A 72,089-nucleotide genomic window follows, 5' to 3' on the forward strand; every position below is an offset into this window, starting at 1 on the left:
CCCAAGCAAAGCGCAAAGCTTTAACAGATGCTGAGGCACAGCCAAAACGACAAAGGTCCATACCGATCCCTACATCTGCCCCAATGTCATCGGTCATCATACCTCAAGAGCCAACCACCGATGAAGTCACAGAGGATATCCCATCGACAAGCTCAGCTGATCCCCCACACGGCATACTCCAGGTTGTTTCCTCCAGTCAAGCACAGAAAATTGCCTTGAAACAGGTAAACCGATTAACCTAGCTGATTTACAATACTCATACTTATCCTTAACTGACCTCCTTTTCTTTTCCTCAGGAACAAGACTCCCCAAACAGCCTATTCTCCTTTGCTATTGACGTCTCTAACGATGATGGAGAGGAAACAAGTTCTTCCCTTGCACTGGGAACAATATCGGCAGAAACTAAGTCCAAGTTGGAAGCTCTCCTGAACTTGCTACAGCAGGATACCGCCCAACTGGTAGATGACTCGGACCCTGCAAAGGCAATTTTCAAAACAATCCGTGGCTAAGTCCCTGCCGATGTTGAAGAAGTACTCTTCCCAGCAGCCCATTTAGAAAGCCACCAACTACAATATCAACGGGTTGCTCAACGTATTGCCGATAGAGCAGCTCAGGCTCAACTCAAAGAAGAGATGCTACAACTAAAACAAATTGCCGATGAGAAGCACAAGGGCATCGGCAACTTGCAGACTTCGGGTGCTGAACTTAAGCAGAAAATCTTGGATTTATCGGCAAGGAAGATGGCTCTATTGGCTGAATTGAAAGAAATCGATGCAGCCTTAACTCATGCTCAACAAGAAGAAAGCCAGCTACCCAATGCCATCAAAGCCCTTCAGCAAGAAAGAGATATCCAGGCTCGCAAAGCTTTGGCCATGAAGAAAAAACTCAAGCCTATGGAGGGTGCTGCCGATGACGATATCAAAGAAATGGAGGAAGCCGACCAGATTCGCCTGCGTGCGATATTAGCTATCCAATCCTTGTTGAACTTGTAATCTTGTTTATTGTATCGGCACTTTATGAGATATTGACATCCTTGCATAATTCTAGCCGATAGGACTGTTATCGGCACTTATACTTTTATGCATCCATCCAGATACTAGGGTAATATTTCTTTAAATATTTTCCATTTAATGCTCTGGGAAACACAACCCCTTCGAGGGTTTCTAGAATATATGCGTTACCAGGAACAGACTGATTTATCCGATATGGACCTTCCTAATTAGGAGACCACTTTCCAAACTTTGAACTTTTAGTCCCAATCGGTAAAATCAATTTCCAGACCAGATCCCCATCGGCAAACTCCTTTACCTTCACCTTTTGTCATACCATCTGGCTACTCTTTTCTTGTTTTTCTTCGATGCTAACTAAAGCCCTTAACCGATGACCCGTCACATCTTCCAAACTCATCCTTCATAAGAATATCATAATCATCGGCTGTCAGCTGATCTTGAGAACGTATTCGCCTAGATCCAGTTTTAATTTCCCAAGGCAATACTGCGTCATGTCCATATACTAACTGATAAGGCGTCACTTTGGTTGCACCATGATATGACATCCGAAATGACCACAAGGCTTCATTTAATACTGTATGCCACCTCATTTTTGCGCTTAATGAGTTTGATAATCCCTTTGTTAGAAGCCTCAGCCTGACCATTAGCTTGAGCATAATATGGAGAAGAATTTAAAACTTTAATTCCCATACCTACAGCAAACTCATCAAATTCTCCTGATGTAAACATAGTACCCTGATCGGTAGTGATAGTCTGAGGAATACCAAATCGGTAAACAATATGCTCTTTCACAAAATCAATCATATTAGCCGATGTCACCTTTTTTAAAGGAATTGCCTCAACCCATTTTGTGAAATAATCGGTAGCAACCAGAATAAATTTATGTCCTTTGCTTGATGGCGGATAAATCTGACCAATGAGATCGATAGCCCATCCCCGGAACAGCCAAGGTTTGATTATAGGGTTCATAGCCGATGCAGGCGCTCTTTGAATGTTACCAAACTTTTGACACCCCTGACATCCTTTAAAATATTTAAAACAATCTTCAAGAATAGTCGGCCAATAGTATCCATTCCTTCTGATCATCCACTTCATCTTGAAAGCCGATTGATGCGCCCCACACACTCCTTCATGAATTTCACCCATCAAGCTTTTCAATTCATCACTGCTAACACATCTAAGTAAAACTCCATCTATAGTCCGATAATATAATTCATCATCGAGGAGCACATACTTGGTAGCTTGGAACCTTATACGTCTCTTAACCTTTCTATATGGATCCTTTAAATAATCGACAATCTCCTTCCTCTAGTCATCGGTATCAACTGCCGATGTTAGCACTTCCTGAATAGGCTGATACCCTGAAGCATGCTGAGCTAGTCGATTAGCTTCCTCATTATGCAATCGAGAGATATGTTCAAGACGAAAATCTCTAAATCCTTTCAACAATTGCAAACATCTTTCATAATACGAAATCAAAGCTTCACTTCGGCATTCATAAATTCCAGCCAATTGATTTATAACTAGCATAGAATCACCAAAGATTTCAACAGCATCGGCACGTATCTCCTTCAGTAATTCTAACCCTTTTATCAAGGCTTGGTATTCAGCCTGATTATTTGTCGATGTAGCAACAATCGGCAATGAAAACTCATACTTCCTTCCTTGAGGTGAAATTAACACAATGCCGATACCTGCTCCTTCACCACATGTGGACCCATCGAAGAAAAGTGTCCATGGAGCAATCTCCAGAGAGTCCACTATATTACAATGCTGAGTGACAAAATCAGCCATCACTTGCCCTTTAACTGCCTTAGTTGATTCGTAACGTAGTTCAAATTCTGATAATGCTAAAATCCACTTGCCGATTCTACCACTTAATATCGGCATCGACAGCATATACTTGACCACATCGTCTTTGCATATGACCGTACATTCGGCAGATAACAAATAATGCCTTAATTTGACACAAGAAAAGTATAAACACAGACATAATTTTTCGATGGCCGAATACCTCGTCTCAGCATCCACTAATCTTCTGCTCAAATAATAAGTAACACGTTCTTTCCCTTCAAATTCTTGAATAAGAGCTGAACCGGTAACTGTATCATCAGTTGACAAATATAACCTGAAAGGCTTCCCATGTTGAGGTGGAACTAGCACTGGAGGATTTGTTAAATATTTCTTAATTTCATCGAGGGCTAACTGCTGCTCAGCTCCCCATACAAATTCTTGATCGGTTTTCAATTTAAGTAGTGGACTGAAAGCCTTGATCTTACCCGACAGATTAGATATGAATCTTCTAATGAAATTAATCTTACCGGTCAAAGATTGCAATTCAGTCTTATTGACAGGAGCAACCACCTTGTTAATTGCATCAATAGACTTCCTACTGATTTCGATGCCCCGCTAATGCACCATAAAACCCAAGAATTGTCCTGCCAATACACCAAATGCACATTTATTAGGATTCATCTTCAATCCATGCTTCCTTGTGCACTCCAGTATCTTTCGTAGATCGGCTAAATGTTTTGTAACATCTCCAGACTTAATCACCACATCATCAATGTAGATCTCCACTAATGTGCCGATGTATTCATGAAAAATAAAGTTCATAGCTCTCTGATAAGTAGCGCCGGCATTTTTCAAACCAAATGTCATAACTATCCACTCAAACAACCCCATATGACCTGGACATCTAAAAGCAGTCTTGGGAATATCTTCTTCAGCCATGAATATTTGATTGTAGCCTGCATTACCATCCATGAAGCTGATAATTTGATGTCCGGCTGCAGCATCAATCAACAAATCAGCAATCGGCATTGGATAGCCATCCATCGGTGTGGCTTTGTTGAGATTCCTAAAATCAATACAAACACGAAGTTTTCCATTTTTCTTATAAACAGGAACTACATTAGAGATCCACTCTGCATATCGACACTGCCGAATAAACTTTGCCTCAATTAATTTAGTTATTTCGGCCTTAATATCAGGAAGTATATTAGGGTTGCATCGGCGCGCTGGCTGCTGATGTGGCTGAAATCCAGATTTGATATGTAACCGATGTTCAACTACCGATCGGTCTAATCCAGGCATCTCAGTATAATCCCAAGCAAAACAATCTTTATACTCTTTTAACACATCAATTATTTGCTGCTTACACTTGGAATCTAACTTAGCACTAATAAAAGTAGGTCTTGGCCTATCACCATCATCGACATCTACTTCTACTAAATCATCTGCCGATGTGAACCCTTGACCTAATTTTCCATCATCGGCAAACCTATCCATTAAAACTCTTCTTCAGAACCGACTGCTTAGATCGGTGGAATTTCATAATCAGCAACTCTAAGGAATTCTTTTTCCTAAGCTTCTCCTGATATGCATTTAGTTCGCTCATAAGTATCTGATTCTGCCGATGCGATGATATAAGAAGAATCACCAGGGACAACCTCAATCTTATCCCCAATCCACTGTACGAGGCATTGATGCATTGTAGAAGGAACACAACAATTAGCATGAATCCAATCCCTCCCTAGAAGCAGATTATATGCACCCTTGCCATTAATAACAAAAAACGTCGTCGGCAAGGTTTTGCTGCCGATGGTCAATTCAACGCACACTGCCCCTTTAGCCGGTGACACATTGCCTTCAAAATCTTTCAGTATCATATCGGTTTTGGTCAAGTCTTGATCTCCCTTACCAAGTTTCCGATACATCACATAAGGCATAATATTAATCGCAGCCCCTCCATCAATAAGTACCTTAGACACAGGCTGCCCATCAACTCTGCCGTTCACAAACAAAGCCTTAAGATGCTGTCTCTCATCATCGGTAGGTTTCTCAAAAACAGCCATCATTGGATCTAGTGTCAGCTAAGCTACTTGATCAGAGAGAACAACTTCTTCCTCATTATCAGACAATGCCAAAAACTCCATCGGCAACATGAATACCATATTAACATTTGCCAATGGACCCTTATTTTTGTGTTTTACCTGCCACTGCTGATAACCGGACCTCTCATTGGAGGAATTTTCCTCTTGATATAAATCCTCCTGACGCTCACGTTGCATCCTCCTTCTCTGTGTCTTTGTTAGACCCTCCGGGCACCATCGAGGAAACTTGGTTTTCCAAACCGGCTGATAACAGGTCCTAGTTGACTCTACACGGCATATATTAGGGTCCCTGTAGAATATTTCCTCATCGGGAACTCTTGCATTTGCCATTTCCTCAAGCTCCTTTTGATTCCTTGGAAAATATCCGGCGCGTTTACCAAGCCTTTCATGTACACTAAGTCTGCCCCCCAGCCGATCATGCACTAATGCTCTGCCTCTGATTGGCTCATTGATAAATAAACCTTGATTGCCAGGTTGAAACCTCCTTTCTGACCGATTGACCCCATAATAACCATTGCACTCAGGGCAATTTTCAACAGTTGGCAATTTAATACCTTCTTCCCAGCAATGGATAAAAAATGGGCACCTCCAATGATCTTTATGCCGATGCCATTCTTCCCGACGTTTTTCTTCTTGCCGTTGTCGATATCGATCATTACGCTGACGCCAACCCTCCTGCTGCCTTCGATGAGTAATCACAATGCCAGGTCGAGGAGGGTTTTTGGAACTACTGCTTTCTCCCAGCAAACCCTTACTTTTTGCATCATCGGTAGTTATCCGATGTTGGGGATCCACTGATGCGTTTTTCTCAGCAGCCTCTGACGTCAATACTTTGGTCTTCCCTTTGGCCTCCAACGTATTTGCTGGAAAAGGGTGTTGATCAATTTTCATCGGCCTCTGGGCATTGGAAGTACCAAACTTAATTCTCCCAGATTCAATAGCCGATTGTAAATGTTGCCTGAACACCTTGCACTCATTTGTACTGTGTGAAGTTGCATTGTGCCATTTGCAGTACAAGATCTTCTTCAACTCTTCTGCCGATGGGATCACATGATTAGGTGACAGCTTAATTTGGCCCTCTTGAAGCAGAAGATCAAATATCTTGTCGGCCTTGGTGATATCAAAGGTAAACTTTTTTGGCTCTTTTTGACCAAAGGGACAAGATATCGGCTTTTTATTCTTAACCCACTCAGCTAAGCCGATAACTGGTTCTTCATCAGAATCAGAATCTCCTACTTCTTCAACAAATGATACCTTTTTACTCCAATTCTTTTTAGGTTCAAAAACCCTAGTATCTTGATCAGAGATCCTTTGCACAAGATGACTGAGACTTTCAAACTCCTGAGAAGCATATCTGTCTTTAAGATGTGGCAATAACCCTTGGAAAGCCAGATCGGCAAGCTGCCGATCATCCAGCACCAGACTGTAGCACTTATTTTTTACATCTCGTAGCCTTTGCACAAAGCTCTCTACCGATTCATCATTGCACTGTCTCAATTTTACTAAATCGGTAAGCTTCTTTTCATGAATTCTAGCAAAGAAATACTTATGAAATTGTTTTTCTAGATCAGCCCAGGTAATAATAGAATTTGGTGGTAATGAAATGAACCACGTAAATGCCGATCCAGACAAAGATGATGAAAATAATCGAACTCTTAATTCATCTCTGCTAGCTGCCTCTCCACATTGAATAATGAAGCGATTGACGTGTTCCATTGTTGATGTGTCATCTTGCCCGGAGAATTTAGTGAAATCTGGTACCTTGTACCGATTTGGGAGAGGAATTAAATCATATGCAGGAGGATATGGAGTCCGATAAGAATAAGTATTGACCTTGGGCTTTATCCCAAACTGATCCTTCATAATTTTTGCTATCCTATCGGCCCAAAAAGCATCAGCCAACTGATGACGAACTGGCTGAATTTCTACAGGAAGTGCCTGCTGATATCCCTCCACATATCTTTGTGGCCCACGATCTCCAGCAATCGGCATATTCGCCGTTACTTGTGGTCCATTAACCTGTTGGAAAGGATTCATCGGCTGTGCTGCCGATGCTTGATTCTGGACACCAGCTTGCATATAACCTTGTTGAATCCCTGCAATCTGTTGATTTTGCTAAACTGTATGTTGAACAGGTAACTGTCCTGACCAACCATTACTAGAACTCATCGATATAAAACTTGCCGATGGCTGGTAATTTGCTGACATTGTTGGATAATTATAACCAGCTTGAGGCATGAACTGAACCCTAGTTTGACTCATAACAGGGGCTTTCTGCTGCATCGGCAGTAAGCTTGCCGATGGATTTGAACTGGGCGTTTGAACCAAAGGCATCTGGAAACCCCCTGGAGTTGGTTGCACAGTAGTTGCTGTGGCATATTGAGGCACTTGGGCCATCGGCGAAACAGCCGATGGTATAGGAGCTTTTCCTACTGAGTCAAATACTTGAGGTAACCCAGGATTGAAAGCAGATGACTCCAGAGGCATACCATATCCCCACCAATTAGCAGGAATCTGGCTATTCTGAGACACAGGGCCTGACATAGCTGATGCCGCTAGATCTGTATTAAGCTGAACTCGTCCTACCGGATCTGATCGTATCGGTGTAGATTGAATATTAGGTAAGCCTGTCGATACTAGAGGAGAAGTAACTTCTGTACCCACAATGGCCGAGGGAGCCGATGGAGTATTAATAGATACCGGCTCTGGTTGGTGATAGGCAGGCCCAACATAATGTGATGCCGTTTGTCCTTCTTTGAGAGTTCGAACCACAGCATTATGAATAGTATTGGACAACACATTGGAATGATTAATTAAATCATGATTTACTGCAGAATTAACCATCTCTTGAAGTTTACTAGGATTAGAGTCAAAGGTAACCTGCTGAGGCAACGGCAAATCTTGCTTTTGGATGACTTGTCCACTCTTGTTCAGGCTAAACGATTTCAGACAAAGCTGCCTGTATTCTTCTACAGCCTTTTCCATAGCCTACCTCTGCTCTTCCTTAAGATCTTCTTCTGATACCGCGATAATGTTCCCTGAATCGATCTCAGAATTGAACATATTGATCGGATTGATCGGTCCCACTGGGCGTGCCAAAAGATGTGTGGATGTAAAAGTGGATCTGCAAACACAAAGGGCTAATACCCGAATCGATATCCAAGGCGTGCCAGTCGATTTGACCTGTTAATCGATAAGGATGAAGATACGAGCACTTTGGTCCTGACAACAGCGATACGCCCGGAAGTCATGGCCAAGAGGTACTCATGCGGAACTCGAGGATCGCCGAAGGTCGCACTGAAGCGATGCAGCTCGCCGAATCAATGAGAACTCGTAAAAAGGAAAAATAATGCAAATTGACGAAGTCGCCGAAAAGTAAGTAGATGCAAATAGGAGTAAAAATTGGTTTTGATATTGATTGATCTATATATTACATTGCCCCTCACTCCATATTTATACCCTGATCTAAAGAGACACAACCAAACACAACTAGGACACCAAGCCCATATCTAAGGAAACACGTGACTCTTACATGAATCATACTCTAACAAATATAGAAAAGGAAATCAACTCCTATCTATTTCCCTGTCCGCCTCAATTACGATGGAAATCTCACCGTCCTCCTTCCCATCGGCATACTCCCTGTTTCATCGGCAGTAGTCTTCAAGTCTTCCTTCATTGGCATACTCCCTGTTTCATCGGCAGTAGTCTTCAAGTCTTCCTTCATCGGCATACTCCCTGTTTCATCGGCAGTAACACCTCCAACCTCATCGGCAACGCCCGAGTCTAAATCAACCTTTCCATCGACCACCACCAGCTATCAGCAACCATCTTTACAAGCTGGCTTTCATCGGCTATCAGAATATACAGTAACTTTCCCCTTGCCGATTAGTCCACTCCGATCATTTTGACACGTGCAAAAAACGGTGTCAACACAAGGATGGGCCTGATTTAGAACGTAAAGAGGGTTTAGCAAATCACAGGGTGCCTCGCCGCCCTCAGCTGATTCATCTCACACCTCGACGAACGAGGTCTCCCCCTTTATCGACTCTTGAAGAAAGCCGACCACTTTGAGTGGACATCCGAGGCCCAGGAGGCACTTGACATGGTCAAACTACTTCTGACAAGGGCCCCGATCCTAGTTCCTCCAAGCAATGGGGAATCCCTCCTGCTATACATAGTGGCCACCATGCAAGTGGTCAGCACCGCCCTGGTAGTAGAGCGGGAGGAAGAGGGGTATGCCCTCAAGGTGCAGCGCCCTATGTACTTCATCAGCGAGGTACTATCCGACTCTAAGACCCGCTACTCCCAAATCTAGAAGCTCCTATACACCATCCTCATCACCAAAAAGAAACTACGCCACTACTTCGAGTCACACCCCATGACAGTCGTGATGTCGTTCCCCCTTGGTGAGGTCCTCCAGAGCCAGGATGCCACGAGAAGAACCGCAAAGTGGGCACTCGAGTTAATGGATCAAGGCATCACGTATGCCTCCCAAACGACGATCAAGTCCTAGGTGTTGGCTGACTTCATCACGGAATGGATCGAGGTCCAAACACCACCGGTGGCCATCGATCAAGAGTACTGGACGATGTACTTCAATGGATCCCTGATGAAAAAGGGCGCCGGCGTGGGGCTGGTCTTCATATCACCCCTCAGGGTCTGCATGAGGTACATGGTTCATCTCCATTTCCCCTCATCTAGTAATGTGGCCGAGTATGAAGCGCTCATCAATGGCCTACGCATCGCCATCGAGTTGGACATCCAATGTCTCAACATCTGGGGTGACTCCTAGCTGGACATCAACCAAGTCATGAAGGAGTCGAGCTACCACGATGCCAAGATGGCTGTGTACTACCAAGAAGTTTGACGGCTGGAGGACAAGTTCAATGGCCTCGAACTCAATCACATCCCAAGGTGCCTCAACGAGGCGGCCGATGCGCTTGCAAAAGCAGTGTCTGGCCGAGAACTGGTACCAACAGGAGTCTTCGCTAGCGACCAACACAAGCCCTCGGTGCGCTACGAAGGATCGAAATGGGCCGACGATGGCCCGCCTGATCCAGCCCTAGGGGCTAACCAACCGACGATTCCATCTGGCCCTGAGGTCATGGAGGTTGAAGAGGATCTAGCGATAGAGCCTGACCCTCTGATCGACTGGAGAACGCTCTACCTTGATTACCTCCTCCATGACACGCTGCCAACGAACAAGACGGAAGCTCGACGGCTCGCACGTCAGGCCAAATCCTTCATTCTTGTAGAAGGCTAACTCTACAAACGAAGCCACACTGGGATCCTGCAGCTCTGCATCCCCATTAAACATGGGCAGCTTTTGTTGAGCGATATCCACGGTGGGGTATGCGGTCACCACACCGCACCTAAAACCTTGGTTGGGAATGGGTTCCGACAGGGCTTCTACTGGCCCACTATAGTAGCCGACACTGAGCAGATTGTATGCATCTATGAAGGGTGCCAGTACTACACTCGGCAAACTCACCTCCTGGCCTAGGCACTCTAGATGATCCCCATCATGTGGCCCTTCGTGGTCTAGGGGCTCGATCTAGTTGGGCCTCTCAAGAAGGCGCCCGGGGGCTACACCCACTTACTTGTCACCATAGACAAGTTCACAAAATGGATCGAAGCTCGGCCGATCTCCGTGATCAAGTCCAAGCAAGCTGTGCTATTCTTCCTCGATATCATCCATCGCTTTGGGGTACCGAACTCCATCAGCATGGACAACGGCACACAATTCACCGGTAGGAAGTTCCTTCGATTTTGCAACAAACAACACATCCGAGTCAATTGGGCCACCATCATGCACCCCCGAACGAACAGGCAGGTCGAGCGCGCAAACGACATGCTCCTACAGGGCCTTAAACCTAGAATCTTCAACCGATTGAACAAGTTCAATGCACGCTAGATCACCAAGCTCCCCACGATGCTCTAGAGCCTAAGGACAACTCCCAGCCGAGCCACCGACTACACGCCTTTCTTCATGGTCTATGGTTTAGAAGCCATCCTCCCAACCGACCTCGACTACAGAGCACCAAGGATTAGAGCTTATGACGAACAGGGAGCCGAGGCATCCCACGAAGACACCATGGACCAGCTAGACGAAGCTCATGATGTCACCCTCCTCCGTTTGGCCAAGTACCAGCAGGCACTGCGATGGTACCACAGCCGATGGGTGTGAGACCGAGCCTTCGACGTCGAGGACCTGGTTCTCTGCCTCCTACAAAGCAACAAGGACCGCCACAAGCTCTCCCTGCCCTAGGAGAGGCCGTACATCATTGTGGAAGTACTCCAGCTAGGCGCCTACAAGTTGAAAACCATCGACGGCGAGGTCTTCACCAACGCCTGGAACATTGAGCAACTACATCATTTTTACCCTTAAATAAATGCATACTTTCTCTTATCAGTTCTATCATCAAAATCCCTGATCTTTCGTGACATCCGACCCCTGCAAGTGCGAGGGGTCGGACCTCACTCGAGGGCTGGTATGAGCATGTTTACTTTGTAAAAACATTCTATGTGTTATCTTGCAAACATTCTCTATGTTTTCCCTCTTTTCCCATGAAAAGTCCTAAGGGCTAGGATTTTGAGGACCAAATCTGAGTATAACTGGTAGGACTGCGTGAAACCCACGCCCCAGCGGCTATGGTCTCTTTGCTCACCAGCGTGATCAGAATTTACCCTCCCGCACTTCGAGTCTTTTACGACCGTAACTATGGGAAGGGTCAGAAGGCATTAAGCCTCTTTTGCTAAAAAGAGGGAGAATAGCTGAAAAGCTATTTGTCATAACAAAATTTGAGAACATGTTCATTTTTGCACAAATTCATCGCTTACAAATTGATTTCATCATGAAAAGGGACTGATGTATTCATGAATACATAAAATAATTCACATAGGGGCTCCCCCACAAATTAAATGATTACATCTGCTGACCATTTCTACTCTAAGTACTACTTCGGTCGCCGCGCCATGCTCTCCATTGGCAACGTCCTACCGCTTCGAGGGGTCCCTGAGGGTGCCGTCGTCTGCAACGTCAAGCACCACGTCGATGACCGTGGCACCTCCGTCGGGGTGTCTTGGGACTATGCCATCGTGATTAGCCACAACCCTGACAACGATGTCCGGACAGGGGATGCTTCCCACCAAAGAAAGGCCGCCATGGCTGATGGATGCCATTGACATCTCATCAAGCTTCATGAACTAGCTAATCTGAGCGGACGAAAGGGCGAAGCCCCCATCGATGCAGTCCTAGGCGGCTTCCCCACCAACAAGACTCGCCTAGAGAAGATCCACCGGAAGACCTTCCCATGTGGCTCCAAACTGACGAAGACCTCACGGACGATGGCAAAACCGACGACGCTCAGCACCCTCCAGTGCGCCTCCTCCTTCGGCAAAAGCAGCCCCTTCTTGGCGAAGGCAGCCGACACCATTTCATCTACGTTGGATGACCTCTAGCTCGACATCGCGCTAAGCATTCACGAATGGATCTATGAGTTCTCCTCTCCCTCGCATTGCCCTCTCTCACTTAGGAACCGCCGCGACATGTGAACGCGCTCGGTGAAAAGGAAGGAGGAAGAGAAGCGACAACTTAGGAATAGGTGGAGGAATGGGATGAGAACCCCCCTATTTAAGGACAAGACACAACAGTGGGAGAAAGGCGAAAGGTTGGCACGAAAACCCCTCTCCCTTCCCCTATTCAATGCAGATGAGAATTCGATGCTGATGGGGAAGTCAAGGGGACGTGCCTAGACCGATAGGACGTGCTCTAATTGACGAGATGTCGCCTAGTCAAACAGGACATTGCCAGGGCATGGCCCACCACTACCGCATGCCGAGTATGAGAATTAGGGTGCACCCACATGCATGCAACTCTCCGCTTCCCCAGGAAGGACCTAGAAGGACCCGACGACGGAGCTCCCATCAAGGGGGGCCCAACGGGCCTCCTAGGTTGATCGGACGGCCTTGGTAAAACAATGAACGAACGACTACCGAAAGATAATCACCTCTATTTACTTACTTTGCGTGTTAATTTCATTATTGAGCCTCCGACACCAGCAACGATAGGGGCACGAACATCGCTCGGGGGCTGCCGAGAGTGTCTACTTGTTTAGACATCCTCTTTGCCTGACCCCTCCTTATGTTGAAAACTAAAGACATGGGGTGCAGGTGTAAAACTTTGAGTAAAATTGGACGAACCGCTAGACCCTATGGCCTGGCGGCTACGGTGTTTTTGTTTACTAGCATAATCAAATTCATAGTTCCCCGCACCCCAAGCTTTAGCATCTGCCTTCTCGAGAAGGGTTCGGAGGGGTCTGCCTGTAGAATCTCCTTTAAGGAGAAGCCATTAGGTCGCCTAAGTCAATTGAATGGCTCGGATCACCACTGAGAGACGAAAACAAAAAATTTCGATGCTCGTGCAGGTTACACCAGCCCTGTCGCGAACATTAGACTCAAACCCCGCACGAACATGTCCGGTAAGAGCTTCTCGTCGCTCATACCACTAAGGTAATGTAACACCCTAGGTGTTTGGCTTCCACATTTGCACTTGCATTTCATGAACATGAGCATCGTTCATCCATTCAGGAGCTTATATCACATGAAACATGATTTCGAAACATTGCAACATGTTGCATATTTCATGTGTGTTGTTTCTTTTATGAAATGAATAGTGTGCAACACTTAAGTGCAACATGTGCAACTCACTTTAGTGAAACATGGTTAGTTAGTACCATGCAACAAGATCATGAAATATGTGAAACATGATCATGAAACAAATGTAACATTTCATGTGTTTTTCATTGTTTCAGTACATACAATGCTTGATTCTTGTGTGACCAATGTGTGGTGTGGCTAAAAATTCTCTTAAACAACTTAGTGACACCTAGAATGTCATTTGGAACATTGTTCATACATGTTGCCTAATTGTGATTTCAAATAGTGGGTTGACTTGTTTTGACTCCTGAACCCTTTTGTTTGACTGTTTAAAAAGTGTAGCTTAGATTGTTTGCATATCTGAGCAACCTAAAGCAAAGTTGTAGAAAATTTTATAAGGAACAAACTTTGTTTAGAAGCCAAGTCATGAAAATGTGCACAACATGCTCAAAAAGGTCCCACAAGTCAGTATTGAAGGCTGATTCAACACTTAGAAAAATTTCTAAGTCCTAGATGCAATGTCAGTTTGATTGATCCGACTTTGGCTTGATATAACTCTTGATCAATTCAGATTTAGCTGATGATTTCTAAAGCATTGTTGGAGCCCTATCATAGCTCTACAACTTTCATGTACATTGCTTCCACTAATTCATCACGGTTTAAGAGATCAAGCACCATCAAGTAACGCTATCAGTCGTCGAAGGTAAACTGAATCGGAGTTTTAGGCGAGCTACAGTGTCGACCGAATTCAGAAAACGAGCGCCGCATGGGTGACACCCATCGCCGGCCGCCTGACCGCGCAGCCACACGCCGTGGCCGTCCTGGCACTACCGGCCATGACTTGAACCCCCCACACGCCTGCCCGACTAGCTCGTCAGTCCGTTTTTCACTTCCTTCGCCTCCACCGCGCGTAGCAACAGAGCTCCGCCGCTCCGCCATTGCCGAGCAAGCCGCACCGTTGCCTAGCTCGCTCGCCACCGTAAAAACGTGACTGCTAGCTCCACTATAGCTCCGATGTGTCCTCCTCTACCTCCTCCACCTCTTAGCTGAGCCGATTGAGTTTTGGTAAGGGCACATTGGCCACTTCCGCCATCACCGCCATGTGCATGTCCTCGCCGGAGTTGAGGCCACCATGGTCGGGGTAGCTAGGAACCTTCTCGTCCTCCTCTCTTTGCTTGGGTAGCACCGTAGCGACCCTCTGAAGCTCATACCGAGCTCGGTTGAGGCAGCCATGGCTTGCCGTCGCTGTCACCTCGTGCCGGAGCTCTGCCGTGCCGCCATCACCGGCGACGAGCCACCTTCGATGGACCTTAGGCCTTGCCACTAGCACCAATCGACTCACCGCATCACGTAGAGCACGTAGGTGTCCTCGATGTCGCCGGAGTCCTCACCGTTGGCGAGCTTCACCGCTGCCACGCCGTCGCGAGCGCCTCCCCTGTTATGGTGTCGATGACAAGTGGGTCCGGCTGACAGGCAGGTCCCACGCGTCAGTGACTGTTTGTTCAAAAGCTAGTTCAAATTTCCAATTTTGAATGCTGTTTTGTGAATTTTGTATCTCCATCTTGGTAGATCCAAATGGGGTAATTCAAATTTTGGTAGAATCACAGTGAGGTCTAGTATTTAAGAAAAATATGATATGAGCACATGATGTAGAAATTTTGGATGAATTAAATAGGAACTTGAAATGTGTTTTTAAATGCATGAAAACTTGTTTAAATTATATCTTGAGTTTCTGTGATCCAAAAATTATGAAATTTTGTGGGTAAGCTATTCGTGCTTAGTAAAAGCTCTAGTAAAAATTTGAGAGTCATTGCATGTATGGTTTTTGAGTTATAGATTTTCCTTTTATCATTGATTAATACTTGTGTGAATTTTTGTAAATTATCTAGGGATCCGCTGACCATGAAACTTTGTGGGGAGTATACTAGTACCTTGAGGATGCTAGGAAAAATATGAAATCTGTTGCTTGACACTTTTCACTAAGGTTTCCTAATTATGTCATTTTAAGCCATTATGTCTTATCATATTTGTGTAGGCTGTTATGCTTGCTCAAATGGTGTGAAATTTTTATAGTGGTCTACTTAGAGCATGTAGTATCTTCTATAATTTTTGTAGATTTAATGGTGTAGTTTTCATATATGTTTACCATTTCCTCTAATTAATTAAATAAATTAAGAAAGGTATTAAAAGAAATGTTTTGGTGAGAAACACCCTACTTTATGGTGTTCTTGTGATATGTGTAATAGGTGAGCAAAGTTAGTTTGGTCCAATTATGTGGTTACATCATAAGTTAATAATTATTTGTTGGCATTATGTCCCTCTGGACAGATCTGGGTATTTTATAAAGTTCCCCATGATATTTTGGTTTGCTGTGAATGTGATGAATACAAAAGTTGTAGATAATTTATGTATCTAGCTCCTGTCAAAATTTGATAGCATTTGTCCTAGTAGTTTAGGAACTACAGCTGTTTAAAGTTAGGTTCCAGTCTTGCCTACTCTCTGTCTTGGGAAGATAGAGTTCTGTTGATTAAAGAATTCAACCTGGTAAAGTTTGGAATCATGCTTAGAGGTTTGAAAATGAATTGTAGACAATTTCATAAGCTTTCCAAATTGTCTTGTTGCATGTCAATTGGGTTTATAAATCTCCAGTTATGGCTAGTTTACTGTACCGCTACATAGTCTTTATTTTGCTAAAATACAAATGCTTGAGTGTATGCTTGTTGCAATGTTCTCGTTGATTGTTTAGGGGTTAGCCTAACTTGAGAATATGCTTAGGTGCAGGTGCTAGGCCATTAACTAAAGATGAGCAATTATACATTAGGTTGTATAAACTTGGTAAGTAAAGTGATTTGAATAGGGCTTAAGTTGGAATATGTGGACTACGGCAACATGTGCATTCCCCGAGCATCCCTGACTTCGTTCATGTGCATCCATGATATTTATCTTGCGCATTCATGCAAAAGGTGTGCCAGAGGGAGTGACGTTGCTGGAGTTCGAGGGAGCCAACCAGGAGGAGGAGCTCGAGGTGCAGGAAGCCGACGAAGCAGCCACCGCGGAGGAGTTGCCCGAGTGCCCTGACCATCGTCCTTCCTCTTTCCTGAAAGGCAAGCCCCGGAGCATATTAAACCTCCCATGTTTTTACAAATACATTGAGTACCTTTTAATCATTGATGATGCATTAAGTATAGGAATTGGTTGGAACTAATTGTTGCATTATATATATCCATCCTTGTCCAGATATCGTACTGGAATCCTACTTAAGTTCAGGAATGGGTTAAATGCTTAGCCATGCTTAGTGTGGTAGAAGTTAGGTGATTTCCTGTCACCTGCGAGCTTTAGGATGAGGTGGATCACGGTTGGCTATATTTGCTATCGTGGAAAAGAACCATGTTAATAATGAAATAAGACCGGGTGGAGTCTTGTGTAGGTTTGGACATAGTGACTCCGTCTGAGTCGTTTAAGGACCGAGATGTTGTACGTCCTCATGTCATGTTGAACGCAGCCTAACACTTAGCTGACCGGATAAGTCATTCCGACCGCAAAGCCTAGTAGCTCGACTCAGGTCAGGGACGCGAGTAGTGGCGTGCATTCTGGAGGTAGTAAGGATGTGCGGAGAGCCATTGGCATAAGTCTAAGGCGGGTTACAGTCCTGAACAACCTTGGCAGAGTGGTTCTTTGAGAATGTTGATCTGTTTGGACTCGCAACTCCTAAATCATACCAAAGGTGACTTGTTTGTGACCCTGACAGGGGAAGCGGGGTTTGTGTTAGGAATACCCCTCCAGCTGGATAGGAATCGATTCGAATCGCCGTCTCTCCCGGATAGTGAGAACTTGACTGAGCAGCGGCAACGTAGATTCAATTAATTTAACGATATGGTTAAATGGATGATGATGATAAGGTTGCCACAATGTATACCTGGTATGGTTATTAATGTTTGCACCCTAATAAAATGATTGCTTAGTACAAGTGCTAATATAGATGACAGGTTAATGGCTAAAAGTCACTGCTAGTTTAGGTTATGAGTTGATCATTATTACTTATGCTTTTCTACAAAAAGAAAGTGTCAGCCAGATCCACTACATTAAGCTATGCATAATCCTTGGTGTCATTTGTTTTGGTTTTCGACGGGTAAGTCTAGCTGAGTACATTCTCGTACTCAGGGTTTATTCCCTCTTGTTGCAGATGACCTTCTATATTAGGGATTCTATAAGTATTGTCTCCACCCGGCGGGTGATGAAGACTAGATCATGGGCATGATCTCTGTTTCTCTTATCTGAATGCTTTTGCAGGTTGTGATCAGCGAACCAGTATTCGTATTTGAACTCGGGTGTGTAAGTCAAACTATTTGCTTCCGCATGTTTTACAAGACTTGTTTTGTAATAACGATGACTCTGTGATGATGTAATCTATTTGCAAACGTCTGTGAAATGTTGTAACGTATGATATGTTATGTTGAATTACTGTGATCTTGGTTGTATGCAAGTTAGTTTGAAATCCTTCGAGATTTCGGTTGACTACCGGGTTTATATGGGCTCAAGTTCGAGAATTTGATCGTTTCAGCGATTGTTTTTGTACTTGTGCTCTTATAAATTGGTCGGTTCTGTGACAGGTAATATTACCGACCCCCACTTTCATTTCAATTAAATCGTACATTGATCCTATACATCCAAAATGTTGCATATGCAATTACTGCATCTCAACGCTTCGTGTCGTGTCACAAAGCGGTAGTCGCCTCATTTGATATGAGCGGCAACTGACCGAGGTTCAAAGGCTAGCCCACGAAGGGCTCGAGGCTGCCTTGCATCAAATAGAGCCAGGGGAGAAAACCGAGATGAGGCCCACTGGCCTTGCCCGACCCTGCTCAGAAGCGGACTGGGACATCTCGACCTTTCTCGTTTGATTCTAACCTCGAGCAAAACCCATAGAATCTCCATTGAGGAGAGGCCAACGGGCCACCTGAGCCTATCGAATGGCTCAGGCATCTGCCGAAAGGCGGGTTAAGAAGTAGTGGAATGCCACATGAGGGCTCTGCCGATCCCATCAGCGAATGATGGACCCAGATTCCACACGAACATGCCCGTTAGCGAGCTCATTGAGAGCGACACTCGAGCCATTGAGGCAAGTGTCGTCAGCTCAGCCCCTCCGGTTGTGGAAACCAAGGATGGGGTGACGCGCGAAACACGACTGAGCCCTATCAGGCCTTAAGGGGCTCGGGGGCTCGAGCCGCTCGATCCAAGATCGAGAGACTGAGGTTTGAAGGCTGACCCACGAAGGGTCTAAGGCCACCTCGCGTCAAACAAGAGCCAGGGGAGAAAATGCAGATGAGCCTCAGCGGCCTTTGCCCAACCCGCATTGAGGCGGATAGGGTCATCTCAACCTTCTAGTTCAATCCAGCCTTTAGCTGAGCCCATAGGATCCCCATTGAGGGGGAATCTGTTGGAAGGTAGGTCAAGGAGCAACAGAATGGCACTCGGGGGCTTTACCGACCTTGTCGCAAAGCAACAGGATCAGATTCTGTCCGAACATCCCCATTAGCGAGCTCATCAAGCACGTCACTCGAGCCATCGAGGCAAGTGACGTCACCTCCACCCCTCTAGTTGTGGAAACCGTAGACGAGGTGACAGTCACAAAACGAGATGACCCTTGACCGAATCCACGTCACGTGCGGGGGCTCAGGGAAGGCCGGGCCAGCAATGAGACCAAACGCACGGTCACAAAACGATCATTAAAATCCTAAGTAAGGGGTACATGCGAATACAAGAGTAAGTTTGCTACCCTCGCTTCAGTCTCCAGTAACATCTGGCCCTAGTGACCGCAAGGGGTCGAATCTCACTCGGGGGCTGATAAAGGTATAAATACCTCTTTTTTTTGAAACAGTCATTGCATCAGACCTCTTCCTCGTGTTAATGCTAGCAGCAAGGTTTGTGGGAATAGATAAACAAGCATGCCTGGTAAGACTGTAAAAAACCCACGCCCCGACGGCTATGGTAACTTTGCTCACCAGCACAATTGAAATTTCCCCCTTATACACCTCGGGCCCTACGGTCTTAACGAACGGAAGGATCGGATCGCATAAACCTTTTTTCTCGAATGCAAAAGGGAAGAAAACAAGTTCAGACAAACGAAACAAAATTGTGAAATGAAATTACGAAGCTATTTTTGGACACAAAAGTACCAACACTTGTCCACAGATTACAGAAAAATGTTTATCAAACTCATTCGACTAACTACTTCCTCGGAGGGAGAACTATGTCTTTCAGCCTGTCCGCTAGGTTCCGTGCAATGGGAGTCACCGCCTTCTCAATCTCATCTAGCTTAGAGTTTTAATAGCCAGGCGCGAAGCCGAGGCTCATCACCTCCAAGTTAACTTCCTGATCATAATGAGAGCGGGCAACAACAAAGGCTTGGGTGATCTTGGCATGAAAGACATTCTCCTCAAGTTGGCACACCCGCGCCGTGATATCCACGGCATGGGCTACAAGTGAGCTAGTTTCTTCACCGGGCTAACCCTGGATGAATCCTCACGAACGGGATACCAGGGTTCCCTTTAAACTATCTAGTTGACAAAAACCAAATCTCACAGCCATACCCGCGAAGGGTCCAAAATTACCCCCCGGGCGATTCTATCCGAATCACCCGAGGGCTCGGGGGCTACACCCGACGGGTGCACTCGCATGCACCCTCTTGCGAATCGAAATACCCCCCAAGCGATTCTGCCCGAATCACCCAGGGGCTTGAGGGCTACACCCATCGGGTGCGCTCGCGCGCACCCTCTAGAAAGTTAAATCACCCCCGGGCGATTCTATCCGAATCACCCGGGAGCTACTATCGGGGACCTAATACTGGGGTACCTAATGAGGTGGAGCTAATAACCATCGAACATTAATACTTCTGGTCAGACAAGAACGCTACTACACTTCTTGCCCGAACGATGGAAGATTGGTTCCAACTCGCCTGACCCCCGAGGGCTAAACTCCACCTCACCCGACCCCCGAGGGCTGGCTCCGCCTCGCCCGATGGCTGAGGGCTGGCTCCGCCTTGCCCGATGGCTGAGGGCTAGCCCGACCTCGCCCGACGTCCGAGGACAGGCTTAGTCTCGCCTGACGGCTGAGGGCTGGCTCCGCCTCGCCCGACAGCTAAGGGCTGACTCTGCCTTGCCCGACGTCTGAGGGAAGGTCCCCCTCGCCCGACTGCAGAGGGCAGGCTCCGCCTCGCCCGACGACTGCGCCATGCTCCTTCATGATGACGAGCTCGAGGTAAGACAGGACATTCGAGTCAACCGCAGTACTAAGGACCATACCCTGCACGCCTGCAGAGAAGTACCATCATGATATGATTGGACGGGTGCTTTAAGCCCTCCCAGGCATGGCAGAGTCTGAATAGTGTTGTAGGCGCCGACTTTTGTCCTACAATGTTGTAGGCGCCGCCATCAGCCCTCAGGCATGGATCCTGACACAAGCATACGACAACCACTACAATCCAAGAAAGAACTCACATCATCTATAGTGACGGGCGTATGGTCATCTCCCCGTCTACTCCCCGCAGAGTCATGGCTCGGTGCCCTAACACACCGCACCATCCGCTAGGGGAGGATGGGACGTGACCACTCGTTGAAATGAAGCCAGAGCCCGGCCCTATCAGGATCAGCGAAACATGCTATCCCTAGCGTGGTCTGCCATGTTAGCACGGGAGGCTCAAGGGAAAAGGAAGACCCGGCACCTTCGAAGGACCTTCTCTACCTTTGATTTTTTTTCTCTTTCTCCCATCTGTAATCCCTGCTCCCCCCTTGGTCTATGAAAGGGAGGGCAGGACGCCCCACTAGGGAGGGGGATCGATTCCACACACAACACATAGCCAAGCATCAACCGAGCTCTTGATATCCTTTCGACCCTTCCATCAGAGACTTGGGACCTGTCCCTCTCTCGACCGTTTGTACCCCCTACTACGAACCTTTTTCGGTACTAATAACACGAGCAGCAGCAAACTGGACGTAGGGACATTCTGCCTGAACCAGTATAAACCTTGTGTCCTTTAGTACACCATCCGAGCCTACCACGCAACAAATATAAATTTACTGGTTGGTGAATATTTAGTCAAAATCCTTTATACAATGGAACTAAACCATTTTTTCATCACCTAGTAGTATTTATAGGCCTTAGAATTTATTTGATTTTTGAATAAAATTAGGTCAAATCCAATTAAAACCAACAACTAATCCAACCATTCAACCATCCTAACTGGTGATGCCCCTGCCACGTCATCACACTAGCACCGCCCTTGAACTCTGCTACTACTAGGCCTGCTTACCACCCTCTCGCCTTCACTTAAAGCGCTGCTTTTTTTGAACATAAATCAAGTGCCGCTAGACTTTGGTCGTCATCTCTCAACTAGAGCTATGCCCTTAACTTGGAGCTCTAATAACCTCACCAGAATATTTGCCAATGTAGAAGAAAAGGAAGAGGAACACGCTAAAACAGAGTGCAAAGGAGAAGATAAACACCCCTTTATATGAAATACTCCTATATTTGATCTTAACTAGTACATATGCATGTCCGACATACACATATTGATGAAAAAAATATATCAAGACAGATGAGTACAAAAGTCAAATGTTTAACAAGACAATTCATATATCATATAGAAAATATTCCTAATCTTTATTGACAACCTATATACAACAATTTATGTATGATATTAGACATGCACGTGTGGTATACGTACATGTTTATCAAAAAAATTAGAAAAAAACACCTTTGTAGATGAATAGCAATTAATTTGACGTTCTTCTCATTGTTCTAAAGGCCTAATTTTTGCAGCATACTTCTTCCACAAGAACAGTAGGTATTATCACTTTGTGGCTGTGAAAACTTTTGACCAATCTACAAAACATGTCAAATCAGCAATAGTTAGAATGATCTGCTTGAGTTGGGTGACAATTTATAAAGCAGAAATTTTGCTGTAGTCTACACATGATACAGAAGACAAGGACAGTTGTAGACTCATAGTCATGGTAACATTTCCAACACAGAGGAAACAACATCAACAAGACAAGACTCATGAGCAACGAAGCAACTTCCATCAGCAATAGACATTTCCAGATTCATACCATGAAAACACCACCTTGAATACATCAAAAGCAACACCAGTTGCACAGCGATAGTTTTATGTCCCCGTTTCCAAGACAACTATGTACTAGAAATAATGGTGTAAACAAGTTTGATCTCTACAAAACTTCTTTCATCCCATGAACATGTCAGTTTATTTAACACCCATAAAACTCTCTGAAATTAACTCCACTGGCCTAATTGCACTAGCTATTGAATACTCCTTTATCTGATCTTAATTTATTGCCTTGGAGGGTGGGCATGGGCCATGGGCCATGGGCCATGCATGGAGCGTACATAATGGGCAGTGCATGACTGCAGGCCGAAGTGGCTCAGGAAAAAGAGGGACGGAGAGAGTAGGACCTACTCGAGAAGGAGCTAGAGCCTACCGAGAAGCTCACCGATTAGCATCGTTTTTTATTGTAATGGAATATGAATATTCCGATCACTACAGACGGAAAATATTCTCTGAGCATAGCATTAGGGCACTGATGAAAGACTGATCCTGATCAACAATAGCATGCATATTTGTTTCATGAAATAGTCATGCTCATTTTTTGCAGGATGCACACATACACAAAGCTTGGGAACGAGCTATACGGTTGAAGACAGAATTATTTTGTGCTCGTCATTATTATGGTCCCTCCAGCGATAGGTACGATAGAGATAGCTACTGCTCCGACTTCAATCTCTCTAGGTGCTTCTTTCCGTCAAGCTTTGTTGCAAAGTATTACTTCATAAAATCCTCATAACCCGTTGATCTATACCGCTCTTTATCGCCTTTCACGAACTCTGGCAAAGGACCAACCATCATATTCGGGCAAGGGTAGAAGAACATTGCCACTGAAATTCTCTCCTTGGCTGGGTGTATCACGGCCCTATGGCCAACACTGGTGAATTTCCCATTACTCATGATCTGCAGAACGAAGGGCACAAGATACATCGGCACAAATCGAGACACAAATGGATCACCCCCCCCCCCCCCCCACCCCCCCCCCCCCCCCCCCCCACACCGAAAAAAAAAACGTTTTCAACGTCAGACCGAGACACCACCACGTATCCTCAAGAAAGCCGCCGACGTTGACGACGAAGGCGCCGTCCATGGCGTCCATGGCGAACCACCTGCCATCCTTGACCTGCAGTCCCTGCACATCGTTGTTCATCTGCAGCAGCAGCGTCATGCCAGACGCGTCGCTGTGCGGCGACAGGCCCAGCACCCGGTCAGCTGCCTGCCGGCACGGCGGGTAGAAGTTCACCCGCATGCCCTGCGGCTGCCCTTGGAACACGCCTCGCAGCACCGCCGGCTCGGTGCCCACGGCCTTGGCCATGAGCTCCAGCAAGCGATACGCTAGCTTTGAGGCAATATGAGTCCACGGAATCCCTGGAATCGATTCGGGTTAAAAAGAAAAGGAGATAGAAGATCAGCAAGATATACAAGTACTGCAGTAGAATTTATCGTTGGATGGATCGGATAATGCATGATCACCTGAAGGATGCAGGGCGAGTAGGCCAGAAGCGCATGTCCCAGGATTCCCTGGGCTGAACAACGAGTAAGAGCATGTCTGTGTTGGCCCCTCGATCTCGGATACGGAGATATCCGACCACTCGCTCAGTGTTGCCGAGTACACACTAACGATGTCGACTATAATGCCAACCATACGCTATAGCTAGAGATAGAAGAATAAAAGGAGAATAGAACACACACAGCAGAGACACTAGCGTTGGCCGAAGCTCTGTATAGGAGATGGCAAATCTGAACTCTATCTCTACTGAGTTGCAGTGGCAAACTATATGTACAACTTTATCCATTTAGTCCTTGTATAGCTACCATGATGCTACAGTTACTAGATGTGACAGCAGGGCTGACTTTGGTGCCTGCCCCTGCTGTGGCTATAGTGCGGTAGGTGAACCATTCGACGCCTACCCCTGCAGCTGCTACAGTGGAACAGCATGGAGCCCTTTTTGACGCCGCCTTTCCCGGCTGCGCATTCACACAAGGGATGCAGAAGATTGTCTAATAATTCGTCCCCTAATTCTTTTGCTACCCTTGAACCCCCTTCATGTTGATCATCTTCTTCAACTCCGTGAGTCGAAGACGGTCGAGTGGCTTGGTGAGGACGTCCGCAAGTTGCCGACCAGTTTCGACGAACTCGATAACGATCTGTCCTCCATCGACACATTCCCTGAGGAAATGGAACTTCATATCGATGTGTTTGCTCCGGTCATGGAGAACCAGATTCTTCACGAGGGCGATGGCGGGCTGGTTGTCCACCATTAGTGCTAGTGGGCGAGCTTCCGTACCGGTCAGCTCGTTCAGCAGCCGGCACAGTCACACAACTTGGCACGCCGCTATGGCCGCTACCACGTACTCTGCCTCGCACGTTAACAACATCACCACCTTCTGTTTCAGCGACAACCATGAAATTGGAGCCGACCCAAGGAAGACGAGCACGCCAGAGGTGCTCCGCCGTCCGTCGATATCCCCCGCCATGTCTGCATCGCTGAACACAGTGAGCTACAGCCTGCTACCTCCTATCTTAGGGAAGACGATCCCTTGATCCACCGTCCCCTTGACGTAGCGCAACAGCCGCTTCACCGCAGCCCAGTGATCCTCTCGAGGATCCTCCATGAAGCGATTGACATAGCCCACGGCGAACGCAATATCCGGCCTCGTGTGGACTAGATAGTGCAAACCACCGATGATGCTTTGGTAGAGTGTTGCATCCACCTTCATCGTGGTACTGGCCTTTGTTAGCTTCAGCCGCTCCTCAATCAAAGTCACGCATGGCTTGCACTCAGCCATGCCGCTCCGCTCCAACAGCTTCGAGGCATACGTGCTCTGACCAAGCGTGAGTGCCTCCTTTCCCTGTCTCACCTCGATGCCGAGGTAGTAGGAGAGCGCCCCGAGATCGCTCATTCGAAAACAAGCAGCCATCTCGCGCTTGAAGCTGTCGATGTCCTCTGCACGCGCACCGGTGATGATAAGTCGTCCACATACACGTCAATGACGAGCTCCTCCTTCCCCCGTCGCCGTGTGTAGAGCGCGTGCTCGGTTGCACACCTTGTGAACCCAAGCTCGCCCAGCGCGGCGTCAAGCTTGGCATTCCATGCTCGTGGGGCCTGCCACAACCCATAGAGTGCCTTGTGGAGTCTGAGCACCCTATTCTCTGCTTCCTTGATGGTGAAACCCGGAGGTTGTCTAACGAAGACCGTCTCCGCCAGCTCACCGTTGAGTAAGGCTAATTTTATGTCTAGGTGATGGATGCGCCAGTCCTTTGCTGCTACCAAGGCTAGTAGCAAACAGATAGACTCTATGCACGCTACTGACGCAAAGACTTCCTCGAAGTCGATGCCCTTGCGCTGAACAAAGCCTCAGGCGACGAGGCACGCCTTGTGCTTGACAATGGCGTCGTGCTCGTCCCGCTTGACCTTGTACACCCACTTTAGGCCGATCGGACGACATCCTGGAGGTGGATCGACGAGCTTCCATGTCTCATTTTCCTCGATCGCATTCATCTCCTCCAGCACTGCACGTCGCTAGTTTCCATCGTGCTTGGTCAGCGCGAACGTGGGTGGTTCCTCTGCACTTATGAGAAGCAGCTCTTGGTCATTGAGCAGCCTACTCGCCAGGCCTGAAGGCTCTGTGCCACCGACGATGTCATCCAGCCTACGGAACCACACTTCCTCACCTTCGTGGATGGCATCCATGAACTCAGTGATGTCACTTGGAGGTGAGGCAAACTCAATCGGCGTTGATGGAGTTCCCTGTTCCGTCGGAGTGCTCGGCACAACACCTGGAGTGCTCGGCACCCTAGCTGTAGTGCTTGGTACTACTCCTGGACTGCTCGTCACCACTCCTAGAGTGGTCTGCACCCCTCCTGGAGTGCATGGCACCCGTCTTGTAGTGGTCGGCACCAATACAAGAACCATCGGTTCTGCTATGGGAATGTTTGGCACCTATCCCGCAGTGGTCGCCACCACTGCAGGACCTCCTGGCTCTAGTCCTGGAGTGCTCGGCATCTCCCCAGGAGTGCTCAGATCTGTTGCTGGAGTGCTCGGCACCCCTCCCGGAGTGCTTGACATCTCTTCCCTAGCGTCTCCACCACCGTGGATGACCAAGTGCTCGATGACAAAGGTGCTGGTGAAGCCGCTAGCTTCCCCTGTGCTTAGACTGTACCAGTCCTAGGCCGCCTTCTCGTCAAACATGACATCGCGTGTCGCAGAACCGACCAATTTATAAGAGTACAAGTACAATGGCAGCCCATAAGCGGTCGCACAGTCATACTTGAACCCATATAAAACCGGTAGTCCATCGAGTACCACGACGGGTCTCGATAAATGATTTACTACAACCAAGATCGTATATGATTCAACATACATGTCACATATTACATAAGGTTCATAGATACATTTTCATTATCAGAGTATGAAATAAAGTTATTACAAACCAAGTTTGATAGATAAAAGCGGAAGCAAATTAAGTTTGAAAGTAGCATTTGCCAACATAGTTTAATATAGTGCCAACATACGATCACAGTCCACAAAAGCATGTAGAAGGATTAATAAAGAAGCCTGCCCAAGGCTTACTCCTCATCCACAGCGGGATAGAAGCAACTCTTGCAATAACCATGATACACAGTGCCATCTACAATAATGGGAAATAAAACCCTGAGTACGAGAAGGTACTCAGCTAGACTTACCCATCATAAACCAGAAATAAAATGACTCCAAGGATCATGCAAGGCTGTATAAGTGGAGATAGCTTGACAACATTTTGCCTAAAAAGCGATTAACTCAGTTATACGGTTATAATTCTGTTATCAAGTTAATTATGACTATCCATCTCTAAATTAGCGACTATCATGTGCCAAACATATGGTATATCATTTTAAGAGCATACAATAGTAACCATAGCTGGTATTGTAATTCCATGTTTATCCAAACCATCATATTCCATAATACAATTACTATGAGGTTGGAGCTAGCCAAGTGTCTCACTAACCGGGAGAGACGGCGATTCAAATTGATTTCAACTAGCTAGGAATTTATTCCTAACACAAACCCGGGTCTACCAGCCACGGTAGCCTTAGGTCACCTTTGGTACAACTCAAGTATACATTTCGCGGGTTCACCCAGCGCCGCACAATCAGGGACACCAAATGCCAGGACGTTCAGGCCCAGCCTGCCCTTAGGCTCAGTCTGGCTCCCCGCACATCCTTACTACCATCCAGAGTGTGCACTCTTACAGAGCAGGGCCCTGCCTGAGTTGAGCTACTCGGCTTCGTGGTCGAAACGAGTTATCCGGCCAGCTAAGTGATATACATGCGTTCAATCTTATCAAAAGGTCCAACAACGGTACAGTCCTTAATCTGCATAGATGGAATCACATGAGTCAACCTACCATAGACTCCGTCTGGCCTCGATTTACATTACCCCATGGTTCTTTTCCATGATAGCAAATATAGCCAACCGTGCTTTGGTATCCACCTATATCTCACAAGTGACAGGAAATCACCCGACTTCTACCGGTCTAAGCATGACTAAGCATATATTCGATCCTGGACCTACATAGGGTAAAGGTATATTTCTGGACAAGGAAAATATATGCATCGAGGGGTTCCAATCAATTCTTATAACCTAATGCCTCAATCATAAAGGACTCGAGCAATATTTTGTAAAATACTGGGGGACTTAAAATGCTCCGGGGCTTGCCTTTTAGAAAGGAAGTGGGGCGGTGGTCAGGGCACTTCGAAAGCTCTTCTAGGGTCTGCTCCTTGCCTTGGAGAGCTGCGGATTGAGGAATCTCCTGCTGGTCCCCTTTCTCTCCTTTGTTGAACTCTAGCAACGTTATCTCCTCTGTCGATCCTAGATGCATGAATATGGCATAAGATATTGCGAATGCATACATGTTGACAAGTATAGTATGATGATACATGATGAATGGATTCTTGTAAGCATTCTAAATAGCATGGTGTTAAAGAAATAACAAGTGCATCACGTTTTACTGAGTATGTGCATATCTATTCTTGATCACTTAATCAACCACTTCAACAATTCCTTTACTACACCACAAAACAGTAGCTACTTGTTTTACTTATAACTGAAGTTCTACTTATCCAAATGTTGTGATCTTGGACTTTCTGGAAAGCTTATAAAATTATCTACAAGTTTCTTTTAATACTCTTACTGTGATTCAAGAGCTATATAGGGCAAACAATTCATTCAATCAAATCTGTCCAGAAAGTAAACCTTTCGGACGGCAAACTTGTATCAGCTAGAACTCAAAAACCCTAAGTCCTATCACTGTGAAAATTTAACACAAGGTAGATTAGTAAGTTATCTACAACTTTGTTATTAACAAGTTTTACAGCAGAGACCATTATCCATATGAAATCATCCACCCAATCAAAACTATACATGCAGTCTTGTATTTAAATGATAAAGCGATAATTGGTTATTTGTATACAATCAATGGCTTCTAAGCCTTACCATTGACATCAACAGTTACTATGCATCATAAGAACCGTATAAAATATCATGCTTAATCACAATCTAATTATTTAAATGCCTTTATTAATTTAATTAAATAATTAGGGTAAATAATAAACATATACTAAATGTACATCATAAATTCTCAGAAAATTATAGTGGACTCCTAAATTCCTAATGCTCACAATAGGCTACTGTGAAATTTTCATACCATTTGCACATATATAACATGCTTTACAAAAATGACAAGCTAGTAATGCCACTTTTAGCAAAAATAGTAAACCCTATAGAAAAGTGTTAAACAATAGATTATATATTTTTCCTAGCACCATAATAGTGCCATACTACTATACAAAAATTTGCATAGCAATATATTATATATTTTTATCCCTACAAATTTCCTTAGAAAAATGCTATTTATTAATGAGTAATTAGAAAGACCATATTTAATTCAAGTTTACAGCAAGCTTATTATTTTTTCTAGCTAGAGCATGTCAATACAAAACCCACAAAATTGGAATCACATTTTTATCATTTTTCTAGCTCAAGATATCAAATTTATAAAATAGTAAACATACAAAAAGCATTTATATAAACACATTTAAATCTCCAATAAAAACATCAGAAACTGTACATATGATATTTTTTATAAAATACTACACTTCCTAAAGAACACAATAAAATTTGGTTCACAATATTTGGATCTCTATAGCTCAACTTATCCATTTTCAAAGATTGCATCTAAATAGGAAATAAATGAACTATCCTACTGCTGTACAGTCAGTGACAACTGGGACCCGCTGTTAGTCGGCCCCATGCGTCAGTGAAACGAAATAGGGCAGCGGCGCTGCTCAACGCTTGCGCGGCCAGAGCTCGTCGACGATGACCTTCATCGGTGACGGCAAGGGGACCTACGTGTTCTACAGAGCAACGCGCGTCGAATGACCTAGGTGGTGGCAGTGAAGGTGTGGCAGAGCATGCTCGTCGCCGACCATGGCGGCACAACAGCACTGCTCTACGGTGCATCGGTCATCACCAGCCACGGCGAAGTCAGGCGAGGCACGCTATAGCATGACGGTGACCATGCGAACATATCTAGATGACCTAGGCGGCTTGAGGCGCTCCGATGAAGCATGGCCATGGCGGTGGCCATGGCGGAGCTCCGGCAAGGATGTACCCACGGTGGTGCAAGGCGAAACACGGCTTACCAACGGTGTGGCTGTGGACGCTGTAGGGCGGGAAAGGTAGAGCAGAGTGAGGCGGAGCTATGAGTGCAACTGATTGGAGAATGGAGTGGCGGTGAGCACGGGCGAACTTGGCGGAGCGGCTGCGACGGCGATGGCGAGCGTAGTGAGCAAAGGAACATGAGGAGGTGAGTGAGAGTGAACGACCGGCTCGATGGTGACTTAAACGCGTTGCTGGTGGCTTGCCGGCCGTCGATGCCTAACGAGTAGGCCCAGCGCCGGTGTACGGCCGCCAGATGGGGCGCGCGGCCATGGCTGGTCACCACACGGCGGGCAGCACCTGTTGTCGGTCGGCCACGATGGCCGTTCAATTCAGTCATCAGCGCTACGATAGACCGACTGACGATGTGATTTCAAAGCAATCAAACTGCAAATCCTTAGCTCCATAGTGCAAACAATCTAAATGAAACTTATAGACCTATGTACCACCTCCAATTACTTTTAAAGAATCATGCGCTAATTCTCAACCGAAACCGAGTAATATCATCCCAAAATTGAGGTTGTCAAACTGTCAGGGTATCTGACTTAGAATTTTTTTGTAAGTGTTGAAAACAGTGCATTGTGGAATTTTGTGAGCCTATTTTAGGCATGTTAGGAGCTAAACTAGCCTATGACCTAAAAATAAAAGTTGTTCCCCTTATCAAATACTATAATTTTGCTTTAGTGACCACATCCATGCAAGGTCTCTATCATATAGTTCAAACTTGGTCAAACCCATTACATTCAAATGATGACTTGTACATGAACTATGACTTAGTGACCAATTTAGCCCTAACCATGAATACCAAAGTTGTTCATAATGATATTCTAAACATGTTTAAGCTATTTGTAAGGTCACACAATCATTTCATGCATTGGTTACACATAAAGCTTTCTAGGTCAACATGCATAGCATCACTTAAGTACTTGATCATACAAAATGATCTTCATGAACCATGTTCCCTTTGTCATGCTAGTGTAGCTAAAATGTTTTAGTGACTAACATCAACCATCTACATGTATTCACTCATGATCACATGCATAAATACAAAGAAACATAAAATAACAAGCATGTTTCATATGTTTCAATCACATGTTTCAAATGTAAGAGCTCAAATATGAATGCTTGATGCTCATGCTCATGCACTGCAAGTCAATTTATGCAAGGCTAACACCTAGGGTGTTACAACCCCTTTCCCTTATAAAAATCTCATCCCGAGATTTGCAAGACCTACCATTCTTGGAAAAAGGCGGGATAAACCTCTCGTAAATAGTCCTCTCGTTCCCACGTAGCATCTTGTTCACTGTGATTGTTCCACACCACCTTATAGAACTTAATAATCTTATTCCGTGTTACTCTTTCCATCTCTTCTAACACTCGGATTGGCTTTTCTTCATAGGTCAAATCCAAATGAAGTTTTATGTTGGTGGGTGCAATAGCTTCTTCAGGTACACGAAGACATTTCTTCAACCGAGAAACATGGAAGATATTGAATATTGCACTCTATCGATGTTTTACCACCGATAGCCTACCACGGGGGTACCCAGGACAGTTGTTCGGGCTTCGGCGAATAGCGGAATTTGGCGGTTACGCAAAGAGACTCATGATTTATACTGGCTTAGGCCCTCGACTTGGTCGAGTAATAACCTTACGTCTAGTTTTGGCGTTAGCCTGTTTGTGTTGTATTGCTCTGAGTATCGGGTATCTGTCCTCTTCCTACAATGGGTACCCTCGCCAGCCCTTTATAGTCCAGGCGCTGAGAGGCATTGTTTGTGTCCTATTCGGATACAAGGTCAGAGTCCTAAGCTACGCTTCGGGCGCCTTTCCTTGTATAGTTTGAGTTGGAGTTTCGGTTTTGCACGTTGCTTTGCTTCGCGTTCTTCTTGGCAATTGGGCTGTAGGCCTTGTTACTAAGGCCTACCTCCCTGTAGTATGGTCTATGGGGGGCCCGTAGGGTTCCCCATCGACAAGCCCCCGAGCATTTCATGATTGAGCTTCAAGGGCCGAGTTGTTGTAGTCTTGATCCGGGTCCTTCTTGAAGTGAAATCTTAAGATGGTCTTCTTTGATTCTTTTTTTGGCTGATGTGCACTTTTGCTTGATGTCCTCTGGGTTCTTTTTCCTTTGAGTGCAGCGAGTGCAATTTTGCAAAAAATTGCACTCATTGAGTGTAGCCCCCGAGCCTCTTGTTTTTTTTGGTACAAAAAAGCTAGAGGGTCAAAAAATTTGAAAATATGTTTTTCTGTGGTAGGTACTTGCAGCCCCCGAGCCTTCTCTGAGTTCTTTTCTTTCGAAAAGAAATTGGATGAAGGGTCTTGATGTGTTGTCATTTGTTGTAGTCTTGAGTTCTTGTATTCTTGGTCCTTCATCTTTAAATCTGAGCCCCCGGGCATAGTTGAAGTGAATGCCGAGCCCCTGAGCTTAGTGTTTGACTAAGCCGTGATGTTCTTCTGAGTTGTTTTTATTCATCCAGGTCATTTCTAGACTTCTCTGGTTCTTGATGTACCTCTTCTAGGTTGTTTGCACTTCGTCCATGTTCTTTCTGAACTTGCATGTACCTCATCCAGGTTGTTTTCTGATCACTCTAGGTTATTTTTTTTCTTGATTTCTATTCCCAATATGGGTTCTTTCTGATCTTGACTTGATCTTTGTCTCTCCTTGTTGGGGTTCTTTTCTGATCAATCCGGATTCTTTCTAAGCTTGTCTTGGTTCTTGCCGCACCTTGTCGGGGTTCTTTTTTGATCAATCTGGGTTCTTTCTAAGCTTGTCTTGGTTCTTATCGTACCTCATCGAGGTTCTTTTTTTGATCAAACCAGGTTGTTTCTTGACTTATCTGAGTAAAGTAGTTCTCAGGAGCGTGTTTTTCCTGATCTCATGGTACAGATGTAGCTTTCCTGCATGTTAAACATAAAAATATGTTGTAAATGACATTCTAGATATAAAGTGGGGAGCATGTCCCATATTTGAATAATCAATCAGGAGCAGGCCCCGGCATTATGAAATGCATATAAACTTTTTGTGTCTTGCTCTTGCTAGGCCATGCAAATTCCTCAGGTAGTGTCCTGTTACGTTTAAGCACTTGAATCTCTGGCGTATGGTTCAGAGGTTCATGACATGACCATGTGAGCCTGGCACTTGGTTCGTGACCGTCCATGTGAGTAGACAAGCTTCATGGATTAAGGCGTGTTCTACCTGAGGAATTCGGTGACCGTTAAGAGAAGACCTAGAGCACTATGTTTGCTCGCATGATGATTTTTTGTATCTTGAGCACTATGTTTGCTCGTATGATGATTTGACTTTAGAGCACTATGTTTGCTCGCATGATGATTTTTGTGTCTTCCCAGAGACATATATGAATAATATCTAAAATATATAAAAAATGAGACGTGACTTAGCTTGGTTCGTGGCCGCGTTGTCGATCGCCGCAGCCAAATAGTCTATTAGTGTGGCATGGAGCTGAGTGGAGCCGAGTTATTGTAAGTAGACTTGATAACTTTCTGTCACCTAATGTAGTCGAACACCTTGACATTGTTCGGGTAGTTCTGTCTTGACACTTTGGTGTTGTGGAGTGCTTGTGCCGCTTCTTGAGCGAAGTAGTCGATCGTACCACTCTTGGGGTAGGCGACCGAGCTGTTGGAGTGCTTGAGCCGCTTCTTGGGCGAAGTAGTCGATCGTACCACTCTTGGGGTAGGCGACCGAGTTATTGGAGTGTTTGTGTCGCTTCTTGGGCGAAGTAGTCGATCGTACCTGAAGCGACCCTGATTTCCGCGAAGGGAAATCCACAGCGTCGAAGTGTAATAAGACCGTTGTAGATCATATTACCCAAATTCTAGTCGAATATCACATCCATACAACGATAATATCATAGTACAAATAGTGCGGAATTACATAAATTATTACATCGCCGCATTGGCGGAATCAAAAGTAGCATTCATTCAGAACAGCTTGAAGATAAGATTGCCAAACTCGAGCGTAGGCATGAACCCCTCAACCGTCAGACTCCTCGGAGCTATACTCCTCAGCAGAACCTGTGTGCCAAAACTTATCAGTACGATTTGTACTGGCCACTCCCAACCCTATGAGCTTTGCTTTGTGGAAATTGGATGCAAGTTGGATATAATCAAAAGGAACCTATAAGGCTGGGGTTTCCTATGTATTAGCATATCATGTATTTAATAACAGTTGGTCAAGTTTTAACACCATTCACACACCCATTCCACCCCATTCCCATTCCAGAGCTAGGTTTCGATCCTGGAATCGATATACCACCATCTCCACACCATCACTATAACCATACCATCGCTCAGTTGACAGGCCAACTCCCTCTCGGCACTGTCTCAAGGCCCATAGCCCCTGGCTATGTCCGACACCCTCTCTTGGTGGAAGAAGAGAATGACTCGTCTCACTATCTAGTTTAAGCGAAACCTAGGAAAGGTCCATAGCCGACAAGTCGGCACATGTATCGATCGATCAACCATATACTCTACAGAGGTTTTACATAACCACAAGATCCGCCTTACTCGCTGACCGTCGTCAACTAGGCTGATTCCGGCCGCTTGCTCGCCTAGGATAATGCCACTCTACCATTCAGCCCTGGTTCACCCCAAGTCTAGCCTAGGGTGGCTGAAACTATGAGTCATGAGCCGGGTCCACAAGGTCTCCATGAAGTCTCAGAAGGGTGTGGGGGAAATCATCCGCACCCCGTACCTCCTTATACTATCCGCTATCAACCTAGCAGTAGTGGCAATATCCTACTAATAGTCTGGCCGTCCCGCACCATATAGGGTGAGTGGTACATAAGGCTTCCCGGTGAATCTGAGTACTAGTAAGTCCTTAGGGATGACCAAGCCAGAATGTCTCCATCAGGGTTTCCATTTACCGTGCCACCACAACACCTCCATCCCGGGCTCCACCCGTCACAGGTTCACACCCAGGTCCACCTCATATACCATTTTACCCACCATAGGTATCCATTCTAGGGGTGCCCAGGTAGCACCCCATGGCAAGACTTGCCCTAGGCTCATCGTATACTCCAACTTGGTCGACACAACCCTCACCCTCCACACACCCAAGTCACACACGCAACACTCTCCCCATAGTCTTGTTATCACCCATTTCCACCATGCATCAATGTAGTATAAGCATAGTAGAAGTGCAAGCAATGAAATGTAGTAGTAAGCGTGTGTCTAGCCTAATAGCAGGGTATGCAGGGGTAAGGTTGTGTCAAGGTAAAGGCCATCAAGTAAGCATTCTACCATGCAAGTCCTATCATAGTATGATTATATCCGTAAAGTAAAGCAATAGCAGTTCTATATTAGCCATGCGTAATAGGTGCTACGAGATTGGGTGGGATGTGGCACCTTTAGTGTAGTCGTCTCCGTTCTCCTCATGGTACTCATGGTCCTCGTCCGTCAAGTTCTCCTCCGAGTCTGCATCGTTCGCATTATAGTCGCGTTAGCGACGTCTATAGAATAGCACAAAGAAGCAATGTAAATTCAAAAGAGCCAAATGCACTCAAACATGGGTTCATTGCGTAGAGCTCGATTTTAGATGTATTTTGGTCCTAGTTTCGTATTTTTCTGAGGTCATATGAATGAGTTATGAATTTTTGAAGTTTAAATCATTTCTGAAAATGAAAAAGGCTGAATTAATCATGGGCTGACACATGTCACGCTGTGACTGGTCCACGTGGCATGCTGACATCAGCATGACGTCATCGTCTCGGTTCCGACCTGACAGGTGGGGTCCAGCTGATGTCAGCATGACGTCATCATGATGTCATCAACGCCGTCAGTTCCGACAGGTGGGGCCAGAGGCTATTGGGTCACTGACAGGTGGGTCCGGTCAAAGTCAATGTCAGTCAACGGTGGGTGAACGGTCAACGGTCAATGGTCATCGGTCAGGGTCACTGACATGTGGGGCCTGGCTGCTGACGTCAGCAACTGATGTCACCATGACGTGAGCATGGCATCACCCCGGTTGCGTTGGCTTCTGACATGTGGGTCCTGTGTGACATCGGCATGACGTCAGCATCTGACGTGTGGGTCTAGAGTGTCCGTGTCACTAACATGTGGGGCCAGGTCAACGGTCAACGTTGACCGGTCAACGGTCAATACGGGCCGGGTTCAAACTGGGCCTAGACAGGGCTGGATTTGGGCCGGTCTGGGCCGGGCTGACCCGGACACGTGGTGTGCTGTGGCGCTGCCACGTGGCGCAGTTGGGCTCTTACTGGGCTTAGTTTCCTTGCTGTGGGCATGAGCGCGGCTCACGGTGGACCCAAGTTCACGGTCCATGGACCTAAGGCAGGGTACATGGTGGACCGAGTCCATTGTCATTTCCCCTCAGCTCGGCTCATGTGCACTGGGTGCAGGGCTGCGCTGCTCAACTCACCCCTCCTCCCCTGTTTCTTCCACGGCGCGCTCCCACCGGTGACGTGCTCACCGGCGAGCTTCCACAACGGCTCAGGCATCCAATTGAGGTGGGGAAAAGCCTCCCCGCGCCATGGCGACTGCAACGGTGGGGTCAGGGCGACGGATGGTGCTTCCTAAGTCACTGGTCATGGCAAATGGCGGCTCGAGCACAATCGGCATGCGGGAATGGCGCGGGTGCAGCGGCATTGGCTGATTCTATGGTGTGCGTGGGCGTCACAATGCTCCAGCGGGCATGTTGGGTAGGTCGAGGGGTCCTCCAGGGCCTCCGGTGGCTTTGGCCACGGCGGCAGCCTTTCGATCACGTCGGCGGCGTCGGTGTGGGGGCTATGGCCTCAGAGGGGCATCACAGTGGGGTGTGTAGGCTCCTACAGATCCATGTGGACATGGCGAGGGCGTCCAGAGCTTAAGGCAGGACTTCCGGTTCCTAGGTGGCCAGTAGGGACGTCCCGGCGGCCACGACGATGTAGTGATGATGGCGAGGCGCGCGGGTGAACCACGGGGCTCCAGCGGGGTGGTCATGGCATGGTCACGGATGTGTGAGTGGGTGCGTGTGTTCCCAACAGCCGGAGACGGCCCTAGCCTACGCGCTCCAGGTGTGGAGTGCCATGGCCGACAAGATGAAGTTTGGTGGCGGTGGGCAGAGAGGGACCGGAAGGGGCTCACCATGGGTGTTGTGGAAGAGGGGATAGCGGTGCAGTGAAGAGTTGCAGCCGTGTAGCTCCGGAAGCTGTGCAGTGCCGACCCATGACCGTGACGATAACGTCGGCATCGTCTTCGGCTCCGATGACCTCTTTCCCCGTAGCGGCTTCGGCATTTTTCTCCCCCCTTTCTTCCCCTTCTCCCCCTTCTCTCTTGGTTCGGGTGCGCAATGGATGGCCACCACGGTGGCGGCGGGGTGATGAGACGAGCTAGGGCAACCGGGACCGGGGCTCTTATAGCCGAGCTCGACCATGGAGCCTGGCGTTCGGCGGCTGGAGATTGAGGAGGATCAGAGGCGTGCATCTCATCCAACGACCGTGCGTGGTTGCGTGGGCGCGGCGCCAAGGGGACAAGGCCATGCCCTAGGCGTGACCCCTGGCCCACCCTGCCACCGTTGTCGAGCGCCGGTCGCGTAGGCGGTTGAGGCGTGGGTGAGGAAGACAACACTGTAAACAGGGTGGCTGACATGCGGGGTCCAGCGGGCAGTGGCTTCGAGCGTGGCAGACGGGTGCACGGGCGTGGGCGACGCGCTGGGCCAGCTCGTGGGCCGCGCACGCGTGCTGGGAAGACAGAAAGGGTTGGTAGGCCGGTTGGGCCGGCTGGCTAGCGCGGGCCGAGCAGCTGGCTGGGAGGCCTACTTCTTCTTTTCTTTTATCCGTTTTTCATTTCTTTTCCATTGTTTGAATTCAAATTTGGTTTAGAATTTGAATTCAAAACTGATGTAGCTTATTCATTGGAGTTTAGGGAATTTTGTTTAGCTATTTTGTATAACAAAAATAGATGTAGTTTTGTTATACAAAAATAGAAATAATTCTCTTTTTTAATCTTTTATTCCTTTCTTTGATTAATTTGTTGCTTCATGGTTTATTACTTCAAAGGAGTTGATAAGCATAACATAAAGCAAATAGAATTCTAGATCATAATTTGATTTAACAATGTATGCAATACTTTATTTGTTATCATTTAAATAAACACAATTAACAAATGATATGCCATGCTTATGTGTTGACTTGGGTTGAGGTTAGACCTAATGCATCTTTTAGGTTGGGTTTCTATACATGACACTCATCATCACATGGGAGTTTTGAGAAAAAATTTGTAGTTGGTATTTTAGGTGTGTGGATTTTTGGGTTGTTATAGTCCTACCCCCTTTACAGAATCTCGTCCTTGAGATTAAAGCGTAACGTACTCTTCGAAGAGGTAAGGATATCGTAGCCGGAGGTCAGACTCTTTTTTCCATGTTGCTTCTCTCTCAGTGTGATTACACCATTGGATCTTGCACATAGGAATAGTCTTGCTTCGGGTCTCTTTGGTATCTCTGCCCAGAATTCTGATAGGATGTTCTTTATACTCAAGTGTATCTTGAATGTCAAGCGTATCAGTTGGAACTACTTCACTGGGCACTCTCATACACTTGCGTAGCTGTGAGACATGAAATACGGGATGTACACCCATCAATTCCTCAGGTAGCTCAAGTCTGTAGGCGAGCTTTCCAATCCTCTTGCAAATCTTGTATGGGCCAACAAATCTAGGGGCAAGCTTTCCTTTCACATGGAATCTGACAATTTCATGTAGCGGGGATACCTTGAGATAGACGAAGTCCCCCACATTGAACACAAGTTCTCTTCTCCTTTTATCAGCATAACTCTTGTATCAACTTTGTGCAATTCTCAAATTCTCCTTCACTTGAGCAACTCCTTCTTCTGCATCTTGAATCTTAGCGGAGTCAAAGAACGTTCTTTCTCCTGGTTGGGACCACATCAAAGGTGTCTTACAAGGTCTGCCATATAGAGCTTCAAATGGCGACATCTTGATACTAGCTTGGTAGCTGTTGTTGTAAGAGAACTCTGCATAAGGTAGGCATTTCTCCCAATCAGAGCCATAATTCAGTACACTAGCGCGAAGCATGTCTTCTAAGATCTGATTTACTCGTTCTGTCTGTCCATCTATCTGTGGGTGATAAGCGGTACTGAAATCAAGTTTGGTTCCAATGGACTTGTGCAGAGCTTCCTAGAATTGGGACACAAACTGAGGACCACGATCAGATACAATACTAGAAGGAGCTCCATGCAGTCTGAGAATGTGCTCAACATATAAATCTACTAATTTTTCAGCATTGGTCTTGGTCTTAACTGGTACAAAGTGAGCAATCTTGGTTAAATGATCGACAATCACCCAGATGGAATCATTGCCTTTCTGTGAACGGGGCAATCCAACTATGAAATCCATGGATATGTTCTCCCATTTCCACTCGGGAATGTCAAGAGGCTTCAGCCTACCTACAGGCCTTTGATGTTCAACCTTGACTCTATTACAGGTGTTACATCGTGCCACATGTCCTGCAATGTCTATCTTCATGCCTTTCCACTAGAAGTGTTTCTTCAAGTCTTGATACATCTTTGAACCTCTAGGGTGAATACAGTACTTGGAATCATGGGCTTCTGACAGAATTTCCTCTTGTAGTACTGGGTCAGATGGAACACAGATTCTATTCTTGAACTAGATGGTTCCTTGTTCATCTTCTTGGTGGTTGGTCTTGTAGCCTAGTTTCATCAGGCCACGGAGATACTCAATCTCTTCACAACTTTTCTGAGCATGACGGATGCGATCTGTGAGATGATACTATATGCGGAGCTCATTCAGCAAGCCATGCGGTAGTATTTCAAGTTGGAAATCATCAATCTCTTCCTTGAGCTCAGGTGGTACGGATTCAGTGATCAAAGTGTGATAGTAACTCTTACGGCTGAGGGCATCTGCGACTACATTAGCTTTTCCTGGATGATAGTGAATTTCCAGGTCGTAGTCCTTGATCAACTCTAGCCATCAGCGTTGCCTCATATTCAGATCTTCCTGAGTGAAAAAGTACTTCAAGCTCTTATGATCAGTGTAGATATCACACTTGTTGCCTATCAAGTAGTGCCTCTAGATCTTTAGAGCATGCACAACTGCTGCTAACTCGAGATCATGAGTAGGGTAACGGTTCTCGTGTTCTTTCAACTGTCGAGAAGCATAAGCTATTACTCTTCCATCTTGCATCAATACACAACCAAGTCCTTGACGGGATGCATCACAATAGGCCATGAAATCTTTGCTGATATCAGGCAATGCTAGCATAGGAGTTGTGGTAAGCTTCTGTTTTAATTCCTAGAAGCTTTGTTCGCACTCGGGCGTCCATTCAAACTCCTTGGTCTTCTTTAGAAGATTGGTCATTGGATGGGTTATCTTGGAGAAGTTTTCGATGAATCGGCGATAATATCTAGCCAATCCCAAGAAACTTCTGACTTCTGTCACATTACGGGGTTGTTCCCATTCTTGCATAGCTTCAATCTTAGCTAGGTCAACTGCAACACCTTTAGCTGATAGTACATGGCCTAGGAAGGCAACTTCCTGTAGCCAAAACTCACATTTGCTAAACTTTGCGTAGAGCTGATGTTGGGCTAGTTTCTCAAGTACAGTTCTCAGATGATGTTCATGTTCTTCAGCGGTGGGTGAATAGACAAGGATGTCATCAATGAATACTACCACAAACTTATCCAGATCATCCATGAAAACCTTATTCATCATGTTCATGAAGTATGCGGGTGCATTCATGAGTCCAAAGGATACCATAGTGAACTCAAACTGCCCATACCTAGTCACGAAAGCTGTCTTCTGGATGTCACTCTCTCGAATCTTCATCTAATGATAGCCAGATCTGAGATCAATCTTAGAGAAATACTTGGCACCTCTAAGCTGATCAAGCAGATCATCAATCCTCGGCAGAGGGTACTTGTTCTTGATGGTGACTGTGTTCAAGTTCTGGTAATCAATGCATATTCTCATTGAGCCATCCTTCTTCTTAACAAACAGAACAGGGGATCCCCAGGGTGAAGCACTGGGTCTGATATATCCCTTCGAGATGAGCTCATCAAGCTATTTCTTGAGCTCAGCCAGTTCATCAACTGACATGTGATAGGGTCTCTTGGCAATGGGTCCTGTTCCCGGCAAGAGATCAATGATGAACTCTACATCACGGTCTGGTGGCATACCCGGTAATTCTTCAGGGAATACATCGGGATAGTCTCTGACCACAGGCACATCATGAACTGTCTTCTCCTCTTTCTGTGATTCTGAACTTGCTTTAAGAGCACACAAGATAGATGTGGACTTTCCGGACTGGGGTTCACATCTAATGACTTGGCCTGATGGGTGGGTCACTTGGACATATCTAGGTGAACATGATATGATACCTCGGTGAATGGTTAACCAATCCATACCTAAGATGACATCTAGATTTGTGGAAGGTAATAGGGTTAGGTTGGCTTTAAAGATAAGACCCTCAATGGTAAGACTCACTCCCTTACAGATGTAGGTGCATTTTAGGTCTCCTAAAGGAGAACTGGTGATGATAGGCTTTTCACATGGGGTTACAGACAGGTCATGTTCTCGTGCAAACTTGGATGATATGTAAGAACAAGTTGCTCCAGAGTCAAATAGAACTAATGTAGTATTGCCATTAACTAAAAACATACCGTACACAATGTCAGGGGCAGCTTGTGCTTCCTCGGTGTCTAGATGGTTGAGACGTCCACGAGTAGCAGATCCCTTGAACTGAGACTTTTGAGTAGCTGAGTTCTGAGGGCACTCAACGGCTTTGTGACCTGGTTGGCCACAAGCAAAGCAGGTGAAAGGCGTACCGCCTATAGGGGCTGGCGCGGGTGCCTTCTAGTTTCTAGTGCTTGGTGCGGAGCGATTCTATGCTGGGCGTTCACTCGCTGAGCGGGGACGGTTGAAACGGTCCTGAATGTTGCGGTCCTATGCATAACAGTCCCGGGTGTAACGATCTTGAGCAGGGCGGGAGTATTTGGTGGCATAGCCTCCACTACCCCTACTTGATCTAGGGTTGTCATCCCTGTCATGGCAAGAGCGTTCCCTAGATGGTGCATCTCTGTGGAACCTCTTGCGATCACGACCATGGAGAGACTCCTCAGGCTTACGCTTCCTCTCCCTGTACTCTTCTCCAGCTTCAACACGGTCCTTCTCAATCTGGATACAGCGATCCACCAGAGCACGCAATGTGTTACTCTCAATACCGCCAAACTTCAGCTTGATGTACGGGTTAAGTCCCTTGCGGTAGTAGTACAGCTTCTCCTTCTCAGAGTTCACAACATAGGGAGGTGCATAGTGAAGAAGATTGGTGAAACAAGTAGTGTACTCAGTCACTTGGTCCTTTCCCATCTTGATGTTGCGGAACTCCTCATCTTTGGCCTCCATGACACCCTTGGGAATGTGATACTCAGTGAATGCTTCGGCGAACTCATCCCACAAGATGTTGGCAGAGTTCTCATGGGAATCACTAAAACTGTCCCACCAGGTACGTGCTGCACCTGTGAGTTGGTGTGCGGCTGCTCCAACACACTCATCGTCGGTGAAGGTAGTGAGGTCAAGCTTCTTCTCCATCTCTTTGAGCCAGTCATCGGCTACAAGCGGGTCAGGGTCGGTGCCATCATAGGTAGGTGGCCTTAGCTTTAGGAATCCCTCTAGCTTCCTTTGGAAGTCATTCTACTGACCTCCCTAGCGACGGTTTGCTCCTTCAACAAGAGCTGCAAGAAGCTGGGTCTGTTGTGCCATCACTTCTACCAGGTTCGGTGGTGGTGGTGGTGGAATGTTCTCCTCAGGCGGCGGAGTATTCTCCAGGTGGAAGGGTATCCCTCCATGTCCACGGCCACAGCCACGGCCATGGTTGTTGCCACCATGTCCCCCATTTGGTTCAACTGGTTCAGGGGTGGGCGCACATCCATGGTTCATCAGGCAATTAGATCGGCGGTTCGGTATCTGCAACACGGATCATAGAGAATTTAGTGCTTGTGCCATAAGTGCTTATATTTCAATATGATTACGTGATTTTGACGATTTAAAGAAAAACATTTATGCTATCCAACACTCATTACAAAGAAGCAATAAGATCCATAAGATGCAATAAGATCCAAAACATTCATTACATAGGTTTTATTACATAGCATCATCTCCAGTAGCTACACTTGAAGACATGCGAGAATCGTACTACGCATAATGTCTCATAATACATCTCATAAGGGGTACATCATGGGGTACAACTTACGGAAGCTACTAACATGACTCATGACCACGTAGGGTCATTCTACTCTAACTTGTACACCGCAGCTGGGATACGACTGTTCTCAATCTCGATCTCCTCATCAGACTTGTGAAGTCAGGACAAGTACTTCAAGGCCTCAGCGAGCTCCTCAGTAGGCTTGGCTCCAGATAAGGTAGGGCAGGCGTTTAGGTTGAGGCGAGTCGGGGCTAACTCAAACTCCTCTATCCTAGGCTTCGTCTTACTGCGAATCTCCTTGGGTAGTTGATCCCACATACCCTTTATCTCCCTGAGGCGCTTCCTGTCAGACTTCAGCCAAGCCTACCATGTCCTCTCACACTTGTCTTGTAGGTACTCGGTCTGCCTGAGTGCCTCGATCAGGTGACCCTAGTTGCGAATGGCCTTCTTCCTGAACTCCTCTAGCTCATGAGTCATGGTCTTGTTTTGGGATTGGATTTTCAGCATATCAATCCCCTTGGATATCTCTCTGTCTCCCCTACGGTTGAACTCGGCCTTCTTGTTGTCCAACTCTCTCTGCAACTCCAAGACCTTGCTGTCGAGGTAGTAGTTCCTATTGCCTAGGTCAGCGGCTTTGTCCTATAAGTCTATGACCTTGGTTCTGTGGACTTCTTCACGACAGTTGAACTCGTCCTGTAGCTTGGCAACTGTCTCTAGTAGACTAGGTCGCTCCTATGCTCTCTGCGAGTCTCGCTCCTGGTACTCCCACCAGAGGGCCTGGTCCTGACGTCTCCTCTACTCCAGCTGGGTCACGTACCTATCCTGCTCCAGTAGGTGGATAGCTGAGACGCGAAGGCATCTATCCTCCTCGGCAAGGATAACTCTGCCATCTACGAAACTCTGCTCACTAGGGGTAAGGCTGAGGTCGAGGGCCTAGGGAAGTAGATGGAACTCGGTCGTCTTTAGGTGCTCATAGTGGTCCCTCATCACTCCATGAAGTGCCTTGTGTGAGATAGCTCACAGTCCCTCCTCGACTGTGTCCTCTATAGTCAACTCGGTGAATGCTGGGACAGAAGGCAAGGTAGTGCTAGCTGGGAACTCGACTGAGGTGACGACTGGTCCTTCGATTCCTCCTTCCTGAGCTGGCTTCCCGGTGCAGGTGACCTTGACAAGCTTGTTGGGGACACCTAACGTGACGAGAACTCGGCAGAGGGTCTGTGCAAAACCCCCGAGCTCATGTAGGTCGAAGGTAAGCTTGGCGTGGTCTAGAGGTAGCGGTCCTAGGGGCAGCCAGTCAACGTTCGTTGCCATCTGCAAGTTTTAAGGAACAGGTGTTAGTAGGTCAACATTAGGTAAGCCTTGCATAAAAGTAAATGCTGGGTCAGTATATAACCGAAAGAGGGGCTGTTCACGTCCTATTCTATCGTCCATTTCTAAGGGTTTCATCCTATGGTCAAGTATGGCTCTGATACCAACTGAAGCGACCCCGATTTCCGCGAAGGGAAATCCACAGCGTCGAAGTGTAATAAGACCATTGTAGATCATATTACCCAAATTCCAGTCGAATATCACATCCATACAACGATAATATCAGAGTACAAATAGTGCGGAATTACATAAATTATTACATCGCCGCATTAGCGGAATCAAAAGTAGCATTCATTCAGAACAGCTTGAAGATAAGATCGCCAAACTCGAGCGTAGGCATGAACCCCTCAATCGTCAGACTCCTCGGAGCTATACTCCTCAGCATAACCTGTGTGCCAAAACTTATTAGTATGATTTGTACTGGCCACTCCCAACCCTATGAGCTTTGCTTTGTGGAAATTGGATGCAAGTTGGATATAATCAAAAGGAACCTATAAGGCTGGGGTTTCCTATGTATTAGCATATCATGTATTTAATAACAATTGGTCAAGTTTTAACACCATTCACACACCCATTCCACCCCATTCCCATTCTAGAGCCAGGTTTCGATCCTGGAATCGATATACCACCATCTCCACACCATCACTATAACCATACCATCGCTCAGTCGATAGGCCAACTCCCTCTCGGCACTATCTCAAGGCCCGTAGCCCCTAGCTACGTCCGACACTCTCTTACGGGGGAAGAAGAGAATGACTCATCTCACTATCTAGTTTAAGCGAAACCCAGGAAAGGTCCATAGCTAACAAGTCAGCACATGTATCGATCGATCAACCATACACTCTACAGAGGTTTTACATAACCACAAGATCCGCCTTCCTCACTGACCGTCGTCAACTAGGCTGATTCTGGCTGCTTGCTCGCCTAGGATAATGCCACTCTACCATTCAGCCCTGGTTCACCCCAAGTCTAGCCTGGGGTGGCTGAAACTATGAGTCATGAGCTAGGTCCACAAGGTCTCCATGAAGTCTCGGAAGGGTGTGGGGGAAATCCTCCGCGCCCTGTACCTTCTTACACTGTCCGCTATCAACCTAGCAGTAGTGGCAATATCCTACCAAGTAGTCCGGCTGTCCCGCACCATATAGGGCGAGTGGTACATAAGGCTTCCCAGTGAATCTGAGTACTAGTAAGTCCTTAGGGATGACCAAGCCAGAATGTCTCCATTAGGGTTTCCATTTACTGTGCCACCACAGCACCTCCATCCCGAGCTCCACCCGTCATAGGTTCACACCCAGGTCCACCTCATATACCATTTTACCCACCACAGGTATCCATTCTAGGGGTGCCCAGGTAGCACCCCATGGCAAGACTTGCCCTAGGCTCGTCGTATACTCCAACTTGGTCGACACAACCCTCACCCTCCACACACCCAAGTCACACACGCATCACTCTCCCCATAGTCCTATTATCACCCATTTCCACCATGCATCAATGTAGTATAAGCATAGTAGAAGTGCAAGCAATGAAATGTAGTAGTAAGCGTGTGTCTAGCCTAATAGTAGGGTATGCAAGGGTAAGGTTGCGTCAAGGTAAAGGCCATCAAGTAAGCATTCTACCATGCAAGTCCTATCATAGTATGATTATATCCGTAAAGTAAAGCAATAGCAGTTCTATATTAGCCATGCATAATAGGTGCTACGAGATTAGGTGGGATGTGGCACCTTCAGTGTAGTCATCTCCGTTCTCCTCACGGTACTCACGGTCCTCGTTCATCAGGTTCTCCTCCGAGTCTGCATCGTTCGCATTATAGTCGCGTTAGCGACGTCTATAGAATAGCACAAAGAAGCAATGTAAATTCAAAAGAGCCAAATGCACTCAAACATGGGTTCATTGCGTAGAGCTCGATTTTAAATGAATTTTGGTCCTGGTTTCGTATTTTTCTGAGGTCATATGAATTAGTTATGAATTTTTGAAGTTTAAATCATTTCTGAAAATGAAAAGGCTGAATTAATCCTGGGCTGACACGTGTCACGCTGTGACTGGTCCACGTGGCATGCTGATGTCAGCATGACATCATCGTCTCGGTTCTGAGCTGACAGGTGGGGTCTAGCTGACATCAGCATGACGTCAGCATGACGGCATCAACGTCGTCAGTTCCGACAGGTGGGGCCAGAGGCTATTGGGTCACTGACAGGTGGGTCCAGTCAAAGTCAATGTCAGTCAACAGTGGGTGAACGGTCAACAGTCAATGGTCATCGGTCAGGGTCACTGACATGTGGGGCCTGGCTGCTGACGTCAGCAACTGATGTCACCGTGACGTGAGCATGGCGTCACCCCAGCTGCGTTGGCTTCTGACATGTGGGTCCCATGTGATGTCAGCATGACGTCAGCGTCTGACGTGTGGGTCCAGAGTGTCCTTGTTACTGACATGTGGGGCCAGGTCAACGGTCAATGTTGACCGGTCAACGGTCAATACGGGCCGCGTTCAAACTAGGCCTGGATAGGGCTGGATTTGGGCTGGTCTGGGCCGGGCTGACCCGGACACGTGGCGTGCTGTGGCGCTACCACGTGGCACAATTGGGCTCTTACTGGGCTTCGTTTCCTGGCTATGGGCGTGAGCGCGGCTCACGGTGGGCCCAAGTTCACGGTCCATGGACCTAAGGCAGGGTCCATGGTGGACCGAGTCCATTGTCATTTCCCCTTGGCTCGGCTCATGTGCGCTGGGTGCAGGGCAGCGCTGCTCAACTCGCCCCTCCTCCCCTGTTTCTTCCACGGCGCACTCCCGCCGGCGATGTGCTCACCGGCGAGCTTCCGCAACGGCTCAGGCATCCAATTGAGGTGGGGAAAAGCCTCCCCGCGCCATGGCGACTACAACGGTGGGGTCAGGGCGATGGATGGTGCTTCCTAAGTCACTAGTCACGGCGAACGACGGCTCAAGCACAACCGACGTGCGGGAATGGCACGGGTGCAGCGGCATTGGCCGGTTCTGTGGTGCGCATGGGTGTCACAATGCTCTAGCGGGCATGTTGGGCAGGTCGAGGGGTCCTCCAGGGTGTCCGATGGCTTTGGCCACGGCGGCGGCCTTCCGATCACGTCGGCGACGTCGGTGTGGGGGCTATGGCCTTAGAGGGGCATCACAGTGGGGTGTGTAGGCTCCTACGGATCCGTGTGGACATGGCGAGGGCGTCCAGAGCTCAAGGCAGGACTTCCGGTTCCCAGGTGGCCAGTAGGGATGTCCCAGCGGCCACGGCGACGTAGTGACGATGGTGAGGCGCACAGGTGAACCATGGGGCTCCAGTGGGGTGGTCATGGCATGGTCACGGATGTGTGCGTGGGTGCGTGTGTTCCCAATGGCCAAAGACGGCTCTAGCCTATGCGCTCCAGGTGTGGAGCGCCATGGCCGACAAGATGAAGTTCGGCGGTGGCGAGCAGAGAGGGACTGGAAGGGGCTCACCGTGGGTGTTGTGGAAGAGGGGATAGCGGTGCAGTGAAGAGTTGCAACCGTGTAGCTCCGGAAGCTGTGCAGTGCCGACCCGCGACCATGACGATAACGTCGGCATCGTCTTCGGCTCCGATGACCTCTTTCCCCGCAGCGGCTTCGGCGTTTTTCTCCCCCCTTTCTTCCCCTTCTCCCCCTTCTCTCTTGGTTTGGGTGCGCAGTGGATGGCCACCACGGTGGCGGCGGGGCGATGAGACAAGCTAGGGCAACTGGGACCGGGGCTCTTATAGCCGAGCTCGACCATGGAGCCTGGCGTTCGGCGGCTGGAGATTGAGGAGGATCGGAGGCGTGCATCTCATCCAACGGCCATGCATGGTTGCGTGGGCGCGGCGCCAAGGGGACAAGGCCATGCCCCGAGCATGACCCCTGGCCCACCCTGCCACTGTTGTCGAGCGCCGGTCGCGTAGGCGGTTGAGGCGTGGGTGAGGAAGACGACACTATAAATAGGGTGGCTGACATGCGGGGTCCAGCGGGCAGTGGCTGCGAGCGAGGCAGACGGGTGCGTGGGCGTGGGCAGCGCGCTGGACCGGCTCGTGGGCCGCGCGCGCGCTGGGAAGACGGAAAGGGTTGGCAGGCCGGTTGGGCCGACTGGCTAGCGCGGCCGAGCATCTGGCTGGGAGGCCTACTTCTTCTTTTCTTTTATCCATTTTTCATTTCTTTTCCATTGTTTGAATTCAAATTTGGTTTAGAATTTGAATTCAAAACTGATGTAGCTTATTCATTAGAGTTTAGGGAATTTTGTTTAGCTATTTTGTATAACAAAAATAGATGTAGTTTTGTTATACAAAAATAGAAATAATTCTCTTTTTTAATCTTTTATTCCTTGCTTTGATTAATTTGTTGCTTCATGGTTTATTACTTCAAAGGAGTTGATAAGCATAACATAAAGCAAATAGAATTCCAGATCATAATTTGATTTAATAATGTATGCAATACTTTATTTGTTATCATTTAAATAAACACAATTAACAAATGATATGCCATGCTTATGTGTTGACTTGGGTTGAGGTTAGACCTAATGCATCTTTTAGGTTGGGTTTCTATACATGACACTCATCATCACATGGGAGTTTTGAGAAAAATTTTGTAGTTGGTATTTTGGGTGTGTGGATTTTTGGGTTGTTACAGTACCACTCTTGGGGTAGGCGACCGAGTTGTTGGAGTGCTTGTGCCGCTTCTTGGGCGAAGTATTCGATCGTACCACTCTTGGGGTAGGCGACCGGACCCGTATAGCACAACCGTTTCTGGGTTGGCTGTTTGCAGGGTAAGTAAGCAATCGCACCAGCTCTTGGGGTAAGCGATTGCGCCCGTATAGCAACAACCGTTTTCGGGTTGAGCTATTTGCAGGGCTGCCCCTTTTTCCCCAACCTGATTACGTGTTGGTTATGTCCGTTGGACAGGGCTGTCAGTCGTACCATCTCTTTATGGTAGAGTGACAAATGCTGGCTTGGGTCTCCTTACCCAAGAAGCTATTTGGCCGTTGGCCGCCAGTCAGACCATCTCCATATGGTTGAGTGACAAGATTACCCGTGTAGCACAACCGTTTCTGGGTTGGCTGTTAATAGGGAAGCCCCTTTTTCCCTAACCTGATTACGGGTTGGTTCTGTCCGTTGGACAGGGCTCATATTTGAAGCTATTCTTCTTGAATAATCTCTGTTTTATTTCTCTTGAAACTTGAGTACAATCTATTGTACTTAATTGTAGAATCTTTTGAGCTGGCTGATATGCCAAGTGTTCTTTACAGGTATTTCATCTGGAGTCATCAACTCGTATGTGCCAGGTCCTGTTGCTATCTTCACGATGAAGGGTCCTTCCTATGGACTAAGTAGTTTGTGTCGTCCATCTTTCTTCTGGATTAGTCGTAGTACTGAGTCCCCTGGCTTTAGTGATCAGGGTTGAGTACTTTTGTCATAATGTCTTCACAACCCTTGCTGATATCTTGCATTTTGTATGATTGCACTGTCTCTTATTTCTTCTATTGAATCAATTTCTAACCGCCTTGTTTCTTCTACTTCGCCATCTTCATATTGTTCTATTCTTGGAGATAGCCATATTAAGTCGGCTGGTAGTACTGCCTCTAATCCGTAGACCAGAAAGAACGGTGAGTATCCAGTTGCTCTGCTGATCTGGATTCTTAGACCCCATACTACTTTTGGTAATTCGTCAATCCATTTTCCACCATAATCTTTCAAATCTTCATATAATCTTGGTTTTAAACCTTGTAATATGAGTCCATTTGCTCTTTCGACTTGTCCATTGGCCTGCGGGTGTGCTACTGATGCAAAGTCGATTTCTATCCCACAATCTCTTGCCCAGTATTGGAATTCTCTTGCTGTAAATGGTGAACCAAGATCTGTGATTATTCTGTTGGGCATGTGAACCTATGCATGATGTCTTGTATGAATTCCACTGCCTTTTCTGCACTGTATTTGACCAAAGGTTTGTATTCAATCCACTTTGTAAATTTGTCGATTGCCACAAATATGTATTCGAAGCCTCCTTTTGCTTTTTTGAGTGGTCCGACTTGATCCAGCCCCCAGCATGAGAACGGCCAAGCCGGCGGTATGCATATTAAGTTGTGAGCCGGCACATGTGATTGCCTAGCAAACATTTGGCAATTCTTGCATGTTCTAACGAGCTCTTCTGCATCTTTGAGTGCTGTTGGCCAATAGAAACCGGTTCTGAATGCTTTGCCGACTAGTGTCCTAGAGGCTGCATGATTTCCACAGCATCCTGAGTGGATTTTATCCAAGATTTCCTTTCCTTTATCTGTCGGAACACATTTAAGCAGTACTCCTGATGATGCTGCTCTTTTGTATAGTTTATCCCCCACCAGAACATAGTTTTTGCTTCTTCATACAACCCGAGTTGCTTCTGCTTTATCTTCGGGTAGTTTCTTCTCTTTGATAAAATCAAAGTATGTTTGTCTCTAATCACTTTGTATGACCATGATTTGTCTTGACTGGTCTGGTTCTTCTGCTTGATCTATTTCCATTGGATCTGTTGTCTCCTTCTCTTTTTCTGTGTTTCCGAGTTGTTTGATGGATGGGGCTGTGAGTTCTTCCACAAATATACCGGGTGGTACTTTTGCTCTATCTGATCCTAATTTGGCTAGCACATCTGCTGCAACGTTGGAATCTCTTAGTACATGATGGATTTCGAGCCCTTGGAAATTTTTCTCTAATTTTCTGACTTCTGCACAGTACGCATCCATATTATCTTTTGTACAATCTCAATCCTTGTTGACTTGATTGATTACTACAGCTGAATCACCGTAGACAAGTAGTCTTTTGATCCCAAGCGAGCTTGCAACTCTTAGACCATGTATTAATGCTTCGTATTCTGCCTCATTGTTAGTTGCCTGCCAAAGTATTTGTAGCACATATTTTAACTGTCTCCCTTCTGGTGATATGAATAGTACTCCTGCTCCAGCTCCTCCTAACTTTAGGGAACCGTCAAAATACATTTTCCAATGATCAAGTATTGGTTCGGGTTCTTTTTGACTGATTTTTGTCCATTCAGCAATGAAGTCGGATAATGCTTGAGATTTGATTGTTGTTCTTGGTTTGAAGTCTAGGTTGAGAGCACCGAGTTCTACTGCCCATTTTGATATCTGACATGTTGCATCTTTGTTGCGTAGAATGTCTTGAAGTAGAAAATTGGTTACCACTGTAATCTTGTGTTCATGGAAATAATGTCTCAGCTTTCTTGATGATATCAACACTGCATAAAGTAGTTTTTGCACATATGGGTATCTCACTTTTGATTCTGTTAGTACTTCACTTATATAATAGACTGGTCTTTGCATTTTGTATGCGTGTCCGGGTTCTTCTCTCTCAACCACAATTGCTGTGCTGACAACGTTCTTGGTTGCTGTAATGTATAGCATCATGTCCTCTTTGTCTTTTGGTGGTGTCATTACTGGTGATGATGCCAAGTATTCTTTTAACTTTTGGAATGCTTCTTCTGCCTCTTCTGTCCATTCAAAATTTCCTGCCTTTTTCAATAATTTGAAGAAAGGTAGCCCTTTTTCTCCTAGTCGGGAGATGAATCTGTTGAGTGCTGCCATGCATCCTATAAGCTTCTGTATGTCTTTAACTTTCTTTGGAGGTTTCATATCCATGATGGCTTTAACCTGCTTTGTACTTGCTTCAATTCCTCGGTTACTGACTAGAAACCCGAGTAGTTGTCCTGATGGTACCCCAAAAACACACTTTGTGGGGTTTAGCTTCCACTGCCATGCTTTTAGATTCTTGAAAGTCTCCTCGAGGTCTTCTATCAATGATCTGGGTTCTTTTATCTTGATTACTACATCATCAATGTATGCTTCTGCATTTCTTCTGACTTGACTCCCCAAGCAAGTTTGAATTGCTCTTTGATATGTTGCCCCTGCATTTTTAGCCCAAAAGGCATTGATTTATAGCAATATGCCCCAAAGGGTGTAATGAACGAAGTCTTGCTTTGGTCTTCTTCTCTTAAGGATATTTGATGATAGCCTGAATAGCAATCTAGAAAGGATAAAAGAGCTGATCCTGCTGTCGAGTCGATGATTTGATCAATCCTTGGTGGGACATATGGATCTTTTGAGCAATGTTTGTTGAGGTCTGTGTAGTCGATGCACATGCGCTATTCTTTTGAATTCTTCTTCTCTACTAGGACCGGGTTGGCAAGCCAATCCGGATTGATTATTTCTTTGATGAATCTTGCTGCCATGAGCCTGGTGATCTCTTTTTTGATTGCTGCTTTTCTGTCTGGAGCGAATCTTCGTAACTTCTGCTTAACGGGTTTGGACCCTTTGTTCACATCAATTATGTGCTCAGCCAACTCCCTTGGGACCCCTGGCATGTCTGCTGGCTTCCAAGCAAAAATATATTTGTTGTCTCAAAGAAAGTTGGTGAGCGCGAGTTCCTATTTGGGGTCGAGATTTGCACTGATGATTGTCGTCTTCTCCGAATCACCAGTCAGTAGGTCAATAGTCTTGGTAGCGGCTTCTTTTGGTGGTGCGAAGTTGCTTGGCTTCTTAGCTGGTATCTTAATCTCATCTGGGTTCATTTCGTTGGCCAGCAATGCAATCTCCTTTCCTTCCTTTATATCTTGTAATCTTTCGGATATTTGTACTGCTTGTACATCGCAATCATGTGCTTTCTTTAGATCTCCTTTCAATGATAATACGCCCTTTGTTGTTGGCATCTTGAGCAGTAGGTATGGATAATGTGGTACTGCCATATATTTTGTTAAAGCTGGTCTCCCAAGTATTGCGTGGTAGCATGATTCAAAGTCTGCAACTTCGAATTTGATGAATTCTGTCCGGTATTTGTCTGGTGTGCCAAAGGTGACAGGTAGGGTTATCTGTCCAAGGGGCATAGCTGCTCTGCTGGGTACTATTCTGTAGAATGGTGTGCTTGTGGGTGTCATTAGACCTTCACAATCTAGATTCATCCTTTTGAGAGTATCTGCGAAAATTATGTTAAGCCCGACTCCTCCATCGATGAGTACTTTAGCTACTGCTACTCCTGTGATAGTTGGACCTAGTACCAGCGGGTAGCATCCTACGTTTGCTGCACTGGTCCATTGGTCTTCTCTTGTGAAGTGGATGGGGTACTCTGACCAATCTAGATATCTTGGGATGGCTGGTTCAACTGCCATGATGGCTCGGTGAGCTAGTTTCTCTTGTCTTTTGCTTCGTGTGTTAGGAACACCTGAAAATATCACCACTAATTGGCGTTGGGGTTCTTGATAATCTCCTTCAGATCTCTTTTCCTCCTTGGATTCTTCTTGCTTTGGCTCCAAGTTGTTTTGATTCCTATTTTCTCTCTTCATGATTTGCCGCTGAAAAGTGCTGCATTCAACTAACTTGTGTCTGGCCCCTGGGTGTATGTGACACGACATATTTTCTATGTTTTCTGGCGCTCTTCCACGGTAGTTGTTACTCTGATAGTTGCTATTACTGTTGTAACCATTGTCGTTACGGTTGTTGCTATTGTTGTAGTTGCCATTGTGATTGCTACCATTGCTATCATTGCCATTGCCAATGTATCTTCTTTTGTTGTCTGTGGTTGCCACTAGATTGTCCTTCCTTGGTCTTTTGTCTTGCTGTCTGTAATTGGGTCTTCTATTCTCTGGGTTGTCCCTAGCAAATCTATGCCGAGTTCTTTCTTCTGACGAAATTAGCTTCTCAACAACCCTCTTGAAGTCTTCATTTGTTCTTGGGTTCTCATTGAAATAGTCCTTGTATTGCCAGTTTGCCCAGATTCCTTCTGCAAAGGCCTCTATCACCTCCCTATTAGTAATGTCGTGGACTTGAGCTCTGAATTCTCCAAATCTTCTATAGTATTCCCTTAGACTTTCTCCTCTCCTTTGCTTTACTCCTTTCAATTCGGCTGATTGATCTTGGCCTTAATTTGTCAAACCATTGTAGCGGCATTGCTTCGAGGGCCATTGGAAAGAATAGAGCCTTGATGTCGTCGCTCCTCCAACTAATTCAATAGATTGGGAGTAAACCCTTAGCCATTGTCTTGGTTCGACTTTGCCATCATACTTGGAATGATTTGCTGGTTTAAACTTGTGCGGTAGCTTTAAAGTTTGTAGTCTTCCTACGAAACAAGGGAATCTGTCGTATGGTTCCGTTCTTCCATAATCTGGCGATCATGCCCTTCTGTAATAAGACCTGTCTTCTTTTAACTCAGACTCTCCGTAGTCATCTTCTTTGTCAAATCTTCTTGATATTTCTTGGTAGCGTTGGCTCAATTCTGGTTTGTCTCGTTCTTGTTGCTTTGAGTAGTGTTCCTTCCTTCCATTGATATCAGCACTTTCTATTGGTCCTATGCTTTGAAAATTTGATTTTTTGGGTGGCTACTCCCTTTGTGGCTCCTGTGGAATTTCTTCGCCGGGTTGTTTTTCTGATCCCCCGACTTCTTTCTTCTGGTCTTCCTTTGCTTTCCCGTTATTCATGAGGGTGTACAACTCCTTTGTTAATTCTTCAATTCTTTCCCTTTTTGTATTTTTTGTGGCTTCTTTTTCCGCCTTCTTTATGTTGTATTCCGTTAGCTCCGCTTTGTATTTATTCCAGACTTGCTTCTTTTGCTTAGCCCGGTTCCTCCTTCCAGCTTTCAATTTGTTCTTCTTTAGCCTTGCTAGTCTTTGCTCATCATTTTCGTTGCTGTCGCTTTTCTCATCTGGCGAGATGTTGCCTTTTGATTTGTCTGAAGATTTTATATCTGATATCTGTGGTGGTTCCAAATGTTGTTCTAACTGCTCCGCCATGTATACAGTATACCTCTTCCGAGCTCTTCTTGTATGGTATTCTATCCTTCGTTTGGTTGAGCTGTCTGTAGCTTCTGAACTGGATCCGAGTTCTTTTCCCTCTTGATAAGGTAGTTCTTCAACGCGCGTGCCAGTCTGGACTTTGCTTGAGGTGAAAGAACCTAGCCAATGCACCACACAATCTTGCAGGGTCACTGTCATGATCATCCCTTCTTGTGCTCCCTCTAGGAGTATTCTTCTTGCTGAGTTCATCTTGTTTTGGGTAAAGTGTTGATAGACTGATGCCGCGTTGCGTAGTCCATAAGTTCCCAAGTTCTTCTTTAAGTTGTATGGGTCGTATCCCTTCGCGATCATTGTTGTGTCTCCGAGTCCAATTAGGCTTGGCCCTTGTGCCGTGAAGATTGTCTTGGAATCGGGTTGTATCTCTTTTTCAGAGTCGGTTTCGTATCCGCTTTCTTCCTTATTCCGAGTTGTATCCGAAGTTGAGAGTTTCGTCATCTTCTCAGCGAGTTTGTATTGAACTTCGTCATTGAATTCTTTTTCTTCTCGGAGACAGGTACGAAGCTTGCTGTCGCCGTCAGCCTTGCAGATCTAGGATCCGAAGACAAAGGTTGTTCCCACCGAAAAGGTCATCTTGAGGTTGAGGTCCGCTGAACTCTCGAGAAAAAATTCATCGAAAGCCCCTACCTGGCACGCCAGCTGTCGATGTTTTACCATCGATAGCCTGCCACGGGGGTACCCGGGACAGTTGTTCGGGCTTTGGCGAATAGCGGAATTCGGCGGTTACGTAAAGAGACTCACGATTTATACTGGTTCAGGCCCTTGACTTGGTCGAGTAATAACCTTACATCCAGTTTTGGCATTAGCCTGTTTGCATTGTATTGCTCTGAGTATCGGGTATCCGTTCTCTTCCTACAATGGGTACCCTCGCCAGCCCTTTATAGTCCAGGCGCTGAGAGGCGTTGTTTGTGTCCTATTCGGATACAAGGTCAGAGTCCTAAGCTACGCTTCGGGCGCCTTTCCTTGTATAGTTTGAGTTGGAGTTTCGGTTTTGCACGTTGCTTTGCTCCGCGTTCTTCTTGGCGATTGGGCTGTAGGCCTTGTTACCAAGGCCTACCTCCCTGCAGTATGGTCTATGGGGGGCCCGTAGGGTTCCCCATCGACACACTCATCTCTGGTGGAAGTTGTAACTTATAAGCGACATTCCCTTTTCATTCCATAACCTTGTATGGCCCTACATATCTAGGCGCAAGCTTCATTTTCACTCCAAATCTCTTCACCCCTTTCATGGGTGATACTTTCAAGTACACATAGTCACCCACTTCAAAAGTTAGTGGTCTTCTTTTATCAGCATTACTCTTTTGTCTGGATTGAGCTGCCTTCATATGCTGTTGGATAATACACACTTGCTCTTCAGCTTCAGTTACAAAGTCGATATCAAAGTATCTTCTTTTACCGGGCTCAATCCAATTCAACGGAGTTCTACATTTTCGGCCGTACAAGGCTTCAAACGAAGCCATCTTGATGCTTGCTTGATAACTGTTGTTGTAGGAGAACTCAGCTAAAGGTAACCATTTCTCCCATGAACCTTTGGAAGATATAACACAAGCTCTTAACAAATCTTCTAAGATTTAGTTCACTCACTCTGTCTGTCCTGAAGTTTGTGGATGGTATGCCGAACTTCTGATCAACTTAGTTCCCAAAGCCTGGTGCAAATGTTCCCAGAAACGAGCTATGAACTATGGTCCTCGATCTGAGATTATGGTCCTGGGTACTCCATGTAGTCTCACGATCTGAGAAACATATACTTCGGCGTATTTTACTACGCGATCCGTTGTGTTCACCGGTATAAAATGTGCTGACTTGGTGAGACGATCTACAATGACCCATATAGAATCATGACCTCGCTGTGTTACTAGTCCGGCGACGGCGCTTGTACAGCGCTTTGATACCACTTGTTGGCCCCTCGATCTCTGGTACGAACATATCCGACCACTCGCTCAGTGTTGCCAAGCACACACTAGCGACGCCGACCACGAACTATCATTGCGGACCACACACTATGGCTAGAGGTAGAACAAGGGAGGGAGAACAGAGCACACACACAATAGAGACCAGCGTTTTTGCTGGAGCTCTGTATAGGAGATGGCAAATCTGAACTCTATCTCTACTGAGTTGCAGTGGCAAACTATATATACAACTCTATCCATCTAGTGCTAGTACAGCTGCCATGCTGCTACAGTTACTGGATATGATAGCAGGGCTAACTTTGGTGCCTGTCCCTGCTATGGCTATAGTGCGGTAGGTGAACGATTCGACGCCTACCCTTGCAGCTACTATAGTGGAACAGCAGGGAGCCCTTTTTGACGCCACCTTCCCCTGCTGCGCATTCACACAAGGGATGTAGAAGATTATCTAACAGTCTGCCCAGTCTAGCTTCTGATCCTCAGACACGACGAAGGCCTAGCCATAGCCTTTAAGGCTATCAACTTGCTATGCGCATTCCTTCTTTGCTTCGAGCGGCTGCTTGATGAACCCAACTACGTCCTTCATCAGATTTCCAATCACCTCATCCGGAACTCCATGGTTGATGAGCTGCACGTAGTTATATTATAATATGTTCCATAGTAACCATTGATTTAATTTGCGTCATATATATTATTTGCACACTTCAAATCAAAACAAATAGAAGTCACCATATAAGGAAAACAAGCTTTTGTTACTAACTGGAGCTGTAGCTTTTTGTTGGTCTATTTGGCCATCAAGAAACGATGTTGTGTTTGATAATTGCAAGCCTAAAACCTTTTTTTGCAGGTCTTACCCAGAGGCAATATTGGTTTCAATTTTGAAGTCAAAGTAATGATGCCTCTAAATTCTTCATCGTCTTTGCGGCAATTGTTTTTTTTACCTCTCATGGATGACCTTTTTGTTTCCTATAGGATTGCTATCTAAACTATAGTAGAGCTTGTTGTTTGGTTGCTTGAGTGTACAACCCTACTATATTTAGTATGGTCTGATTCCTCTATTTTGAGAATGAAGACGTTCTTTTCCTTTATCTAACAAAGATGAGCACATGGACCTACTATGTATATCTATACATATATGTACCTGGAAGAAGCCCCAGTTGAGGCAGGCATATCCCAGCTTGGCGCACTTCTCCTCCGATGACTCCGGATTGAGCAACTTACGGAGATCGATGACCGGAATGGCGCAAGTGCTGTCGTCGCTGGCTACAACCTCCTCCGCGCTAGGATCCTTGCTGAGATACCTCTCGGGCACCTGCTCATCAACTCCGTTATTGCAAGTCTCTGCAAGAGCCTACACCTTAGCCACCAGGAGAGACCCAGTGCTTCTTGCTGCATCCGCCATTGTTAGTTTGGTCCTTCCACTCAAGCTCCTCCTCCAGTCCTCCTCCTGCTGCTCCTTAAGGTCATGTTCGCTTCTCTTATAATCCGTCTTTTTCAGCTTGTTTTTTAGCCGAAACAGTGTTTTTCTCTCACAATAAATCAGCTGAAACAGTGTTTTGGCTTGTTTTTTTTAGCGAAGCGAACGGGGCCTTATGTACGTTGATGTATAAATAAATATAAATATATATCGCCGAAACTTTTGACGATCAGCCAAAAAGCTGTCCCACTTATGTATGTTGCATTCACGTGGTGATACCTATTAGAAATTTAGGTACACAAATTAGGCACAATTTAATCCAGAGAAATAACAAAAAAATTATGACATCATATATGCCCTTATGTGAGATCTACTTGCATTCGCAAACATGATGATCAATATACTAAGAACTAATGCAAAACCAACAAAACCATAGATGTATCCTGAGGCGGGACTAGTGCCAAAGACAACGACGAGACCATTCTCACTAGTTGACATATAGTGAGCTTGTTGATGTCATAGACCACAATCGATGTAGGACGAGGTACACAATGTAGTTCTACAAATAATACCGACCAGGAAGTAGTCGAAATAGTTCATCACCGTCACCTTGTACTCAAACACCAGAAACACGATACTCAAACACCGAGAACAAGATGTAAGTGCAATCAAGCTCTAATCATGGGTTTTGGTGATAATGACCACGCAATTAGGAGACTAATGAGATTTATCGAAGTTGACAAGCAGGTGATACACAAAAGAGGATGTTACATGAAATGGTGAACCCCACAATTATATCTGATCACAGCGATGGACTCAAAGGCATCTATTTCTTTTATATTTTGAATTTGAGTATAGAAAATGCCATACTATAAAGGGGATGCAATGAACAATCTACTATGTGCATCCAAGTGCTCAACTCATTCAGAAAGCCATCCTCAAAGTCTTTGCCATGACAGCAAACCTTTCATTCTTATCCTTCGCTGTCTAGCAGGTGCGACAGTGCCGCACCAGAGAAGAGGCAATGCCACAGAGTGGCACCGCCGCAGTTATGCCGTGGCACTGCCACGACTTAACTGACTGTTGGAGAGCAGGGGAATTTATACCTCCTCTTCTCTCTCCCAACAACTCTCTTGAACCTTCAGACGACTAGACCGACAAACACAGTGCTCAACTCAGTTCTCTCTCTTCTCCATTGTTGCCCTCAAGCTCTCAAGCATTCTCTTGTGATTTTCCCATCAATCCTTGAGAGAAAAAGGCTCCAAACTCGATTAAAGAGCAGATCCACTTGTTCCCAAACCCTAAGAGCACTTGGTTCACGTTTTAATTGGTGGATTGGATCTATTACTCTTGGAGCTTGCTCCTAGCTAGCTAGAGCGTCACTCGGTGAGCTTGCCAACTTGTGTAGCAGCTTCGGGAGGCTTGTAATCACCCATTGATATAGTGAAACACCACTCATCTTAAGGATTCACTTCCTTGACTTGAGAACGAGGTAGGGTTGCAAAGCCCAAGCCTTAGTGGCTAACCTGGACAATGTGGAGGTAGACAAGCCTTAGTGGCGAGTTGAACCATAGGATAAATCTTGTATCATGTGCGATTGTGATTCTCTACTTGCATTACTTGTTCTTGTGGTGATTTCTAGGGTTTAGTCCCGATCTACTCGTATAAGCTTCTCCTACTACTTCCAGCTACTGTTCTAGGCTTCAATTTACCTCTGGAAGCTCAGTAATTTCTTAGATCTAAATTTCCATTGATAGTTTTTGAATTATCTCACAAACCTGTCTACAGGGGTGGCAGTGCCGCTGCTTGGAGCGGTAGTGCCGCAGTCTGACATTGTTGCGGCATAGATGCGGTAGTGCTGCGAGTCGTATTTGATGATTTGGTTAAGTTTGTTTTAAATAGGCCTATTCACCCCCCTCTAGGCTGACCAGAGATTCTATACAAGAGCGTGACCAAGCGAGCAGGCGCGCCGATACGCTTCACAAAAACTTAATCGTCTGCTTACCCATGTTGGTACACAAGTGGATGGAGTTTTGAAGGCCCTACTCTTCTGACAACATATCCGTGCAGGAGGCCAAAACTGAGATGGCAGAGAGCAACACAACAGAAGCATGGTGCTGTTCTTGGTTGTGTTTCTCTCTCGCAGATAAGAGAAGGAGTGCCCCTTTTATGCAGCAACGGGGGAAGATGAAGATGAATAGCCAAACGGATGAAGAGATAATGGTCATCATGAATCAACTGTTAGAGTAACTCTAGTAGGCTACCTAAATAGGGTCCCTACTCTATTTTTGAGTAATAGAGCAAAAAATTCCACTCCAACAAGCTACCTACTATGTCACTCAAATTTGTTGCCCCACAAATTCTCTCTTCCAACCATGTTGGTCCAATAGATGGGCACCCAATTCCACTTCGGTTGTCCCCCCTCCCCTCACGCGCCCGCGCTAGCCATGAGCGGAACCTCCCTGGTCGCCGCCACGAGTAGGATCGACGCCAGCATCTCCAAGTCCGGGCGAGGCCGGATCTAGCCGTCTCTAGCTGGGCCCTGCCTCCATGGTCGTCGCAGGCCCCTTGTCGACACCTGCCGGAGCCTCCTCCCCAACCTGCGCTAGAGCTGCCTCCTCTACCTGTTGTCGACCCTCGTCCTCCCTAGGCGGTCCTTGTACTCCCTGATCACCAACACTCGTCCTCCCGGTTTGCTCAGGCGCCGCCACCCCATCGATGGCCATCATCCTCCTACTTCGGCGCTACCCCTCTACCCGACCAGCATCGCCCTAAGCATGCCCGCCGACGTCCCGAGCGTTGCCTCTCCACCGCTAGCACTCGTCTAGAAGAATTAATGTCTTGGCAATGAGGGCACAAATCACAGCACAAAAGATAGCTAAAATCCAAGCATTCTCTCATGGCCTTGATGGAGGAATTGGTGCTTCTAGTGGTGCTAGTCGTTTTGCAGGAGATGATGGACTTGGTGGTGATGAATCTATGCTTTGTTTTATTGTGTCTGTAGTGTTGATGTCGGGGATTACGTGGTCTTACATTCTTTAATTATGTTTGAACTATGTGGTGTTATACTTTGATTAATTATGTTTGAACTATGTGGTGTTAAATTTGTTGTTCATGAAACAAATGCAATTGAAATATTTTGGTTTAATTATGGAGGCAAAAAGAAGATCATAGAGGGGGTAAGATGCATTTGTGGGAATATAAAATAGGAGCGGTGGTAGTATAGCTGGAGACAACAACAGAAAATAGGCCCCCTAAAAGTAGGTGGCTACATAAATTAAAAAGTAGGGGGTCTATTCTAAGTAGTAGTGCTGGATTTGCTGTTAGCAACAACTTATTAAACTGACAAATCAATTGTCTATTATTAGTACAGGAAACCAGACATAGCAGTTATCGACATAGTGGTCATCATGGTCACTAAGACATAGTGATATTCATGACCTCATCAAACCATCAGTTACATTACATGTTAAAATAAAAAACATGTGCACATTGCGCCACTGCGCTACGCCATACCACGCCGCGCCGCGTACCACCTCTTGTCCGTTTCCCGAACGAGACTAACCACTACGCGTAGCATTAACTATGGTCTTAGAATTTTCTTTGTTTCAATTGCTAAATAAAAATGAGTTATGTCAAATTAAATCCAACAATCCTCGACAAATATATTTGTATCTTAATTTATTGTGCCATGGTGGGTGGGAATGGACCCTGGAGCGTACACAATGGGCAGTGCAGGCCCAAGTGGCTCAGGAAAAAAAGAGGGACGGAGAGATTTGGGCCTACTCGAGATAGAGCCTACGACAGAGAAGCCCGCCGATTAGCATCTTTTAATTTGTAATGGAATTTGAATATTTTGTTCACAACAAACGGAAAAATATTCTACGGGCATAGCATTAGGGCACTGATGAAAGACTGGCACTGAGCAACAATCGCATGCATATTTGTTTCATGAAATAGTCATGCTTATTTTTGCAGGATGCACACGTACATAAAGCTTGAGAACGAACTCACAAGCTATACTGTTGAAGACAGAATTATTTTGTGTTCAATTCGCAAAAAAAAAAAAGAAGAGAATTACTCTGTGATGGTCTTTATCAAGGTAGAGGAGGTGGGTAGCTACTGCTCCAACTTCAATCTCTCTATGTGCTTCCTTCCGTACGTCAAGCTTTGTTGCAAAGTATTGCTTCATGAAATCCTCATAACTTGTTGATCTATACCGCTCTTTATTGCCTTTCATGAACTCTGGCAAAGGACCAACCATCATATTCGGGCAAGGGTAGTGGAACAGTGCCACTGAAATTCTCTCTTTGCTTGGGTGTATTACGGCCCTATGCTCAACACTAGTGAATTTCCCATTACTCATGATCTGCAAAACCAAGGGTACAAGATACATCAGCACCACAGACACAGAGACGGGGACACCACGTACGTACGTACCTAAAAAATTCCTCAAGAAGTCTACCTCAAAAATTCTTCCCCGGAAGGCAGAAGGAAAACACACGTTTTCAACATGTTAGACGGGGACACCACGTACAAACGTACCTCAAGGGCGTCGCCAACAATTGACTACGAAGGCGCCATCCACGACGTTCACGGAGAACCACTTGCCGGCCTTCTTGATCTGCAGGCCATCTACGCCGTCGTTGTCCATCTGCAGCTGCAGCAGCAGCGTCAGGCCACACGCGTCGGTGTGCGGCGAGAGGCCCAGCACCCGGTCAGCAGCCTGCCGGCACGGCGGGTAGTGGTTCACCCGCATGCCCTGCGGCTGCCCTTGGAACACGCCGAGCAGCACCGCCGGCTCGGCGCCCACGGCCTTGGCCATGAGCTCCAGCAAGCGATACGCTAGCTCTCTGGTCTCCGAGGCGTACGCGTCTACGGAGTGACTGAATAATAATTAAATGATTAAGGCAAAATATCGAGGTTTATCAACAGTTCTCTCTCTCTCTCTCTCTCTCTCTCTCTCTCTCTCTCTCTATATATATATATATATATATATATATATATATATATATAATAAATATTCAAAGGTATCATGCACCTGAAGGATGCAGGGCGAGTAGGCCAGAAGCGCATGTCACTCACTCGGATGAACCTGAAGGTAGAGCATGTCCGCCCAGTCCAGCTTCTGATCCTCAGACACAACAAACGCCTGTCCATAGCCTTCAAGGCTGCCAGCTTGCTGCGCGCATTCCTTCTTGGATTCCAGCGACTGCTTCAAGAACCCGACTACGTCCTTCATCAGATTTGCAATCACTTCATCCGGAACTCCATGGTTGATGAGCTGCACTACTGCACCTCATCAAAATATATGTTTCATGCATGCATTCATGGTTCATCTTTTTATATGTACTGACGATATGTATATATATAAAGATAAGCAGGAAATAGTTAATAAGTTGGTACTCCCCGTACGTACCTGGAAGAAGCCCCAGTGGTGGGAATTTTTTTTTTAATTTTAACATTTTTTGAAAACTAATTTTAAATCTAACACGGTCGTTTTTTTAAACTAACACTTTTGATCGTGTCTATTGTCCTGGCGCGGTCAAATGCCTGTGCCGCGCCATGCATGGTGGCGCGGCAGAGGGCTGACGTGGTGGCGACCGAAATCGCTGACCGCTGACGGGGCAGGGTCTGCCGCGCCACCGATCTTGGCACGGCACTGCCGCGTTCTGATCCGTGGCGCGGCAGAGCCGAATAAATATCACGAGCGAGCCCCCCGCCCGCATGCACCCCTGTCCGCCCGCCCGCCGCCAGCCGCCCGCCCGCCGCCAGTGCCCGCACGCTGCCACGCCCGCCCGCGCCCGCGCCCGCCCACGCCCGCGCCGGTCGCGCCACGAACGCTGGCGCGTCAAGGCCGCCCGCTCCTAAGGTACCTCCCTCTCGATTTCATATTATTTTGATTATTATTGTTTTAAGATAATTAGTGATTTAAGATAATTAGTAATATAGGATAGTTGGGGTTTTATGATTGTTATTGATTTAGGATAGTTAGGTTAGTGAATTTGTTTGTGATTTACGTAGGTAGTTTTTAGGTTTGAGGTTAGGATTTTGGGTTTAGGGATTGATTAGGTATTTATTATTTAGTTTATAGTTAGTTATTTAGTTAGGGATTTTGGGTATAGATACTATTTTATAAATGTCGGTATTTACTATTGCGTGATACGTCGATTTTGATGATTTCATGAAGTTTCGTCAAATGCTTATATTCCTAGTGAAGTTCTTTATGTTACTGGTACGTGATACGTCTGTTAATTTTACTTTGAATATATACATGTGCTTTCATATTGCATAACAAGTAGTTCAAATTTTGCAATGCTACATAATGTTAAATTGAATTTTGTTAATTTGAATACTCTAATGCTTTGTTTATCAATTTATAACAGGATGACCTCCACGCAGCACCCGTTGTACCCCATTCTTGAGGTGGAGTACTACAACCAGCACCGAGCACACATCTTGAGTGACAACGATGCAGAGGTGGCCTTGCCTCCTTTGAGGCCCCGCACGCACACCAGGGCGCACCAGTGGGACGAGCGTTATGCGTCGTACATACGGCGTGCTGGCTTCCTCGAGCTTGTCCGTGTTGTCAACCACGGTTTTCCGTCCCTTGACCCAGCACTACTTACTGCAGCTGTAGACAGGTGCGAGTGCATTCTTTGTACGTAAACTTTCTTGTAACAAATTTGAGGCAACTAACAGTCGTTCTATTCTTATAACAGGTGGAGGTCTGAGACCCACACGTTCCACCTACCTTGTGGCGAGATGACCTTGACCATGCAGGACGTGAAGCCTATTTTTGGCCTTCGGTTGGGGGGACTTCCAGTGACAGGGATAGTTGACAACGATCACTGGAGGGAGCTGGTGGCTCAATTTACTGGCTTTCTTCCACCGGACGACGAGGCTTCCAAGAAAAATAAGTGAGTAATTCAAGCCTATTTAATACTTGCATTGCTTTCCTGCAGCCATCAAGTCTCATTTTCTTTGGTCAATTTCAGGAAAAGTTCTGGTGTTTCGTCGTCCTGGATCACAGAGCGCTTTGATTACTTGGACCCACAGGGTGAGGAGGCTCTGATCGACAGGTTCGCTCGAGTGTGGCTCTAGCACTTTTTTGGTGCTTTCCTCTTCCCAGACGCCTCGGGCAACACCATCAGCTGGATCTTCCTTGACATACTACGCCAGCCGTGGGAGAACATAGCGGCGTACAGCTGGGGTAGCGCAGTCCTGGCATGGACGCATCAACAGCTATGCGTTGCTTGCCGTCACACCTCAGGATATGCGAACCTTAGGGGTTGCTCCTACCTACTCCAGGTTTGGTGTTGGGAACGATGGCCCGTTGTGAGGCCCCTTAATAATGGTTTACTAGTAAGTACTTCGGTTCACTATATTCTTCGAGGCAGTTACATATGATGAGATTATTAATGGCTAATTTATTATCGTGTTCAATGCAGCGATGGAACGGGCAGGATACACTCCCTACAGCTCTGTATATCTGGACGGAAGCAGAGTTAGTTAGAGGGAATGCGAGGTGCAAGTACAGGGAGTACACGGACGGTCTCGATGTCCTGACACAGCACCAGGTTATGCTCTCTTTACTATCATATATGTGTCTTGTTCGATATACACTATATCACAACCTAACTCAATTACAAAATTTCAGGTGTATTGGTGTCCTTGGGATGCTCCGGAGCTCCAGTACTATCTTAGTCCTGACACTAGGATCGAGTCAGACAAGTATCACTGCGACGTCCCTCTTATTTTCTTCCATGTGGTCGAGATTCACTTGCCCATTAGGGTCTGTAGATAGTTTGGAAGAATAACAGGCTGCCCACCACCGCTTTACTCCACCAACCAAGCATTGCACAGTTGTGTTATCGATTAATAACAAAGCTATAATTCAGAGGTGTGTGGTACAACTAACATCGTTTTGTTGCAGGTATAACCGCAGGAAGAGGTACAAGACCAAGGATTGGCGTGTAACACACAGCGCGCACATCCATTTGTGGCAGAATAGGGTACGACATCCGGTCCATGGGGTCCTCCACATGACTAGCACACCTTCGACGAGTACCTGCGGTGGCTTCACAGGTCTACGAGGACACATATCAAGCCCCCATACACTGAGGAGGCGATTGACGAGGACTCAGAGGAAGACGTCATCGAAGATGTATACGACGTTACCACTAGGGAGGACACACAGCTACAGAGAGCCCCGCTTCAAAGATACGTGGTAAGATACTTGAATGGTACAATTTGTTATCCTTTTGGTATTAAGTATGTGTACTAAAACTGTCCAACCATGTTTCTATACCCAGACGACACAATTGTCAAGGCTGTCCAACGAAGCAGCATTTCAGCTTCACGAGTCTAGAGGGCTAGGGCCAGGCGTTCTCGTGGCTTTTGTGGAGGTAAACATAAATTTGTCTATTCCAAAAATGTTTGTTCAGTGTATATGCGTTTGGGAAACGTCTATTTATGCAGAAGGTGAAGAAGAGCTGTAGGAAGCTAGCTCAGAAGCTGAGCTGCATGGACACTCCTTACGAGGAACCGCCATTCTTGGCGCGGTCGGGTGGCACGTCTTCAGCCTCTTTGAGGACACCAGCCGGCTCTTCTTAGCAGATGACAGGTGCCACTTCCGCGGTGCGTACACCACCACATCATAGTGCTGTGAAGGACCCTACAACCGAGGATGACGAGGACGACGATGACGACGACGACCCCCCGGGCTTCTGCAGACAGCACGACCAGTGGGACGATTGAGCGCAGGACGAGATCGGCATGTGTCAGCTAGGTGGTGCCCTGCTTGGTACCTAAGGAGCCTCACAGGTACTAACAAAGGTAGTTTCTTTAAATACGTATGCTCCATGAACTAATGATTATAAAGAATTATAAGTAATCGTGCGTATCATATACTTGCAGGGTACGAGCCGTACGCACCGTTGACGCGACCATACCGACGTTGGCTACACTCCCAATGTATTGCCAACAAATCCGAAGAGACAGAGGCGTCCGAGGGATCCTTACACTCTTGGGTCTTAGTTTGTTAGGTCAAACGAATATTGGCGTCCGAAACTTACAGGGTTATTTGGTTATGTTATGTCAAACTTATGTCAAACAATGAAAATGTTATGTGGTCAACTTGCGCACGGATTTCATTTATTTGCTTTATATTCATTTCTATGCGTCACGGCAGCACTGCCGTCATGATTAGCTTTCCTGGCGTCCCAAGATACTACACAACAGATGAGCACCGAATAACAATTGAGGATCACAACTTTATAGTTGTATTTCTATCTATTCTATGGAGCTGAAAAGATAGACATGGAGGAGGAGGCCAGAAGTTGAAAGCATCTGATGAACTTCCACGATGAGTGCATACGTATATATCCTATGAGTTGTTAAGGAGCAACACCACGAGTCCACGAGTGCTTGTGATCGATTGATTCACCTATAATTAATGTGAGAGGCGTGTAAGGGGGAACTGAATATCAGTTGAAAGCATCTAGGCCCCTAGTTGGATTTCGGTGATTAATGACAATACAAGATTACTATGACTAACGTGTGTTTTGCAGAAGCAAATAAAGTTAGGTCATGGTAATGGAGATCGATTGGGCAATCGAGGTTGTCATGCCCCTACGATGGAAATTGTTTCGGTTTTTAAAGGATTGACGACAAGGTTAAGGATGACTTGTTCTAAGTGTCGATTGGAGTTGGAGAGACACTTAGAATAGTTTAGGACTTTGTTTTTCCTTTGGCCGTACTATTAAGGGGGGTATGAACGGATAGCTTGACCTAGTTGAGTCTAGTGAGTTAAGTGTGGTGCACACTTGTTAAAACTAGCTCTAGGTAGCTCCTATGAATGCCTAAGATCCTTTGGAGCAAACTTCATTCACATATGATCGAGAGTTGGAAGTGAATGGAGGGTCAAATACTGACCGGACGCTGGCTTCGGTGCGACCGGACGCTGGCCGTAGGGTCCGGTCAGTTCTTTTGACCGAGGAGAACAAGTCTGGTGTGACCGGACGCTGGAAGGTCAATGTGACCGGACGCTGAGGGCCAGCGTCCGGTCGACTCCAGTAAGGGTCCAGATTTGAGAAAGTGTGACCGGACGCATCCGGTCAGTGGTGACCGAACCCTGAGTATCCAGCGTCCGGTCGATTACAGTAAGCATCCAAGAGCGACCGGACATGTCCGGTCAGTACTAACCGGACCCTGACAGCGTCCAGTCATCACTTGAAAACTGTTGCGCGGGTTGAACTGACCGGAGCGTCCGGTCAAAACGATCGGAGCGTCCGGTCATCCCGCAGAAGCTCATAACGGTTCGTTTTTTAGGCTGCCTTATAAATAGAAGCTCCACTCATGTGTGGAGTCACTTTTGCTCATTCCAACAGCTGAGAAACACATTTGTGAGTGCCAAGAAGAGCAAGGTCCTAGTGAGGTGTTTGTGATTTGAGAATCCAAGAGTGAAACCTCATTAGTGAATCAAGAGTAGACAAGTGTGCATCCATCTTCTCATTAGGCTTCGCGTGGTCAAGTGAGAGTTCGTGCTTGTTACTCCTGGTGATCGCCATCACCTAGACGGCTTGGTGGTGATTGGGAGCTTGGTGATCACCCGGCGGAGCTTGTGGGTGACCCAACTCAAGTTGTGAGCGGCTTTGGGTGATTCGCCGCGACGGAGTGTCGAAGAATCAACCCGTAGAGAGCACTTGATCCTTGCGCGGATCAAGGGGGAGCTACACCCTTGCGCGGGTGCTCCAACGAGGACTAGTGGAGAGTGGCGACTCTCCGATACCTCGGCAAAACATCACCGCGTTTCTCTCTCCATTTACTTTGAGCATTTACTTTGAGTATTTACTTTGAGCAATTCAATACTTGTCTTTACATTCGTAGAATTGCTATGCTAAAGTAAGTTTGGAACATAGGTTGCAAGTCTATTGTGCGTTAATTTGATAGAAACACTTTTCTAGGCACAAGGGGTTAATTGGGTTATCCGTAGGATTTGATTATTGCATGAAAATTTAGAATTAGCCCAATTCACCCCCCCTCTTGGGCATCTTGATCCTTTCAATTGGTATCAGAGCCTCGTGCTCACGTTTTTAAGCTTAACCGCTTAGAGCAAGATGTCTCACGGGGATGGACCTCCTCCTATCTTCGAGGGGGATGATTTTCCATATTGGAAAATTCGCATGGAGGCTTACCTAGAAGCTCTAGATGTTGGAATTCTTAGAGCCGCCTCTCAAGGGTTCCCAACACCTAAGAATGCCGCACAACTCCAAGGCGATGAAGTAAACTATGAAAAATGGAATGCAAAGGCTCGCAACACCATCTTTAGAGGCCTTTGCAAAGATGTGTTCAATCGTGTAAGGAACCACAAAGATGCCCATGCACTATGGTCGGACGTTTGTGCGCTCCATGAGGAAACCAAGAGTGAGCGTGAGGAACACTATCATCTTGTAATTAAAAAGCTAAATTCTTTTGAGATGCTTCCCAAAGAAAGTGCTAATGAAATGTATTCTCGTTTAAATGTTCTTGTAGAGGAAGTCAATGGGCTTGGACTTACTCAAATATCATCATCAGATGTTGTGAGAAAGATCTTGAGTGTCCTCCCCATTGACAAATATGGGCACATTGTGACCGTGCTACATCAAGGTGATCTTTCCGCCGCTACACCGACACAAATCTTGGGAAAGATCAATGCTCATGAGATGTATATGCACATCACACCACAAGATGGCTCATCCTCTACAAAGAAGAAAGAGAAAGACTTAGCATTCAAAGCTAGCCAAGATAAGGGCAAGGCAAGACTTGAGTATGAGAGCTCAAGTGATGAAGATGATGAAGAAAGTCTTGCTCTCATGGTGAAGAAGACCGCCAAGATGCTAAAGAAGCTAAACAAGAGTGGCATCAAGTTTGACGGCAAGAAGAAGAAGTTCTTCACTAGCTCAAGAAGAAAGCCAATCTCTGAGATGGATTGCTACAATTGTGGCGAACTTGGCCACCTAGCTCATCAATGCACAAAGCCCAAGAAAGACAAGTTCAAGAACAAGGGCAAGAAAGATGATTCAAGTGATGAAGATGAAAAGAAAAAGAACAAGCCATACAAGAAGAGAGATGACAAAAAGAGAGACCTCTACAAGAAGAAGAAGAGTGGCAAGGCCTATATTGTCGGTGATTAGCTCACGGACATTGATTCATCAAGTGGATCATCCGATGATGAGAGTGACAATGAGAAGGTGGCCGCCATTGCTATTGATCTTGCATCCTCACCACCACCATCGCTATCATCCTCTACACACCTATGCCTTATGGCCAAGGGTGAACGCAAGGTAACTAAGAGTGATGATAGTAGTGATGATGAGCAAGCTAGTGATGATGATAGCAATAGCAATGATGATTCACCCATATATGATGATCTTGTCAAAATATTAAGAAAATACACTAAGATCATTAGAAAGAGTAGAGCTACAAATGAAAAACTTGATGCTAAAAATGATTCACTCTTAGCTAAGTGTGATACATTAGAAAAGGCTAATGATGAGCTCAAAGAAACAAATGATTCTATATCATCCAAACTCAAGGAGCTCAAATCTTCTAAGAAAAAGCTTAAAGATAAACATGATAAACTTGAGTGGGTGCACAATGAGCTTATCACTAGTCACAACAAGCTAAAAGATGAATATACAACTCTAAAGATCAATTATGATACCCTTGTTATTACACAAGAATTCTTACCAAATGACCCACATGTTGTTACTAACCATGTTGTTAAGATTAATATAGCTACCTCATATGATGATTTAATTGATGAGAGCATTGAGCATGGATCTAGTAGCAAAGGCAAGCAAGTGGTTGAGTGCAATGACTATGATGAGTATGTCAAGCTCAAGAGTGACCATGAGAAGCTCATGAAAGATCTTAAAGAGATGAAAAGTCACAACACCATTGTGCTAGAAACTCTTGATCATGACAAAGAGTTGATCCTTGAGAATGAGAAGCTCAAAGAAGAAAAC

The 72,089-nt window shown here is 46.1% G+C and overlaps 2 pseudogenes; both read right to left on the reverse strand.

The window, feature by feature from the left end:
* Positions 1-23,402: 23,402 nt before the first annotated feature.
* On the reverse strand, positions 23,403-59,064 carry LOC136497307 (2-oxoglutarate-dependent dioxygenase 11-like; annotated as a pseudogene).
* Positions 59,065-63,198: 4,134 nt separating this feature from the next.
* The window catches only part of LOC136497319 (2-oxoglutarate-dependent dioxygenase 11-like), a 19,350-nt pseudogene continuing 10,459 nt past the window's right edge, over positions 63,199-72,089 (reverse strand).

The sequence above is a fragment of the Miscanthus floridulus genome, chromosome 1 (genome assembly GCF_019320115.1).
Source record: "Miscanthus floridulus cultivar M001 chromosome 1, ASM1932011v1, whole genome shotgun sequence".
Classification (NCBI taxonomy): domain Eukaryota; kingdom Viridiplantae; phylum Streptophyta; class Magnoliopsida; order Poales; family Poaceae; genus Miscanthus; species Miscanthus floridulus.